Here is a 55,757-nt window from a genome sequence, read left to right as displayed (position 1 = left end):
GAGAACTGCTTTACCTGTCCAGGACTCCACAGGGTAGGAGAATCCGGCCGATAGAGGGCGTAAGAGCCGCGTTCCACGGAGCTCAGGAGGCGGGGCGGGGGGCTCAGGGCGGAGCATCGAGGAGAGGGACCTCGGAGCTGGCGGGGGCAGGTGGGAGGCGATACTACAATGGGGAGCTGGAAACGTGGGGGCGGGCGGGGGCGTGGCCACAAAGGGTGGAGCACCTGGGGCGACGTGGGAGGGTCAGAGCGGGACGCAACGCCGAGGTAAGAGGGGCGGGGCCTTTGGGGCAGCCGGCAGCTGGACCGGGTCTCCGCGACCGTAGCATTCTCGGCGGAGGGCCGGGTGGGGGGCGTGGCCTGGGCGGGGTGGCGGGGTGGGGCAGGGAGCTGCAAGCGCCCAGGTCCGCCCGTGGCGCTCCCTACTCCCCCTGGCGGCGAGTCCCGCCCCTTTCCTGCGGGAAGAGTTTTTCTGGGTGTACCTGAAAGTCTGTGTATACCAGTTTGTGGGTCGAAGGTTGCCATGTCTGAGTTCCTTTGGCCGAAGGTGTTACGGTGCAGAAGCGTCTGAGTGCATCCCCGGCTGTCTGTCGGCGCAGCTGACCACTCTCAGAGGTTTCGTGCGTTGGAGCAAGTCCTTGGAGGAGCAGCTTGGCGATGGGTTCCAGAAGGGGTCCTCTGAGGGTCGCTTCGGTCTACATGTGCTCAAGCAGTCTTGTTTCTCCTTCGACTCCTCCCCGATTCCCTCCCCACCCCCTCCAAATCCCGATTCCCAGTCTTGCGCGCGCCCGGAGCCCACCCCCTCTTTTGGGCGCGAGGCCCCGCCTCCCGCCCCCTTTCCTCAACCACAAAGTTTATTTGCAACAAAAGGGAGCGCGGAGCGAGCAGCCAAGAGGGAGGGAGCGGGAGCCGGAGCGGGAGCGCGAGGGGAGGCAGGCAGGCCGGCTGGCGGGCACGGAGCCGAGGAACAGAGCACTGGGATCCTGCCCGGACCGGGCCAGGCCGCGATGCTCCGAATCGCACCGGCAGAAGAGGGGGCCGGTCCCGGAGGTCGGCGCTGAGGCGGGAGGGACCGCGCTGGATGGAGCCGATGCCGCCCGCGGCCTCAGAAACTTGAGCGGCGGCAGATAAACCTCTGCTTGAGTCTCTGCGCCCTCTCCCTGCAAACCCCCTCACACTGCTGCTGCAGAACCCAGGCCTTCGGACCCCGGCTGCTGCGCTCCTTTGGGGCGAGGGCGCGGGGGGGGGGTTGGCCGCGGCTCCCCGAGGCCAGCCCCCCCAGAGTGAGTGCTGCCACCATGGCGGACGGGGCGCCCCGGTCCCCGCTCTATCGCAGCGTCTCGTTCAAGCTGCTGGAACGCTGGAGCGGCGGGCCCGGGCCGAGGGAGGAGGCCACGGACACCCCCGGGCTGCGGCGCCGCGCCTCGTGCCGGCCCGCCGCGTCGGTCCCGGGCCAGCCCTCCCGGCGCGTGTCCAAACTGGCGTCGGGGCCCCCGGCCGCCCCCGCGCAGCCGCGCCCGCTCCGCAGTCTCTCGCCGTCTGTGCGCCAGCTCTCCCGGCGCTTCGACGCGCCGCGTCTGGACCACGACCACGCTGGGGCCCGAGACGGGGGCGTCTCCCCCGGGGCGGCGGAAGAAGCGGCGGAGGGCGCGGCGCGCGGGGCCTGGCCCAGCGTCACCGAGATGCGCAAGCTCTTCGGCGGCCCTGGCTCCAGGCGGCCCAGTGCGGACTCCGAGGCCTCGGGGACGCCCAGCCCCGACGGTGCGGTGTGGGAGCCCCCGGCCCGCGAACCCCGGCAACCACCGACGCCACCTCCTCGGACGTGCTTCCCCTTGGCGGGCCTGCGTTCCGCGCGGCCGCTGCCCGGCCCAGGGACCGAGGGGAGGAGGCGGCGGCAGCAGCAGCAACAGGAGCGGGCGCAGCGTCCGGCGGATGGTTTACATTCTTGGCATAGCTTCTCCCAACCGCAGGCCGGGGCCCGGGCCTCCTGCTCCTGCTCCTCCTCCATCGCCTCCTCCTATCCTGTCAGCCGCGGCCGGGCTGCCAGCTCCAGCGAGGAGGAAGAGGAGGTCCCGCCGCCTCCCGGGGCGCAGAGTCCGGCCTACCACGGAGGCCACTCCTCGGGCAGTGACGAGGACCAAGACGGTGAGGGCGGCCACCGCTGGGGTGGGAGGCCGGGACCCAGGCCTGGAAGCTCCCTCTTGGACAAGGACTGTAGGCCGGACAGTTATGGGTTAAACCTGGGCAGCATGGATTCAGCTGGGGGAGCCAGGAGTCCCCAGGCCCCCAAATCTCCAAGAGCTTGTAGTGAGGAAGGAGCCCGAGAGTGGGGTACTGGCTTGCCTCCCTGTGGACCAGGTCCCCAGGAGGGACTCCGGCCGGTGTCTGACACTGTGGGGGGAACCTTCCGCGTGGCCAAAGTGAACTTCCCTGCATACCTAGCCAGCCCAGCAGGGTCCCGTGGTAGCAGCCGTTATTCCAGCACGGAGACCCTCAAGGATGAGGACCCATGGGCTAGTCGGGGTTCTGGGGGCTGGGGCATGTACCGCTCCCCTAGCTTTGGAGCTGGAGAGGGGCTCCTAAGGCCTCAGCCTCGGAGCCGCACCAAGGGACCTGTGGGCACCACCAGGGCATTGAGAGATGGAGGACTGGAGCTGGACAAGAGCCGGCAGCGAAAGTCCCTGTCAAATCCAGATATTGCCTCAGAGACCCTGACGCTGCTCAGTTTCCTTCGCTCAGACCTTTCGGAGCTGAGGGTCCGAAAGCCCAGTGGACGCCCCAATGACCTCGGCAGTGGCCCTTTAGACGGCAGAGACTCACCATCAGCAGGTGGCCCCGGGGCACAGCTTGGACCCACACCTGCCCCAGCCCCAGCATCACCTGGCATCCGCCCCACACTCAAAGACTTGACAGCCACCCTGCGGAGGGCAAAGTCTTTTACCTGCTCTGAGAAGCCTGAGGCCCGCCGCCCATCGCGCACCAGTACCCTGAAGCCCAGCTCCTCTGAGCTCCTGCTGGCAGGCCCAAGTACTGAGGAGGACCCACTGCCCCTGGTGGTCCAGGATCAGTATGTACAAGAGGCCCGTCAGGTTTTTGAGAAGATCCAGCGAATGGGTGCCCAGCAGGATGACGGAAGTGATGTCCCCTCTGGAAGCCCTGACTGGGTAGGAGACATGACCCAGGGGCAGCGGTCCCAGGAGGAGCTTTCTGGTCCCGAGTCTAGTCTGACAGACGAGGGCATTGGGGCGGACCCTGAGCCTCTTGTTTCAGCTTTCTGTAGCCTGGGTACCACAGGGGTGTGGCGACCCCTTTCCTCATCTTCAGCCCAGACCAACCACTATGGCCCTGGGGCTGAAGATGGTCTGGGAGGGTGGGCCCTAGTGTCCCCTGATACCCCTCCCACATCAGGTGCCCTCCGACGGAGACGCAAAGTCCCTCCTTCAGGGCCTGGTGGGACTGACCTGAGCAATGGGGAGGCTGGCGAGGCCTACCGGTCTCTGAGTGACCCAATTCCACAGCGCCACCGGGCTGCCACCTCCGAGGAGCCCTCTGGGTTCTCTGTGGATAGCAACCTTTTGGGTTCGCTAAGCCCCAAGACAGGGCTTCCAGCAGCCCCAGCTGTGGACGAGGGCCTGACCAGTGGCCACAGTGACTGGTCTGTGGGCAGTGAAGAGAGCAAGGGTTATGAGGAGGTAATTCAGAATATTGTTCAGGGGCCTGGTGCCTTGGGGCAAGTGGTGGATGACAGGGTTGCTGGCAAAGGCCCCAAGAAGAAATCTCTGAGTGACCCCAGCCGCCGTGGGGAGCTGGCTGGGCCTGGATTTGAGGGCCCTGGAGGGGAGCCCATCCGAGAAGTTGAGCCCATGCTGCCTCCATCTAGCAGTGAGCCCATTCTTGCAGAGCGGCGGGCAGAACCAGAAGAGCCCAGTCCTACCAGGGGCCGGGCACAGTCTGAGAGGGCCCTACCCAAGACCCCACCTGCCTCCTCCACTGCCCACCGTGACTTCCATCTTGACCCTAAACTGGCTGATGTTCTGTCCCCACGGCTTATCCGGCGGGGTTCCAAGAAGCGCCCAGCCCGGAGCAGTCATCAGGAACTACAGAGAGAGGAAGGCAACGAGAACCAGACTAGCAGCCTGTCTCGGGCCCGGCCATCCTCCAAACACATTCGCCACGCGAGTGTGCCTGCCACCTTCACACCTATCATGGTGCCTGAGCCTCCGACTTCTGCCGGCCCCCCTGTGGCTGTGCCAGAGCCCGTGGGCTTTCCCGCCAGAGCCCACACCGCACTGCAGGCGCCGTCACTCGAGGATGTCACTAAGCAGTATATGCTGACCCTCCACACTGGTGAGGTTCCTGCCCCAGGACCTGTGGATATGCCCTGCTTGACCCCTGCTGCAGTGCTTTCTGCTGAGGCCAAGCCCCCTGAGGCAGCCCGGGCCCCAGATGAACCCGCCCCAGCCAGCAAGTGCTGCAGCAAGCCACAGGTGGTGAGTCCTTTGTGGGGGGCTCTGGAGGGAGAGGCAAAGAAGGCCACGGGAGCTGACTTCCTCAGGAGCCTTTTGAGTGTGCTCATTGGGTCAGTGCCCTGGTCTAAGGACGCTTTCCTGGTCCTAGGAGTACTCAGGTAGTTTTAAGGGTGTTAATGACACAGGGCTCCTGTCTACTCAGGCCCCGAAGTCTTCTGCCAGGGCTGATGAAGAAGGTTCTTGCCTGCTTTGCAGTGTTCTGGGTGATAATTACAAAGGGTTCTAATCTAGTCCTTTAGCTGTTTCTCAGGGACTGCTTTTACAGATTCTATCTGGTTCTTTTTTATAAATACACAAGGACGTGTGAGTCTTTCTTGAGTCATACTTCGCTATCGGCCAGACCCTTTGTAGGATATTAGGGCTTGGAGCCCACAGCTGAGACAGGTTTGTACTTCCTATTGTGGCTCTCCTATGGCAGATTGAAACATGGGATTGTCCCCGAGCCTGGGAGAATTGGAGAGAGGGACAGCTGTTACTTTACGGAGGAGCAGAAAAGACTCCACAAAGGACTCTGGTGGCCCCGGCCTTTCTCTGTGCCTCGACTTCTGCATCTGGGAAAGAAGAGGCCTGTGGGCAGGGTCCCTATGCCTCCATCCAGCTGTTGCTGCCCAGATTAGGGAATTCACAGGTTGGACTTGAGGCGTCCTTGGTGCCTGAGGTCTGCCGGCACCTCTTCTGATTAGAGCAGGGACTTGCAGGGGAGAGCAGGGACCGAGAAGAGGCTGCCCGAGCCTAGCGGACAGAGGCCTGGAGAGAGTTGGGGAGGGTCTCCTGCTCCCACAGGAGGGTTGACTCTGCACTGGCCCCCCCATCCTGCCAACTTTGGTCTCTCCCTGCCCACCACCCCCTTCCTAGTGATTCTGAAATGTTTCCCCCTTCCTCGGCCAGATGGGGACTCCATCTTTCTGAGGCCCCCACTTCTGCCTTCAGATGTCCCTGGAGTGTTGTCTGTGGGTTCAGATAGGTTCTGGGCTCCGTGATGGCCCAGCACCTGTCCTGGAAGCTCGGTTCTAGGTTTTGGGTTCTGGGTCTAGTGTGGGGATGGTTCAGGTTATTTCATCCACGGCCTGCATGTCCACTGTTTTCCCTGCCCGTGCGAAGGGCCTGGAAACCCTAAAGCCTGGACTGATTTGGTCACTCCCAGTTCCCAGCACTCTCACAGCCCCTCTGAACTCTTTCTTTGTGTCTCTTTCTTTTTCTCTGTTTCCCCCTCGTCCTGGCTCTGGTGTCTCTCACGGAGGCCACAGAGAGAGCCAGCAGGCAGGGAGTGGGGAAAGGGGAAATTTTGGACCAGTCCTTCCTCGAGAGAGCCTCGTGGGACAGCGGCGATGCCCTGAACTCCAGTGCCTGTTGTCAGTGGAACATGGGTGGGGGAGGGCAGAAGAAAGGGCAGCTCCTGCCAGGGCCCCTTCCCCAGCTGTCTCTCCCATAGCATTATCTCCTCAGGGGGCCTTGAAGGCTAAATTAGGGAAGAAGGCAGGAATGAATCAGGGACTCAGGGAAACTATGGGAAGGGGTTGCTCCTAAGAAGAAGCATTGAGACCCAGAGAGGAGATGGGAGTTTTTGCAGAACTGGCTTTTGGTCTGCCTCCCTTCATGTCGTCCACCTGTCCCCCAACTTTAGGGAGAAGCTTAGCCCCGTCCACCCCCGGAGGGCTATGAGGTGGGGCATATGGGCCCCATAATACCAGCTTTTCCCTGTCCTCAACAGAGCTGCTCTCCAGCCTCCAAACCTTAGCCCCCTCTAGTTCTCCCATCTTTCTAGGCCTAGCTTGATGTTCCCTCTTGCCTCGGAGAGGAGAGAACTAGTAAGTCTATATTTGGAAGAGCAGGGTTTGAGCCAGGGCTCCAGATCTCTGTGTGGCCTAGGATCTATCACATCCCTGCTCCATTCCTCACTTTCCCCTTCTGTGAAATGGGGATAATGATTTCTGCCTGGCAGGCTCTTGTCAGGTGAGTGGGTGGTGTGACCACTCCCTCCCTAGGAACTGGAGAGAGGGGGTGGAAAAACAGGCTCCACTGCCCCCGCTGCTTCTCAGTGACCAGTTGTGGCCTCTCCTCCCTGCCCCCTCCTGGTTTCTGAGCACTAGGCTGGGCACTCTGAGCCTCTGTATTACCAGGTGGACTTGAACTGGCTCAAAAGAGAATCACTATCCCCTAATTCCCCAAACCCCTCATAAAACTGGAAGTTCTCCTGTCTGCTAGCCCAAATCCCTTCTGCTGCCCCCTTCCTTCTGCCTCCAGGAAGATGGGGAGCAGCTCTTCACCCCCTCCGTATGGCCTCCATGGAAGAGACAATGTTCCCTTGTTTCGGGCCTGGGGCTCCAGTCACGCTCCCTGGGCTGTGGGTGGAGATGGTGTGGTGTGAGCTCCAGAATAAGAAGGGAAGAGAAGAGGCTTTCACACTTTGCTGATGAAGCAGAAACCAGGCTGAACCCAGCCAGGGGCAAACAAGAGAGGCCCAGGAGTGGGGGAGGGCAGGGGTGGCCTCTGACCCAACCCTAGGCCCTGGGGAGTCCCTCAAACTCAGGTCTCTCCCAACCCAGAATCTGCATTTGCCCTCTTCATGGCATGTCCTCATTGTGAGCGGGTGGCCTGGGCACCCAGGCCTGGCTCAACCTCTGACTCCCTCTGAGACCCGGGCAGAGTCACCTTGGGCTTCGATTTTCCCATCTGCACAGTGGGATGTTAGACAGCCTGCTCTTTGAAGCTCTGAGAGAGAACAGCTGGCAGAATGGTCAAGGGAAACAGGAAGCGTTGGAGTGTTGTTGGAAGAGAAAGGCAACTCTGTGCAACAGCTGTGAGAACCTAGGAGCCCAGGGAATGAGGACTAACTCATGGTCATTTTATTCTCTGAACACCTGCTCGCGTTTCTGCTGGGACCAAGCAGAGCTGTTGGAGCCTCCATGCCCTGCTCCTGCCACACACCTTGTCATTGCCACTTAGAACCACAGTAGCCTGCGTGATAGACTCTTCCTTCCAGGGCTTCCCCTACCCTGGCCCTAGAGTACAGAGTCTTACAGCCTAGTCTTCTGCCCCCAGGTGCTGATAACCCCTTGACAGATGTAGCCCGGAACAGGAAATGGCCTGTGTCTCAGAATCACAGATGGACTGACTCTCAGAATTTTAGCATACTGCAATAGCAGTAACAGTGGCTAACATTTATTAAGTACTTACCGTATGCCAGATACTCTGAATGTTTCATTCTTCAAATGTCTAGAGCTTTGAGAACCTTCCAGTGCCGGATTCTTAGAATTTTCCCGCTGAGTCCTAGAATGTCAGTATCTTAGACGTGAAGGAACCCAGGTGATCCCTGTTTCTTGATGGGATTGGCCTGCCATCTAAGTAATGGGGACAGGGTCGGGAAGAGTCGGGGGGTGTCCTTTGCATACCCCTAATGGCCTGAACACCTTCCTGGTGGTTATTTAATTCACTGGGATCTGGGGGTGTGTTGGAAAGGACTTTAAGACTCAGAAAGGAGGATGCTGGGTCTAAGGTCACACAATAAAGCAAGTCATGCCAGGTCCAAGCACCAACCCCCTGTCCTGGCAGATACGCCTTCCACCCCCAGCTTGCCTAGCCAGATCCCTGCCTTGCTGAGGAAGGCCTGGGTTGCAACTCTTCATCACCTTTCTTCTCTCTGTGTCCCCTTAGCAGGGAACCCATGGGGGTGGGGTTTCTCTCCTCTCCCTCCTTGGCTCTTTGCTGTGATTTTTCCATGGAAACTGGTTCTGGGAGGGGAGACAGTCAGGACATTTGGAGTTCTGAGCTGTACCAAATATCTATAATTAAAAATCTTGTCACCCAGTAGGAGGGTGGGATGGGGAGGACAGGCAGAGGGCTGTCCCTTTTATTCCCTGCTCCCCTACTCCTTCCTAAGGGGCCCCAGACTATTGGAGGGCGTACAGTCCAGAAATGGGTTGCCCGCCCCCACAAACATGGAAGACTTGGGGGATGGGCCAGAGTTGAGTCTGACATTTATCCCCCACATTTCTGAAACCAGCTGGGTTTTGGGATGATCTGGGCTGTTGCTAATCCTGTCCCCAGCACCCTCCCAGTGTAGGGACTTGCCCCTCCTGCTTCCTGCCCCTTGCCCCCTCCCCACATCTGTGATCTCAGGCTTCATATGGTGCCTAGCAGCAGATGGAGGCACCCCCAGGCCTGGGGAACCAGACACTCGGAGAGTGTAGAATCTAGAAGCAGCCAGAAGGGACTCTAGAATGGTGAGGAATTGACCTAAGGGCTGGCAGGGGAGACTTCCTGGAGGAGGCTATGCCTGGAGCCTGGCCTTGAAAAAACTAGGAGAGTTTTCAACGCCAGGTGGGTGACCCTTGATAGAGCAATGTATTCATCCATTTAACAGATACTGGGTTCCCAGATAGTGCCAGGCACTCTCCCAGGTCCTGGGGATACAGTAACCAGCAAAACAAAGGCCTGGCCTCTTGGAGCTTCCAGGCTAATGAGGAAGCCTGTGTGTCAATGGATACATTATGTGTCGGAGTGATGGGGTTAGGGAGAAAGAAAGCAGGTTAAGGGAGTAGAGACTGACAGGGAGGGAGTATTAGCTTAGATCAAGAGGTCTGGGAAAGCCTGTCTCAAAAAGTGAGATCTGAGCAGAGGCCTGGAAAAAGTGAGAGAGCAAGCAAGGTAGCTGTTTCTGAGAAAGAACATTCTGGGCAGGGAACAGCAAGTGCAAAAGTCCTGAGGTAGAAGTGTTGGAGAAATTACCCCCAGGACTGTGTGATTGGAGCAAAGCAGAAATGAGGTCAGAGAGGTAAAGGGAGGGTGGGAGTAGATCAGGCTGGAGGTAGATGTCATAGGCCAATAAGAGGACTCCAGCATTACTGGAAGTGAGATGGGGTAGGCACTTCGGGAAGGTTCTGAGCAGAGCAGTGACCTGATCTGAGTTAGGCTTTCATAGGTCTGCTCTGGCTGCAGGCGCCTAGGGTGGAAGCAGGGAGGCTGGTAAGGAGGTCACTGGATAATCTGGGTTAAGAGTTGCTGGTGGCTTCTGCTAGAGCGAGGTCGGGGAGTAGTGGGTTTCTGCTGCAGCCCATAGCATTTTGTGAGGGCCTGGACCCCAGCATTCAAGGTGAACACAGAGCTACTGAGGCTCTCATAGCTGGGCAGTATGCGAGGGGTTGATTAGGGTGGGGAGGGGGGAGTTGATCAAGCCCTCAGAGTATCATGGGGTTGTAGACTACACTGACTGCCCCCTGCAGAACCACACTGGCTGGGCTCCAAGAGCAGGAGGGTGGAACCACCATAGGGCCCTCGTGAGGATAGCAACAGTGCCATGTCCTACTGGTGTCTCTTCTAGAGCCACAATGACGCCCATCAGCTCCAACTTGCGTATCTCCTGGGACAGGGAGCTCCCGCCACCCTAAGGTAACTCTGTCCCTCCCGTCTGGTCCCCTAGGCATGTGGGCATTGCCCTGGACCCAGTATATGGATGAAGAAGCAGGTCCAGAGTAGACAGAGGTTTGCCTAATTCCCTATGGCTCAAGTATGGGATTTCGCCCCAGGTATCCTGACACCCAGGCCATACATTGGCCCCACAGAGTTCCCATTGAGCAGAGTTGGCTAGAATGGCGGAGTAGGGTGGGGGAAGGGGGAGCCCATGTTTCCCAGAAAGGCTTGAAGCCCTGCCGTGCTTGTTGGGAAATGTGCCCAGGCAGCCTGGCGCCTCGCTGGCAGGCCCTAAAACAGGGGCTTTGGGTCCCCTGGGAAGCAGGAGCCTATTGGAGCCAATGCCCCCGCCTTGGGAGTTGAGCCTCTCCTCCCACTTCCAGCCCAAGCCTCTGGGGCATTCCAGGGGTGGACCCAGGCAGAGGACAGCTGCCAGGCTGCCAGGCCCTGGGCAGTGAGTGAGCTCCAGCTGATGACATGCAGGGGCCTGGGGCCCCAGCCAGGATATCTGAGCTCCCAGCGGGGTGTCCACAACCAACCCCTCCAGTAGCCAGGGTCACCAGGGATGACTTGGTGGAGCACATGGAGGTCTGCACTAGGGGTCAGGAGACGGGGTCCAGCCTTACCCTCTCCAGTTTCCTGGCGTGTGGCTTTAAGTAAGTCGCTTCCCCTCAGAGCCACAAATTCCTCCATGCTCTTGGACCCCAGGATGGAAACTCTCCGCCTATCCCAGGGCTGGTGGGAGAGGCACTAGCTTCCCTGAGCAGGTCCCAATTTGTAGACTGAAGAACTGGAATTAAGCAGCTGAGGAGACTGAGGCTGAGTGGGGCTGGGCCTCACTAGGTTTGGCCCCTGAGGCCTTGCCCTTTGCACTGGCGGCTGCTCTGGGCTCCACCACACACACATGTGAGGCCTCTCCCTATACGGGTGGCAGGCTGTGGGGCTCAGGCTGGGGCCTAGCTGGGATTTTTTAAACTCTGTCCTGGGCCTGGGGCTGTCACGTGGCTCTGAGACACTCCGGAAGAGGCCGGGAGAGACTGAGGGAGAGGCTAGTCAGCACCTGAGGTCAGAGTGACTGTAGTGGATTCCAGTCCGGGATGGCGAATGGGTGGTGTATTGGCTTCCCGTTGCTGCTGTGACAAATTACTACACATTTAGGACTTAAAACAATACAAATACTGTCTTACGGTTCTGGAGGTCAGAAGAAAAGGGTTTCAATGTGCTAAGAGTTAAGGTGTTAGTAGGGCTGGGTTTTTTCTGGAAACTTTAGGGGAAAACCTGTTTCCTTGCCTTGGGCAGCTTATGGTGTCTGCGGGCACTTCTTGCGTTGTGACCCCTTCCTCTGTCTTCAAAGCCAGCAGCATGGCACCTGCAAATCTTTCTCTCACCCTGTACGTCCTGCCTCCCTCTTGTCCGGCCCCAGTGATCACTTTAGACCCACACGGATCATCCAGGATAATTTCTTCCTCTCCAGATCCGTACTCTGCAAAGTCCCTTTTGCCACGTAAGGTAACATATTCACGGTTCCAGGGATTAGGACGTGGACATCCTTGGGAGCTATTATTCTGCCTACCACAGGTCAGAGAGGGGCCAGGCTGTCAGCCCCTGAGATCCAGAGTTCCCGGGAGGTGCTGGGCACGACGCGGAGCCTACGAGCACAGGCCTACTGCATCTGTCCCACACTAGTTTCTTCCCAGGGTCATTTGTCATCTGTCATTCGTTCATTCTGCGGTCAGTTGTTGAGTCCCTTAGGGGGCAGTGGGGACACACAGGGAAAGCTTGGACACCATCCCTGCCTGACAATGCTTTTCAACAAGGGTCCTTGTCCCCTGAGGTGGGTGGGATCCACCGGGTGACTGAGCCCTGGCCTGATGAGAAAGGGACAAAAGTGTCCGTAGGTCTTACGGGTGGGCTTGTCTTTTAGGGGCAGCTAGCCCTGAGCTTGCTGACCAAAAACTGGGATGAAGCAGCTTCCAGGAGGCGCCGTTGGCAGGGCCGTTCAGAGCCAGGGCAAAGAGGGAAGGTGAGGGTCTAGGAAGGGAGTGGGAATCCCATCTCCATGGAGCTGCCCTAGGTGGAGCTCGGGCAGATGGGGAGGAGCTGCACACTGGGGATTGGTGACACTGGTGCCGTGGGACCAGAGGACCTGTCAGGCCACTTCAGGCCTGAGAGACCAAAGCACTTCCCAGGAGGGGGCATGTGGAGGGCAGGAGCGTGACCCAGATCCTTTCTTCCCCGAGGCTGCTTTGGGACCAGGGCAAGCAGGGTAAGCATATAGAGACTCCTCAGCACTGTCGCCTCCATCTACAGGGATTATTGTTCAGATTAACTGGAATCCTGCTAAGAGGGCTTGGCACATAGTGAGTGCTCAAGGAGCGTTAGCTCTTCCCTTCACTACTGAGAGGCAAGGCGCTAGGATTCTAAGATTCTAATAGACACTGACTCCAGCATGCTCAGGTTCCCAGCATCCCTCTCCAACTTAAAGCAGAGGACAGAGCTCTGGGCAGGCGGGCAGGTGGGGTACTGACTAGGTAGGTTTGGTGGCCCAGCAGCCCCGGCTTTTGGAGATGGGAGGTGGGCAGAGGAGAAGGTTGGGTATTTGGGTAGAATCAAGTACCCAGTGTCCTTGCTCTTCTCTCCAGCTTTCCCTCTGGCTTTGTTGCCACCAGCCCCAACCTGGGAGGCTAAGCAGAGCCAGAGCCCTCTCTGGTCAAAGCCCTAGACCCACTGGAACCAGCCTCTGAAGCAGGGCTCAGTGGCTTCTCCTAGCCAGGGAGTCTGAGGGTCCATCCATGTGCCTGGTGGGCTTCAGAACAATGAAGGTTAACATCTCAGAGTAGACTCTGGCTCCCTCACTGTGTGAAAACTCACAAGTCATTTCATCTTAGCACAGAACCTCAGTGTCCTACCCTGTCAGCCCAGGACCCCGGGTTTAGAAGCTCTCAGAACAGTGACTACTTTAAGAGCCTGTGCTTTCGAGATTGCTAGTTCAGAGTGTAGAATCTGGAATTTTGCGCTTTCAGGATGGAGGATTCGTTTTTTTCCAGGAGTCCATACCTCTTAGCTTGATTTTGTTCATGCATTTGAGATGTTCTGAGATTCTGGGGCCAAGGAGAGGGGGTGCAGGTCCTGGGCCAGTGGGGTTGTGGGGGGGCAGGCAGACTGTGTTGGAGGGAGCCAGGCTGAGGGAGCCAGCGCCAGGTTGGTGTCTGTTTCCTGTTTATTGGTTCCCAGGGGGTGAGCAGGCCCTGCCCCAGAGCAGCAAGGAGCTGGAGGGAGGGAGGCGGGGTGTCCTGGCTGCCAGCCAGCCAGCCAGCCCCACAGTTCAGCCTCCTGGGACTGCTGAGACCCCTCCCCCTGAGCCCCCTTAGACAAACATCCAGTCCTTTCCCAGGACAGGGCACTGGAGGTCAAGGAGCAGATGTGGAAGGGAAGGGCTGGAAGGACAGGAAGGGACCCTTCCCCCAAAAAAATCCTACTGACTCCATCTTTCTTGGCTGCCTGTGTCACTGAAGTCTCACTTCTGGTTTCTCACTGTCCCCTTCTGCCTTCTGTCTCCCTGGAAGGGGCGGGGTGTGGTGTGGGGGTAAGATCGCCAACTTCGTGGGAGGCCAGGAGGCAGGAGGAGGAAGAAGAGGGATAGGGCCCTCGGTCCCAAGAAGTGCACCTGGAAAGATCTTTAGAAACCAGCTGTGTCAGGATGCCTGGGTGGCTCAGGCGATTAAGTGTCTGCCTTTGGCTCAGGTCATGATCCCGGGGTCCTGGGGTCCGGTTGCACATCTCACACATTGAGCTCCTTACTCAGCAGGGAGCCTGCTTCTCCCTCTGCCTGCTGTTCCTGCTGCTTGTGCTGTCCCTGTCTCTCATCCCAAAGAAAGAAAGAAGGAAGGAAGGAAGGAAAACCTTAAAGAAAGAAAGAGAGAGAAACCAGCTGTCAGCTATGTCTTCTAACTATCCCTCAACCCAGCATTATTCAGAGGGTAAACTGATGGCCAGCAAGGGCAGGGGTCTTCCCCAAGGCCGAGACATAGTGGACCAGGCACCTCACTGCTGTTCCAGCCTCACCCTTGGACTGCTGCATGTAAGGGGCCACTCGGAATTCTCGAGACAGGGGATGGCATGGGTCACTTGGCATTTTAGGGAGTCAGGCTGAACCAGGCAAGAAAAAGAAGCCTCGATATGTGTCTGCAGAGAGGTCCCCGTTTGACCGGAGCACCCAGGGAGAGGTTGTGTGAGCGGGTGCCAGGCTGAAGGCTGGAAGTGCCAAGTTAAATGGGCCGGGCTTTGTCCTGTGGGCAGTGGGGAGCCATGGAAGGTTAGGAGCCAAGGAGGAGCATTGCCAGATGGACACATTCAAAAACATCCTCTGGTTGTGGACTGGAGAAAGCAAGAGATGAGAAGCCTGAGCTAAGGGGTACAGGTGATGCAGGGATGGAGAAAAAAGGACTTACTAGGGAGATCATTTGGAGGTAAAACCTGACAACTTAAATTTAGGCTCAGGGGCCCTACCAGAAAGCAGCATAAGGGGGGCGGGGCTGCCTCCCTTGTTGCAGTTCGAGAATAGGGCAGTGGGACAGAATGCTCCGTCATCTGAGTCATCCCCCTGCCTCAGAGCTGAATGTTCCTCTGCATTTCTAGAAGGGGAAGGGAGCTCTGAACCAGCTCAGGTCCATGTCTCTGTGCCTCATTTGCTTCCTGTCTAACTTCAGTACCTCCTGTTCCAGCAGAAGTGCCTGCTTCTCAGTGGGGTCACCAGAGAAGAGCAGAGCTCCAGGCTACACCCCCAGTCCTGCTACCTCTGGGACTGACCTGGGTGGGGAGCTTGGGTGGGGGGTGGGCAGGAGCAGGCCTGTGCTACTTTGCTAGCTGTGACCCAAGACCAGTCACTCAGTCTCAGTCTCCCTTCTGTGAAGTGCGAGTCCCAGATGTGGCAGAGTCCAGGAAAGCTCTGGATTGTGCAGGCTCTTAGGAGCTGGGGGTGGAGTTACTGGTGAGTAGACAGGAAGGCCACCTTGCTAGCAGTGCTCACGTGGGTCCTATAGTCAGAGACAAAGTATCCGTATGATATTTGTACCACCAACCCCAAGACCAGTGCTGTTCTCTTGCCCTGCAGTCCTGGAAGCCTTCCTGGAGGAGAGTGGGCTGTAGAGAGAGGAGTAACTCAGATTTGGGGCCTGATCGGAGGCCGTTTCCTCATCAGATGCCTAAGTAATCTTCTAGCTCCTCGCTGCACCCTGGTCCTCCTCTCCCTTCCTCCTGGACCAGAGCTTTCAGGCTTCTCCCCAAGGCCAGCGGGGGCGGTGCCTGGGGCGGGTGAGGAATTTCCGAGGGAACAGCTAAATTCAGCCCTGGCTAAAAATAGTCCTCGGCCTGGCCCCAAGGCTAGAGGGGGAAGAGGAGGAGGTTGGCCGGGCAGGCCCTTATCCTGCCTGCCCCACCCCTTCACCTGGACCCAGGGCCTGGGCTGCAAGCTGCCTCCTCCCTCCTCACTCACACCAGGCCTTTCCCTCACTGGGGCTTCGTGCTTTCTTCTCTCCTCCCTCCTCTGTTCCTCTCCCTGCCCTCCTCCCCCAGCCTCGCCCCTACTGGCTGTCTCTTGTCCCTGTATCTCCCCGCCTCTCACAGAGCCAGACAGAGGCTGGAGGCCAGGACCAGGACTTCAGAAGAGGGCCCTGTGTAGGGAGGTGCCCCCTTGGGTATCCTAGCCTGCGTGTCAGGTATCACCTCCCCTCCACCAGCAGCTGATTGCAACCCCTCTCTTCTGGGGCAGGAGTATAGTGGACGACAGACCTCAAAGGTTCGGAGGTGTGGAGATGTGGGTGGGGCCCCCGGTTCACTCCGTGGCCTGGTACATGGTTCTGGTCAGGCGGCCCCACCCTTGCCAAACCCTGCTGTTCCTGGCACACAGGGCATCAAAACACATGTATTCAACAAATAATGTGGAGGGAGTGGGGAAGGCAGGAGGAGGAGAGCTGGGGCCGGCCCTTGGGGGAATTCCCAGGCTGCTCAGAGCTCTTCCCACCACCCATGTCCAGCCCTGTATGGGCTCTGCCCTGGAGATGGCAGGCCTGAGCACCCAGGCAGGTGAGAGCTGGCAGATGGGCAAAGGGTACTGTCCCAAGCCAGTACCAAGTAGGGGTGGAGGTGAGGTGGGAACTGGACGCTGAAGCCCAGGGAAGGTGAGATTCCTAGCTCAGATCGCAGAGCTCAGGAGAGAGCTGGTGGGATTAGAACCCAGGCTGGCCTCACTCCAAGGCTGCTGGTCTAACGTGGCAGAGAGATTCAGAAGGAAGTGGACCAAAGTCTAGGGAGATCTGGCCCATAGTACTTGATTGAATATGGTGCAACTTGGGTGGGGGCAGGTCACAAGTAGTGGCAGCAAAGCGTGTCGAGCTCTCCCCATGTGCCGGGCGCTGGTCTGAGCGCTTCCATGCATCCACTCATTTAATCTCAACAGCCGCCCGTGGGAGATACTGTCATCCCTGTTTCTAGATGAGGAGACTTGGACAAAGCATGATAAAGTAGTTCGCCAGGGTTAGGGAAGCTAACTGAGCGGGAGATTGGAGTCTGGTTCCAGGATCTCTGAACGTCCCGGAGGCTCCTGGCTTTCAGACCGCCTGGGTGGGGGCGGTGCCATCACCAAGGTGGGTATGAGGGAGGAGAGTGGATTCCGCTTTGGACGCGGGAAACCCACTCTTTTTGCAGTCCGCAGTCCTAGCCCCAAGGAGGAGCATAGAGTGGAGGCTCGGTAAATACTAGCTAAATGGCTCCTTGGATATAAGGGGCCCTTGGGCTGCAAGAGGAGGTGATGGACAGGCAGAGGGAGTGAGCGTCTCCCCCGACCATTGGCCCAGGGACCTTTCTCTTGATGCTAGAGTGCAGCTGAGGTGGGTGTCAGGCTCCTTGCTTGTGGAGAAAGCTTTGGGTTGGAAAGGTGCTGAGATGAACCACAAGCGAGGGAAGGAGGGGTGGGTAGGGGCAGGCCAGACGGTGCTGGCGCGGTCCTGCCGGCAGTATCTGGAAAGCAGATCTCTTGGGCCATGGCCGGCGTGACTCAAATAGAGACAAAAAAACCTTCCATATTTGGACAAAGAGCCCAGAGAGGCCGCCTCCCCCCACCCCCGGTCTCCCTCTGGGCCCCTAGCCCTGAGCCCTATCCCACTGAGTTTAACTCTTGGGCCTCAGGCAGCACTGTGGCCTCCTCCCCTCAGTCATCAGGCCACCTTCCATGTGGCCAAGCCTGGGCCATGGGTGCTGGAGAAGAAACAGCCAGCTCTGGGCCCTGAGCCTGGGGTAGAAATGCGGAGAGGAGTCCTGGCAGAGCACTCAGGTCGGAAGTTCTTATATACCTACACAGACAATGCACGTGCCATGGGGTTAGTTGACTATGGTATGAACCCAGCATGGCAAAGCCTGAGGTCCGCAACATGCAGGCAGATACACACGCACACACACACACATACACACTCATACACTTTTCAATCCCCAGTCGACTTCCGTATTCACAAAGACGTCTATGCAGATATCAGAAGTGAGGGCCCAGCCTGGGAACCTCTCACACCTTTCCCAGAACAAGTGTTGATGACTGCAGACTTGGAGTAGATAGGGACAGCCAGAGGTCAACTTAACAAGCAGTGTAAACAGTCATCATCCATCTGGGGACATGCAGACAGAGTCGTCTGTCCCTGCACTGAAACCCTGAGTACCCAGCATGTGGGGCTAGGTTGTGCGGTGGGTGCCGGAACCAGGTGTCCGGGAGGGGGCCTCAGCCCATGTTCTGCCTGGAGCAGGACCTCATTCCCAGGGGGAGAACCCAGATGCTCGCTGTCACTGGCGGGGTATCTGAGCTGACTCCACAGCTGCTCCGAGCTTTTCTAATGAGCCCTGGGTAATTAACTCTGGAATCAGCCTGGGTAATGGGTTTGGAGAGCCCAGGGTAACCTTTAAAATTCAGCTCCACTGTCGCCCACTGGTACCTATATTTGTAGGGTTAGCATGTGGGCTACAGGACAGACAGACAGAGGTTCCTGCCCCAAGAAGAGGTGGGAGCCCCATCTGAGAACTGAGGATCCGAAGGAGGCCAAAGTGGCTGAGGACGAGGGAGGCTAATGTGGCTGGAACCTTGAAGAACCAGCAGGACTTACTGGTGAAAATGGGGCCAGGCCTTTCTGTCAGAGAGAACCAGTAAGGCAGAAGCCTGTGATGGAAAAGCCCTGGTGTGTCTGGGGTGCCATGAAAGCCCACTGGTTCTGGAGAAAGTCAGGTGGGTTCTGGGGAGTCTGAAAGGCCAGCCCTGAAAGTCTGGAGTTCACCCTGGGGCAGGAATTTCCAAACTCTTACAGATAGCTTGGTGGCGCCTGGGTGGCTCAGTAGGTTAAGCATTGGCCTGCAGCTCAGTTCATGATCCAAGGGTCCTGGTATCGAGCCCGAGTCAGGCTCCCTGCTCTGCCGGGAGCCTGCTTCTTCCTCTGCCCCTCCCTCTGCTCGTGCTCTCTCTCTGACAAATAAATAAATAAAATCTTTTTTTAAAATAGTGGAACCCTACCTTCTAGAGGAATCTTGACACTGAACTATAAAACAGGTCAGCTTGGAACCTTGTTGATATAAGTGGAGGTGGGGGCCTATCTGCCCTCTTGATCTTGTCTCCCCCGTGTGCTTCCATGGAGCCCCCTGGGACTCAGGCAGAGAATCCCTGTTTGGGGCAGAAGGGCCCTGGTGGGGGCAGGGAGGTGGGTTGAGAGCTGGACAAGCGTCTCCCTTCAGCTTCTCTGCAGGCTCAGAAGTTCCACCCAGCCAGATTCCCTGGGCAGGGACAAACCCTGATGGGGCCATGTCTCCAGAAGGAGCCAGGATGATGGAGCACCCTACCTTGGGACTCCAATGAGCAGGCGATGTCCCCTACCAGGGGTCTGCAGAGCTGGGCTGGGCCCTGCTTGATTAGGAAAACGACCTTTCAGAGTGGTGGGGAGGCCCTGATTGCTGACTGCTGTTTCCGGGAAGGCACAGGCCCTTTGAGGAGGCAGGGGGATAGCAGCTAGCCGTGCCCCCAGCATAGGCATGCTGCCTGGCCCAGCTCCATCCCTGGCTGAGGACAGGGGGAGGAAGCTGGCTCAACTGAGATGAATCAGGAAGGCTCCCCCAGAGCTCAGAGTCACTGGAAGTATGAACAGCTATTGTCAAGAGAAGGCCCGAGCTAGGCACCTGGCAAGTCCGAGACCCTTTGCAACCCAGACTTTGCCCACCTCGGGCACCAGCCTACCTGGCCTGCCACCTAGCTTAGGCTCCCACTTCCTTGGCCATCAAAAACATGGGTGGAGGCAGAAATGCCCGATACAAAGACGGGGGTGGACACACCTTGCAGAGACCAGCATCTGCTGAGGCCTGGTATATAGGAGTGTGATGGGCTGGAGGAATCACTGTGGCGGGAGCATCATGCAGCCAGATGGGACATGTGTGGGGAGATGGGGAAATTTGACCTGATGCTGGTGTGTCAGCAAGAGCCGGGGCACCCAGAGTGTCGGGGGCAGCCTGAGCGCTCACCTCTGATCCTACGTCCAGCTGTGTTGGTGTAATGGCTAGAATAGATTGGAGCCAGATGGCTCAGGTTCAACTCCTGCTCTTCCTCTTAGCTGTGTGACCTGGAGCAAATATTTAATCCCTCCGTGGCTCAGTTCATGCACCTGTAAAATGGGGATGATGGTGATGGCAATGACAGCAGCTATTATAGGGTTTCCTTAAAAATTAAAGGTGATAATGCCTGCGGTGGTTGGGCTAGAACACTGACCACAGGGGACCAGTGGGAAATCGTAAAGTTGGAAGAGGAGGGTAATGACCTGGCCTGGCTGAGGAGGGGTCCCAGGGATGAGAAGAAGTGTATGGGGTCACCAGGAACAGCTTAGAGTCATCTCTGAGGTAGAAGGATAGGCTGAGTTCTCCAAGGGAGGCTCAAACATTCCCCCCCCCGCCCCGGCAGCTGTCATAGGATGAGAGCTTTGCCATAGGAAGGGGCTTTGGAGAGGTGGGGTGGGATTCCGAGGGCTTGGGGACCTACTGAATTCTCACGGGCAGAGATTCCCAGCCTGCTATGACTTTGCCCATGACTGACCTCACTTTACAGTCAGTATCTGTGGCCCAGAGACAGGCAGGATTGCCAGGGTTGCCTAGCAAGTTCCAGCCCCGCGTCCTTCATCCAGGCTGGGGACTCATCTCTAAGCTTTGGCTCTGAGGTCAAAGCCCAGCTCTGAGGTTGCCTGACTTGAGGAGGCGTGGCAGCTATGAAGGAGGAATTTGACAGTTCTCTGCAGAAGGGGTTAGGAACTTCCTCTCTGGCTGCAGGGCAGGGAGGCAGGGAAAGTGTCCTGGAAGAGAGCACAGATGACACTGGCATTGCGCAAGAGAAGACCGAGTGGGAAGCTGAAGGGAGAAAGCAAAGACAAAGGCTCCAAACTCAGGGTCCCAGAACAAACCCTCCTTCTTCCAGTGAAATCTGGTTTTCATTCACCAGGAGCCCCTTTGGGACTTGGTCCTGTGCATAGGCTGGGAACACAGGGCAGTGCCCAGGGGTGATCGGGGGCCTAGGTGGAGATGCTTGGAGGTGGGGGGGGAGCACAGAAAGTCAGTGTGCATAAGGGACAGTTCCTGGGGAAGAGACTGAAGCTAAGCTTTTGATGGGTGAGAGGGGAGATAAAGAGGGTCGCAAAGGCTGAAATGGAAATTCAATGTATGTATTAAGATTTTGAATATGTGACATACTCATGTGGTTACGAAAAATAAAAAGGGGGGCGGTGCACCTGGGTGGTTCAGTCGATTGAACATCTGACTCTTGGTTTCAGCTCAGGTCATGATCTCAGGGTCGGGGGATCGAACCCAGAGTCGGGCTCCACACTCAGTGGGGAGTCTGCTTGCGATTCTCTCCCCCTCCCCTCCCCCGGCTCTCATGTGCACACTCTTTCTAAAACAAATGGATAAGATCTTAAAAAAAAAAAAAAAAAAAAACACACAAAAAAAAATCAAAAAGGGTAAAAGCCTTCCCACCAGCTACCTAGTACCCACCTTGCCCCACCCAGGATACCTGGTTATCAGTTCTTATGAATCCTATATGCAAAGGCCAGCAAATGCACTGTCTTCCCTCCACTTTCCACACAGACAGACACCGCTGTCTGCTTAGTGAGATCTCGGCCCAGATCTTCCCTTCTCAGTGCGTTAAGAGCTTGTGTATTCTTTCTCGCACTGTAGGCTGTCCCATCACGCTGACTACCGGATCTGTACTGAAGCCCACATTAAAGGATGTTTAGGTTATTTTCAGTCTTTTGCCATTACCAGCAGTGCAGTCGTGAACAAGCTTGTCCATAGGTTATTTTGTATGGGGGCTGGTGTATGTTTAGAGCAATGTCTTAGTCAGATTGCTGGGACAAAAGGTATATGTGATTCTGATTTGATGTTTCATGGAGGGACCGCCGGCATAAGGAGACTGTGTCCTCACAGCATCACCGAGTTGGACCTGTGCTATTTTCCTGGTCTGAGAGGTGAAATGGCATCTCAGTGTGTTTTAATTTGCATTTATCTTGCAGCGGGCAAGGCTGAGCGTCTTTCCACCTGTCCAGGAGACATTTGGATTCTCTTTTCAATGAGCCATTTCCCCTTTGCCCATTTTTTCTATTGGATTGTTGGCTTTTTGTTTTCATCAATTCCTATGAACCTTTATAATATTGAGTTTATTATCGTCTGGGTTATGAGTTGTAGATACTTTTTTCCAGATTTGTCACTCTAGTTTTGACTTTGTTTATGGCATATTTTTGCCCTGCAGAAGGTTTTGTTTTTGTGTGGTCTGATTTATCAAGCTCTTATTTTATGACTTCTGTATTTGGAGTTGCAGTTAGAAAGCCCTTTCCCACTCCAAGGTTAAAAGGCACTTTCCCCACGTTTTCCTCTGGTGTTTTATGTTTTCTTGTTATGTTTTACATTTAAATCTTTGACCCATTTGGAATTTATTCTGGTGTGTAGTGTGGGTTATGACTCCCACTCCATTTTTTCCCAGAACTAGAGTATCTTTTTGGGGTGGGTATGAAGGCCAGAGGCTGTAGCTGTTGAAGGTCAATGGCAGAGTGGTAGGAAGGGCTTGGGGCAACACCAGTATATTGGGATAGGCAGGTGGAGATTGGGCCAAGGCTGGGGGCATTGCATGCCCACATACATCTTTGCTGTGTGACATTGGACAAGTCCCAGCCCTTCTCTGGGCCTAAAGTATATACCTAGAGTGTCGCTGAAGGGGTCCCGGGTATCACCGTGAACCCAGGGCTGACTGTGAGGGCGGTGGTGGCCGGCAAGCTGGCCAGCAAGTGGGGGCCATCCTGAGGGCGGGGACAGAGAGGCCGGCCATGGGTCCAGCACCCATTCAGTTGGGCTGAAGTGGAGGGGATTGGGGGATTGGCAGCAGAATTCACTATGTTCTTGGAGTGGGCCGGTGGGAAGGCAGAGAGGGGTGGGCGCCCATTTAAAAATACCCACTGCCAAAAAAAAAAAAAATACCCACTGCCGCCTGGCACTGCAGGCAGGGGTAGGGGGCAGGCCCTCTGCCAGCCCTCTGGGTCCAGAAATGCTGAGGGTTGCTGGGGCAGGCACACTGTCAGTTGTCTGGCTGTGGACCCAGCCCAACCCAGCCATAGCTCTTCCTGGAGGTCCTCGTCCCCCCTCCATGAAGCAGGCATCCTTGTCCTCTCCAGGAGGAGAAATAGGGACAGACCACTCTCCCAGGGGCTAGTCCCGGTACTGTCCTGGACTTGCTCTGTGACCTGGGGCCAGTCCCCGTCCATTGGGGTCACTGTCCAGCAAAAGGGGCTACTGGACTTGCCTCGCATGTTTCTGCCATCCCTGGCCCTCACCCAGATTCCAGTTTGGATTAAAGCTGGGTAGGGGGAAGGCTTGAGGTTCTTGCCTCTTCCCCCTTTACAGATAGGGAAACTGAGGCCACAGAGGGGACCCTGACCTCTGCCCTGCCTTTGCTCTTCTTGGCTTTCTTGGGCCTCTGGACCTTCCTCCCTGCCCCCACAGGGCCTTTACCAACTCCCCACCCCCACTCCTGGGCCCCAGTGGTCAAATTCCAGGGCTGCCATTGCTGTGGCAACAGCCAGCTCACAGAGCCCCTCCTCTCGGGGATTCTCTACCAGGCTTTTGTCCAGGGAGGAGGCAGAAAGGGCCTCCCGCCCCTAGGGGACTAGAGGGGTTGGGGATAGGGAGGAGATCAGACCCAGCTGGTTTCTCATTTGTTTTCCAAGGGAGAAAATGGAAAAGGCACAGAGTGCTGCCAGCAAATGCTACTCTGTTATCCCAGACACAGTAGGAGGGACAGAGATGGTCACCGGGGCTGGGACAAGAGAGCCACCCAGAAAGGGTCTTCGAAACTTAAGCTGGAGAATTGCCCCATGAAAGGATTTGGAATGGGAGATGGAAGATCCTTCCTAAGGTCGCCACCGTCCAATGCTAAGGCTGCCTCAGGACTGAGGGGCCCATCCCATCTTGGGCTTTCTTCCAAGTAGATATGCCCCATCGTGGAAGGAGTTGCCATGGTACCCTTGGAGGGGGTGAGCTCCTTGGCCCTGGGGTTATGCAAACAAGGATTGCCAGGGGAAGCCTACAGTGGGAGAGGGATGTTGCCCTCAACCTCTCAGATGACCTGCCTCCTTTTCTTTTAAGAGCTACCTATTTATTTTTTTAGAGGGAGAGGGCAAAAGAGAATGTGTGCTCACATAGGGGTGTGGGGGTGTGGGCAGAGGGTGAGGAAGAGAGAATCCCAAACAGGCTCCTAGCAGAGCAGGGAGCCAGGCCCGGGGCTTGATCCCATGACCCTGAGATCATGACCTAAGCCAAAACCCGGAGTCGGACACCAACCAACTGCGCCACCCGGGCGCCCTCGAGATCACCTGCCTTCTAAGGTTCTCTGGTTATTCATAACGTGCCAGTGTTTATGGAGGGCTCTGTTCCAGGCACGATGCTAAGTAAGCCCTTTATATCCTGTATCGTATAGATGAAACTGGCACTGATATGGGCCTCCTGGAGGTTGGGTCGGCCGTCTGTGCAGTGTGGTCTCTGGCTTTGCCCTCCTTCTTCCAGGGCTCCCACCCAGTGTTAACTTCCAGGTGTGTGGCGTGTTTGCTTCTAGGCTTTTCTCCGTGCATATATGCACATATATATGCAGGTGTATATTGTATGTATGTATGCATACATCTATCCATCTATCTCATGATGTGGTGATGGTGCAGTATGTAGACTTCTTACTTCTTTCAATTAATATCACACTGAACACTTCCCCCATGGCCCTTTAAAGAGCTCCCTAAGTGCATGACTCCCGCAGCCAGGCGGTCAGGTCCCACTGTTGTGAAGAAGGCAGTGTGAGCGTCCTCGTCCCCCTCTGCTGCTGCTGTCCCCTGGGCTGGAAGGCAGCCCCTCTCCTGCACAGTGGAACAGATGTGGACAGACATTTTGACCCTGGGGGACCCCGTGGGCACAGACCACAGACCCTGTCACCATGAGACCTTGAGTCCAGTCCTTAACTTCTCTGGGCCCATCTCCTTTTGTGTAAAGCAGGGTAATTAAAGGGCCCACCTAGGAGGTCTGCCTTCAGGTTAAAGTAACTTTGGGTAAGCAGGACTCAGGCAGGAACTGCTTGTGAGAGATGAACTCCCGTTTGTCTGCCATTGCTCTCTTCCCGACCTCGGGCACTGCAGGTCACCGACAGAGGGCAGGATTTGGGCCCCAACCTCACTGCCTTTATCTTGAGAACCTGAGCAAGTTATGACTCCTCACTGAGCCTTGGTTCCCCCCCTGAGATGCTCCAATGAGATTAGGCCCTACCAGCGTTCTGTAAACAGCGAAGTGCTGGATGGGGCCACTTACTACTATCAGGGTCAGGAGAACATGGTTGCAACTGCAGAGGCTGAAGGTGCTCTGAGGAGGAGGGGAGTCGCCAGATCTGGGGTATTAAGACAGCTTCCCGGAAGTGGTAGTCCTGGTTTTGGGGCTTTGGGACAGTGGAGCCTCGGCCTGTCTCTGGGTGACTTTCAGCTCTGAAAACTGTTGCGTGTGCATGCACACATGGGTGACTGTGGCGGCTCAGACACTAGGACTGGTCACTAATTGTCGATCCTGAGCAGCAAGGCTTGGAAGTTGAGGCTGCCTCTGGTCGGCCCAAGGTAGGGGCCACTTCTACCAATGTGACCCAGACCCAGTGACAGCCCTCCGGAGGCTGGGGTAGAGGGATTGGTGAGCCAGTCTTGTTTGTTTGTTCCCTGTCCCGGGCAGCTCAACCACCCTCAGCTTAGCCGGTATGATGGGAGGGTCTTCTCTGAGCTAGTCTAGGTTGAGCCAGGGCACCCAGGGCTTACTTTAGAGCCAGAGAGACTTACTGATGGGTTGAACTTGCTCCTCTCCTGGGGTGTCCCCTGGATCTTGGACTAGGGTAGGGGTAGGGAAGGTGGGGGCCACATGCTGCGAGTAGGTTGGGCCCCTTTGGACCAGATTTAGTGCAAAAGTCCCAAGGGCCCAGTTCTAGCCTCAGCTGACTGCCTACTGCCCTGGGGGTCTCAAGACACTCTCCTCTCTGAGCCTCAGTGCCTATCCATAAACTGAGAAGGAATGGACCTTTCTCTGGCTCCCTCCTTTATAAGGAAAGCTGGAACGTGGGCATTCGAAACTTGCGGTGCACGTTCATAACACTGAAACTTACTTTCATTCATTCACTTATTCACGAATTCGTACTGGGCATTTACTGTGGGCCAGACTGTTCTAGGCACGGATACTGAAATCTGCGAGCTCCAAAGGAGAGGGATTACCCCTCCTTGTTCCAGCAGCATCCACACCTAGAGCAGGTCAGATTCGTAGGTTGGTAGGAACCGATGACACCTCAAGCTTCCCTCAGCCTTTGGTGGTTTGAATGTAATTTCTGGCACCATTGTAAGTGGGGAAGATTGCCTCTTTGTTTGCTCAGCTTTGAGAGCCCCCAGGATCATATCTGCAGCTCAGACAGGCCCTGCTCCCTCCTCCCTGCCTCTCAGCTCCCTGGGGCTCTGGCCTGAGGCTGGCCTGGCCTTTCCCAGGGTGCCTGGCCCACAGCCCAGTGAGTCATCTTCCGCTCTAGAGCCAGGACACCCCATCCCACCCCGAAGGCACACACAAATGGAGCCCACCCCCTCCCTTCCCCCAGCTTGTGCCTGGGTCCGAGAGAGGGAGGGAGCAGGAGGGTCTGGAAACAGACACTGGATAACTTCCTTTCCCACGATCCCTCACCCCAGCCTCCCTGCAAGCTGGAGAACTGGGTGGAGGCAAGGGAAGGGAGCCCTCCTTCGCAGAGCATCTATTGGGCAGCAGGTGTTCACCCTCATTTTCCAAGTGGGGAAACTGAGGTCGAAGGGAAGGGATGTTTGCAACAGCTAGAAAGAAGGTGGCAGTGCTAGGGCCAGACCATCTGGCCCAAATCCCTGTGGTGGTCTCTGCTGAGCAAGGTTTAGACATTCTGAATGAGACAGTTTCTGGAGTTGGGAGGGAAGGGCTCTGGGAGGTGACCTCATGACCTCATACACAGGTTCTGAGCTAGGACTGGGACCATGGGCCAGACCACTATTGTGGGCACAAGTGTGCACAGGGTTGGGTGGGTGTATTTCCTGGGAGCTACGGCTGCCAGATTTAATAAATCCTACTCTAAGGCTTCATCCAATTCCCAGTGGTGTCCTTGCCCCCAACCCCTCGCCTCCAAGAGTGGGCCAACCTGGCCCCTCAGACTCAGATGTGGGACCCAGAAGATCTGGGCTTCAGTTTCTCTGCCTGAAAAGTACAGATGACAAACCGAGCCCCTTGGGCCCTGGAGATGAGGCAATTCAGAGCATATTAGCTGGTCAGGAGGTGTTTTTCACATCCTTTGGGGTCTCTCTATCCACCTACGTCCGTCACCCCCCACCTCCCGCTTCCGCCCATTATCCTTGATGTTAAGAAACTCTTCTTTTCCAAGCTGGAAGGTCCAGCTGTATCTTCTTGAAATTAAATGGGTATGGGGGAGGGCAGAGAAGAAGAAAGGGAAAAAAACCCCAAATGAAAAAAGACCAGTTAAATTTAAACCACATGCACCGCAGCTCCTGCCATGCAGGCCTCTGCTGCCATCTAGGGTTGTCTGCTGGAAGTGCAGTTCTGGAGGCCCGGCTCTCTCACTGAAGCCTGATGCCTGAAATCTAGGAGGATGGGCAGGCTGTCCACTGGCTGTCTCAGGCGTGGCCTCACTTACACAACTCCTTCAGGGAGCATGGTGAGGAATCTGGAGTCCACCTGAACCCTCCTTCCTTCCCCAGGAGGAAAGGATCCCAGAGTGTGGAGTGACACTGCTAAGTTACGGAGCAAGTCAGTTGTTTGACACGCATGTATTGTGCACCTAGTGTGGGTCAGGGGCACAGCTATGAACACAGAGTCCTGGGCTCTGCCCTTTGGATCCTACTGGGGGAAAGGGGTGCCGTGGACACAGACCTTCCTCTTGTTTCCATCTCTCTTATTATTGCCAGTCATCCAAGGAAGAGAATACAGACCGTCACCATCTATTTCAAGGTGTCCTGCATTTGGCTTGATTCATTTATGTGCTCTGTGACCTTGAGGAAGTCACTTGCCTCTCTGTTAGGCTGATTATTTGGGGCCAGATCCCAGCTTTGCCAAGTCCCAGTTTTGCCACATCCAACTTCTTGACCTCAGGCACGTTGCTTCAGTTCTTGAAGCCTTTGTTCAGTCATTTGTGAAATGGAGGTAATAGTTATACGTAACTTAGAGGATTGGTGTGAGGATTAAATGAGATAATTCATGAGAAGCAGCACCTCACTGGACGTGAGCTGGTAGTAAAAGTCAGACCCCACCAAGGGTGTGGGGAGTGCACTTCCCTCCTGGAGGTCCAGGAGGGGGTCAGGAGTGCAGTGGGGCGAGGCGTGTCTTCTGGGTTGAGTAGTGGCCAGCATGGTTCATCAGCCAGAAATCGGGCCTGAGCCCCCAGCACAGGGAGTGAGAGCTACCACCTCGAATATCCGTCAGCCAGCAGGGTCAGTTTCTAGAAGATGATCTTCTAGCGCTGCCGGGACGAGGGCTTCCAGCTAAACTCCTCTAGGCCAATAGATGAAATCTAGGTCTGTGCAGAAATCATCCCCTTGCTTCCATTCTCCCTTCAGGACATTAAGGACCCTGGGTTCTTAGCCCAGTTCTGCCACTTCCTGGCTTCACCTGGCTTTGTTACTCCTCTGAGCCTCAGTTTCCCCAGCTAGGTAGTTCCCACTCAGTCTTAGTGACTGGGCTGGAATCCCCTTGGAGGCTTCCTTGCTCAGAGACCTGGCAGTGCATGCGGGCATCTGTGTGGGACCTTATCTGGGCGGTCAGCTCCTACACACGGCCTCTGCCTGTGGACTGGGCTTCCACTCAGCGCGGCAGCCTGGTTCCGGGAACAAGGGACCCGAGACAGCAAGGTGGAAGGACGTGCATGGCATTTTTATGGCCAAGCTTTGGATATCACATGGTATTGCTTTTTGCTGTCTTCTGCTCACCGAGGCAGTCACAGAGGTCACCTGGTTGCAAGGGGGAGGGGACCCAGGCCTCACCAGGCTACGGAATAGTGTCAGTAGTACACTAAAAGAAGAGTAGGCGGCACGGAGAATACTGGGGTAGCTGTCTTCGGGAAGTACCCGATGCCACACCTCCCCGGGTGGCTCTGTGGATAAGATACGACAGCGGTGTTAAGTACTAGGCTCGTCCCCGGCACATGGTGAATGCTCAGGAAACAACAGCTATGGCTGCTTTTGATTATCATGGAAGTGGCCTTCGCTGTTCACCTCTGCCACGGGACCACACGGACCGGACCGTCTCCCCACGATGGGCTGTGTGGTCACGTGGTGACGGACCGCTGACAGGTATACACAGACCCGTGGACAAGTCCACACAGATGGGACACACGTCATGTCACTCACAGGCCCACCTAAGCAGAGCAGCGGCCTTCCCGTGGCAGGAAGGACCTGAGGCCCCTTTGGCCCTCCATCTCTCCTTCCCATTCTCCAGAATTCTGGGACCCAGCCTGAGCAGCAGTCTCAGGGGAGCGCTGTGGTTTGGACACTGCCTGGGAACTCTGTGAGGCCTTGGGAGGCTCCTCCTTCTGGAAGAGAAGGTCTGCAGGGGACAGGCCATGACCTGGGAAGGCAGGACAAAGGGACAGATGATGGGAAGAAGCAGGAAGGGGTCTCGGACGAGAGCAAATGGAGAGACTGAGACCCCAGGAAGGGAAGGGGCTTGTTGAAGGTCACATCGCCACCAAGTGGTAGAACCAGGATGTGAGCCCAAGCGGTGGCCTCAGAGCCTGCTCTCCATTTCTGTGCCAAGTAGTCCCTCTCTTGGAACTCTGGTCTCAGTGATGAACCTGAAGCCCCAGGAGCGCAGCACCATCAGGGAAATGACTAGGCCATCAGGTCGGGGACACCCAGCACTAGTCCACACCAGTGGAGATCAGTGGGGTCAGGAACATGAGACGGTCCATCTGGTTCTTTAGCTAGGGCTTGGTTTCCAGGGAAGAGGATTCTTCCTGATCCCAGCATGGCCTGTTGATGCATTTTGTCTTCCACCAAAACCACCCTGGGTCAGGAGAACCTCTTTACATCATTATCTCAGTACCAGTGAGGCCGGAGAAAGGCAGTTCAGGCAGCTAGTGCACCGGGGAGGCAGGGAGGAGGCCAGGCTGAGTGCATGAGGCTGGAGGGTAGTGGAGAGGAGCTGTCCTCTCAGAGGAGGGGGTGGGTTGCAAAATATGGACCCTGCAGGCCGCCACCTCAGCATCACCTTTTATCACTTAGGTGACTGCGCTGAGCCTCAGTTTCTTTGTTTGTAAAATAGAGGAGAAGCAATAACGGAGCCCTTGATGTAGTGTTGCTGTGGGGAATAAAGGAGCCAGAGCTTGGAAAGCAATAGTGGGGGGGTGACACCCGAAAAGTATTCCAACAGCATTAGTGATGGTGAGGATTCTAAGATTATGGTGCTCCCGATCTGTGTGGGCAGCTCTGGGGTCCAGACCCTCTGTGGCAGATACTTAGAGCTGTGCAGATAGGAAAGGCTGGAGACCCTTCCCCACCCCACAGGAGCCTCAGGAGACCCACTGCCCCAGAATCTGAATTGCCTTTGTCATTTCTTTTTCACTTCCTCTCTTCCCGTTTAGACTGTGGTGCCCAGCAGGGCACGGATCGCTTTTCTTCCCTGTAAATCCCCAGCACAGTGCTTGGTACCTGGGAGGTTCTCAGTAAATATTTGTTGAAGTAATCAACAAATGAATAAAATAAAAACTCCATGAATTACTCATCCGTGGAACCATGTGTTTGCGCCTCCACTCATGTGTTCATTTGTAACACACATCGTTCTGCTCACCGGTGCATTCATGCATTCACCTATCATCATACCATCCTTTCACTCGGTCAGCCCGTACTCATCACCCATCTGTCTGTCCATCCATACATCCTATCTCATCCCTGGCCGCCAGCTGGTCCAGCACTAGCTGCAGGACCAAGTGGGCCCGAGTGGGCAAGAAGTCTTGGAGGAGGTCTTGGTGGGGCTTATAGTGGGAGGTGTGTCCAGAGGCAGGAAAACAAGGTATCAGGCTTCTTTGAGAGATGGGGAAGTGTCAGCTGACTGATTGGAGGGAGGGAGAGTTAGGTGTTACCCAGGACCAGCAGAATGGTGGTTCCACCCAACTGGGGTGCCCAGCCTGCTTCTCCTACAGGGCACAGTGGCGTGGCAGAGCAGAGCCCTTTGTCCCTCCCTGCCTCTCATCTCCCCTGGCCTAAGGAGGACGGGAGCTGCTTGGTGGGAGGGAGGAGGGTGGTGTATGTGTCGCAGTTGGGTGTGGGGTACGGAGAGGAGAGGAGGGCCCTTACCAGCCATGTCGTACGCTTGTAAAAACAATTCTGAGGGCGCCTGGGTGGCTCAGTGGGTTAAGCCGCTGCCTTCGGCTCAGGTCATGATCCCAGGGTCCTGGGATCGAGTCCCGCATCGGGCTCTCTGCTCAGCAGGGAGCCTGCTTCCCTCTCTCTCTCTCTGCCTGCCTCTCTGTCTACTTGTAATCTCTGTCTGTCAAATAAACAAATAAAATCTTAAAAAAAAAAAAAACTCCTTAAAAAAAAAAAAATTCTGAGCCAGACCCACTCCAAGCAACTGTAGATACCCAAAAGGAAAAGAGACGTCAGCGCCTAAAAGGAGGGTTCAGTTCAGCCAAACAACAAAAGAACCAGACCTGCACGGGACCAGCAGAATGGTGGGCATACATGGTGTCCCCAACACGCATCCGGGCTGACCTCACCCTGAGGGGCTCCGATGCCTTGCTGTTGTGGGAATGATCCTTGGACACCCCAATTCAGCAGCTGTGTGCTCCTGTTCCTTCTCTCAGCTTCCTTTCATTCCCCCACCCCACCAGCTCCCCTGTTGCCATGACAACAGGCTTGGATGTAATTAGCCATCTTTAATGAGGCAGCAGCAGCAAGCAGGGCCTCCGCGCCAAGCCCTGCCCCCTTCTCTAGGGCAGCGGCCTCCCGTGAACTCTGCTATCTGGGCACCCACGTGCCTCTGGATTTCTTGACCTCAGGAGGTTGTTCAAACCCCACCTCCTCCAGGAAGGCCTCCCTGAATACCCCCTAACTACCCCCTACCCCAGGCACAGGTGACTCCCTCTGCTGAGTCCTATATATTGTCTGGCAGCTCCTGGATGCCAGCCAGAGTGGTTCATCTGTGCAGGGCCTGGTCCTGCTGAAGTGAGTGAGGGCATAGACATACTTATACTAATAAGTCCAAGCTATGCAGAGCCCCCCAGCTGCTCAGGGGAGATGAGGCCCCAGGTCACATAGCTGGAGACAGGATCAGATGGAGGAGGAGGTACTGAGAAAACTAAAGGTGAGTTAAGTAGCCACCATGATCAAGCAATGGGCTAGAGATGGGGCGCTGGAATCATGGCCCTCCTGCTAGTGTGGGATTATCTTTGAGACCTGGTTATTTAGATTTCCCCAGGGGGTGTGTCCATCCTCTGTGCTTAAATCATCACTCCGTTGTCAACTGGTCTGGTGGTTCCAAATCCTCCCCCAACATGCCCAGCCCCCAGGGAAGTCCATAATCCAGCCCATAGAGATGGTAAGAGGCAGTTGCACTCATTGGATTTCTTGGTTCAATCTAGAGGTAGAGGAGAGCTGGGGGCCCTCCTGGGGGACCCTTGTTCTGCCTCCCAGGGGTAGGAGGGGCTCAGCCAGGACCTGTGCCCTAGGATGGGATGTGGCCAGGCAGGTTCTAGGCCTTGAAGGCTCTGTGCTGCCAGTGGACGGATTGCGCCCCCCGCCCCCGCCCCCGCCCCGCCAGAGTTTCAGGTCTATAAAGAGGGGTGTGTGTGTGTGTGTGTGTGTGTGTGTTTCAGTGTGGGGGGGTTGAGAATGTGCATTTCCAGCACATTCCCTCGGGGTCCACAGGGCCTGCCCTTTGAGAACCAGTGTCATAGAGGGACCAGCAAGGGTGTCAGTGCAGAGGACACACTCACACTTCCGTTCATTCTTTCACTCAACAAGCTCGCACAGGCGTTACCCTGGGCCAGGCCCTCTCAGAACACAGGGGAGGGGGCAGCACACACTTAGCTAGCCTCTCTCAGGAGTCAGGCTCTGCCCCCTCGTGCAGCCTCACTTCCCTGGGAGCCACCTCACGGCCAGGTGGGGTCATGCCTCTTTTCTCTGGCTGCTCTCTCTTGGAATTCTCTGTGCCTGTTTTCACTGTTGACTACTTTGGGATTGTCTGTTGGGAAGTTAAAATTCAAGTGTTGGACATTTTGGATCCTCTGAGGAAGCCAGTGCTGCTGGGCCCATGTCCTGCCCTCTCAGGATAGGAGAAGGAAGAATTCCCTTCTGTGGGGAATGTGGGGCTGTGGGGTGTTGATTCACCTGATTCAGGGCTGAACAGGGGAAGATGGCAGGAGGCTGCAAGGGCCAGCAAGGGGTTGATCCTGTGCCTTGGGGCTGCCAGGGAAGATTCCTGAGCAGGAAATTACAGGGTTTGCCTCCCTGTGATGACTGCTCGGGGGGGGGGGGGAGTTATTGAAGTTTTGTTTATTAGCCAACATCTATGTGCAGAGTGCTGTGGTTTACAAAGGGCCATGGACCCTGCCCTTAGGGGACCTACAGTGTCCCTGGAGGAGATGGCCATCAACCTAGCAATTGTTCAAATGTGTAATTACAAATTATGGTATCTGGTTAAGAAAAACAGAGAATCTTTGAGAGCGCAGAGCAGGTGCATCTGGCCTGATCTGAGGATCAGGGAGGGCTTCCTGGGGGAGGTGACAATCACACCAAGATTCATCTTAAAGGAAAAGCAAAAACACTGCTAGGAGAGAGCCTGGTCTGTTTCTAAGAGTTAAAACAGAAGTGGTTGGAGCATATCAATCAAGGCGGAGAAAGGGAATGAGTGGACTAGCTTGGGCGATGGGTTAGAAGGTGTCCACTGTGCCGGAAACCCAGCAGAAAGCAGGTTTGAGGAAGGGCATCAGGAGTTCGGTGAGTGTCGGAGCCCTCAGTACACTGAAGAAGCATAAAGTTAGCCAGCCCAGAGACACAGCAGAGGGACCCCCAGTGAGCTGCAGAGTCCCCTGGTGGGTCGTGGAGGCTGGTACAAAAACAAAGCTCATACTGCCCCTACTCCTGATTAAATGGGTCTGGGATGTGTTCTGGCATCGCCTGCAATTTGAGGACCAGGTCCTGGTGATCATGCTTGGATACATTCTGGAGCATCATCTGGTGATGGTGGTAGGGATTGTAAATGCCTGAGCCGCCCCCCGCCCCCATGCTGGGGCGTGGGTGGAGAGAACTAGGGCTGGAATCCACTAGGACTGTCTCAAGTATAGACACAAGTCAACTGGGTGGGGTGGGAATATGCATGACTCAGGGTGGGCCCTTTCTGCTATCAGGCCCTAATGCTCTGCACACCCCCCCCCAAGGGAGGACAGTGTCAGTTTCCAGGGATGTACATGTATGCTCATCCCTAAATATGTGTGCCTGTTTGTGCCTGGTTCTAGTTGTGTGAACCGGAAGCATGTGCCACCGTGCAGCACTGGGTCGGGTTCATGTGTGTCCGGGCTCAGGTCTGTATGGGACTCTGTTGATGAGTGTGCACTTGGCCCCCATCCACACCCGTATATAAACCAAGGCCGGAGGACAGGTTTTCATGTATATGGGCCTGTTCAGTGTAGGTCCGTGCATGCCCAGTTGGGTACAGGGGTGTGGACAAAAGGCCCATGTCTCCCAGTGTACTGGCCTTTGTCAACTGGTGTGCGCCAACTTATGTCCTCTGAGGGGGACGGGGGACGGGTCCGCAAGGGGAGGCTGAGGCGTGAGGGAGCGGCGGGGGCGAGGTCCTGCCGCCCTCAGCGTGTTGGGGGAGACCCGGCTGCGCGGAAAGGGGGCGGGCGGAGCGGGGAGGGGGGGCACGAGGGGCGGGGACTCCCCTCCGCTCCTCTCCGCTCCCCTCCCCCCCGAGCCAGCGGCGCCGAGCGCGCCCGGCTCGCCCAGCGCACTCGCGAAGCGGAGGAGGCAACAGCGCCGCCGCCCGGGCCGACGCGATCAAATCGGCGCTGGAACTGACACCGCGGAGGCCGGGCTGAGCCCCTGGAGGGAGCGACGGTGGGAGAGAGGGGGCCCGCCGTCCCCCGCCGCCCCGGCACCCCCGCCCTGGCGGCGGCCCGGCCGCATGCTTCAGATGGTGAAGACCCTGGCCCAGTTCACCATTGCGCTGGAAGACATGCGCGATCTGGGCTCGGCCACCGCCTCCGGGGAGCCCGCCGGGAGCAGTGGTGCTGACGCTGAGGAGCCTGGGGAGGCCCAGGTACGGGGAGGGGGAGACACAGTCAGGGCCCTGGGCCAAGACCTAGAACCCAGCGCATCCGGGCCTGGGGGAGGCATGGGTAGATGCCAGGGCACAGGACCGGGAACTCGGATCAGGCACAACAGCTGCCCGGCCGTAGGACTGGGGGCTCAGAGACTAGTGATGGGGGCAGGGATGGTGCGTCTGGCAGGGTGTTGAGGTTTGGTGGTACCAGAATGCAAGCTTGGGATGGCAGAAGGGCTGGCAACCTCAACTGGGGTGTGGGCCTGTATCCTGAGACCCAGCCTTGGCAAGGCCTAGTGGTTCCTAGTGCGTGATATGTGTCAGGGTGTAGGCAGAGACTGGCTCCGGAGGTATCCTGGGTTCACAGGCTCCGGAAGGAGAGGTTTCTTCAGCCTCTCGCCGGCAGGCCTGCAGCAATCTCCAGGTGTATGTGTGTGCGGGAGGGGATGGGGCATTGGGAGTAGCTGATCATGCTCCTGCCTTGCCATTCTCTCCCTGCCATTGGACCTGCTGGGCCTGGAAGCTGTCATGCTGTGGTGGCAATGGTGGTGTCCCCATTCCTGGCTCGGTGCTCTTCTCCTCTGGGGGAAGAGGAGGGGGAGGCTTCCAGGGGCTGTGTCCGTGCCTTTGTGTGTGTCTCTGGGCCCTGTCTCTCATTGTCCTGCTCTCCTGGGCTCCCGCTGGGCCTCTGGTTCTGTCTTCCTCCCCATGCTGTGCTGTGTATGATGTGTTTCTCCCCACCACCTGACATCTCTGGGCTGAAGGCCCTGGTTCTCAGCTAGGTGACTTGGTCACATTTCCTTTTGGTCTCTTCGCAGAGTGTCTGGCCTTTATGGCTTCTCCTGTGTACATGTGTCTCTGTCTTCATGCTGTGTGCAGGGTCTGAAGCTTTGGGTCATGATGTCCCAATCACACTGGTAGGAGAGGCCCCCCTCTATCTTCCTGCTGTATCCCTCCAGCCCCCCTCCCTCTCCCACTTCTGCACCCCCTGTAGTAAATGTCTGAGGATGGGGCCTTTGAGGGGTGATGGGCTCTGGGGGGGAGGCTAGGCCCCTGGGGGAGGCTAGGCCTACAGGGCTGTCCCGCCCAGAACAGGTGGGCCTGCTGATCTGCTTGACAGCTGCATTGCTCCGCTCCTGCCTCCCCACCCCCACGTGCACTCACACCCGTGTCTGGGCACGTGCAGAAGGGCACTCCGTGCAGTGACAGGGAGCTGGCCTTAATTTCCATGCCTCTACCTGACAGCTGAGTGACAGCCCACTGTGCTTTCAAGCAGGAGGAGGCTGGGAAAGGCGGGTGTTGCAGCGTCAGCCTCCCTGCGTGAGTTACCCCAGCCCTCTGTGCTGGCAGGGCCAGCCCCAGCTCTGCCTCCCTCAGGAGGCCTCCCTGCCTGCCCGTGACCCTCAGCCCTGGGCCTAGCAGGGCCGGGCTCAGGGAGTGGAAGGGGGAGGGAGGCTGTGCCCCTTGGGCCGAGCCTGGCCCAGTTCTTCTCTCAGGGAGCTCCATGTGGGGCAGGGAGATGGATATAGAAGACCATTTTGCTGAGGCAGAGTAACACTGAAGACCCGGCATGTGTGGAGGGAGCTGCCCCGCTTCCCAGCTCCTTGCTTTCACAGTACGGGAAGAAGACATTATTCATTCCATTTCATAGGAAAGAATGTGGGAACCTAGGACAGTTACCCAAGGTCACAGAGCTCATGAGGGTCCAGCTGGGGACCCTGTGGCCAGTGGCTGGTCAGTCAGTGTGGGCAAGAACTCGGGGTGTTTGGGCCCTAAGACTCAGCATGAGGTGGCTAAAGAAACTCGGATCAGGGTGCTCACTGGTGGCTCAGTCAGTTAAGGGTCCGGCTTTTGGTTTCAGCTCAGGTCATGATCTCAGGGTCGTGAGATTGAGCCGCACATCAGGCTCTGTGCTCGGTGGGGAATCCACTTGAGATTCTCTCTGCCCTCTCCCTCTGCCCCTCCTCCTGCTCTCTCATGTGAGTGCACACTCTTTCTCTCTCAAATAAGTAAATCTTTAAAAAAAAAAAAAATAGACTCGGTCCCCACTCTGCCAATCACTAGCTGTGTGACCTTGGGCAAGTCAGTCACCTCTCAGACTTGACCACCTTGTCTATAAAGTGGAGATGATGACACCTGCGAGTGTGAGGCAGAAATGAGGCCATATCTGTGAGTGCTGAGAGGGCTCTGGGGGACAAGGGGGAGGACTGAGCATCTGGGCCTTTCCTTGGGAGGCCCTTCTGGCCTTTGAGGTTCTCCCAAACTCTCCATCCTAGCGTGGGCCCAACTGATGTTCCATCCTACTAGAAGCTGCCCTGGTGTTTTAAGGGCCTTCGAATCACTGAGGGTAGATGACCTGACTATAGCTGGGGGCTCTGAGGCAAAGCCCAGTGGCTTGTCACCCATCAGAGCATGCAGCTGGTGGGGGTGGGGCAAGGCCAGTCTCCTCCCCTCCCTCAAGGGAGAGCCATTCGCACCCCCCCACACCTGTGAGTTCCTAGCACAGGAGCCTACTTTTCTAAGCATGTCCCATTGTTGACAGGTTTGGGGACAGACCTGGCCCCAAGTCCCCAAGTCAGAGTATACCATCTGGTGAAGGCTTCCTGGAGGAGTGGGCCAGAGGTATAGGAACTGGTGGCAAGGGGCAGTAGGTAGGTAGTAGGTAGGTAAGCTGAGGTCCAGGGAGTCAGACACAGAGAAGGCATCCTCTGCCTGGCTTCTAGCAAAGCTTTCCCACAGAATAGGGGCTGCCCTGTTAGGGGAGGATGGGCACCCTATCCCTGGAGGGGCAGGTGCAGAGTCTGGTTGACCCTCAGGGACTCCGTACTGTAGACCATCACATGCTTAGGATGGAGGCATTAGCTCCTGGGCCTCCTTTTCCCCATCCCTAAAATGGGAAGAAGGACATCATCTATCTCACAGGGTAGTCAGGAGGATGAAATAATGATATGCTCAGAGCTGGTGTGGAGTAGGGCTCAGTTAACCTGTTTTTACTGAGAGAATGGATATCCAGCCTTGTCTGAGAGTGGGTGAACCCTGCCCCAACCTGGCTGTGTGACCTTTGGCACTGATGTCACCTTTCTGAGTCACCTTTTCTTCATCTGTGGCAGGAGGCCACAGTCTCCACTCAGGAATGGTGTGAAACCCAGCCGGGTAGGGTCTCACCCCATAGCACTGAGCCTGAAGGAGGGGTTTTTGGAGTTGGCAGCTGGGGTGGGGGGTGGCCTGGAGGCATCTTCCTTTGCCAAGATAAGAGGTTATTGGTTGTTTTGAGTCCTTTTTAGGAGCCCATTGGGTAACCTCGAAGTGAACAGGAGATCACCATTTCTGCCAGCAGCCATGGGGTGGTGGTGGAGGAGTAAGGGGCACACCCTGGAAGGGGGGCATTTGAGATGTGGGGGGAGGGTGCCCCCTGCATGGGGAGCGTGTGAGCAAGTTCTGGCAGAGTGGAGGCCCATGGTGCTTTGGGGTAACAGCCAGCAGCCCTGGATGGTGGGAAAGCAGGCTTTGAAGGCCAGGCAGAGGAAGAGTGTGGGCTCTTTGGGTCATTGTGCCTGCGGGGGGTGGGGTCTGAGGGGAACAAGGCATGCTCACCCTCTGCCTTCTATCCCCCAAGGACATGCGGAAGCACGTGACCATGACCCTGCTGGACACGGAGCAGTCGTACGTGGAGTCTCTGCGCACCTTGATGCAGGTGAGGCTCGAGGCTATTAACCAGGCCCCTGAGAGTGGCCGTTCTGAGTCTAGGAGGCTGTCACACACATGGGAACAAAGCCATTTTTATGGACGGGATGGAGGCTGGAGAGGAGAGAGGAATGACCCTGGGATACATCATCCCTCTGTGGAGAAACCCCCCTCCCCCATTGTGTGACTATCCCAGAGGAGGAAGCCCCCGCCAGGGTGGGGGAGAACATGGAGGGGACTTAATAAGGCCAGACAAGCCACCCCACGGCAGGTGCTCCCTCCTTTTACTGTCCTGCCACCTCCCCCTGGCAGCCCTGGTCCTGAGCTTAGATCTGTGCCCCTGCCCATGGTAGCCCCATCCATTTTATTCATTGACTGGGAAAATGATCATTGAATGGAGTAAAATGCTGGGCACCTGCTGTGTGCCAGGCCCCAGCCCAGGAATAGGAAGCATAAGGATGAGTGAGAGGCAAGCCGCTGTTACAGGATCTCATCGTCCCATTGGGCACAGAGTTGAGTATATGTTCATTCTCAAAGCATTGAGGGGCCACCTGTGAGGTGAGGGGGTCAGGGAATTTTCCCTGGAGGACATGCTGGCTTCCTCCCTATCTGTTTTGGCAATAGGAACAGCACATGCAAGGTCAGGTAAGGAGAGGCCAGCATAGAGCACAAAGGGTTGGCCCTCTGTGGATGCAGGGGGCCACATGGTAGAGGCTTTGACTACCAGGAAGAAGCTTTGGACCCTACCAGGGGCCCTGGAGAGTCAGCAAAGGGCTTTGAGCCGGGGGTGGGTGTCGTCTCATTCATGCTTTACATAGTCTGTCTGACTGCTGGGAAGGTGGATAACCAAGGAGGGCAGCCACTGAGGGTGGGTGAGGGAGGAGAGGCCAGGACCAGAGCAGAAGCCACAGGGAAGGAGCATCGGGACAGACACTCAGGAAGTGGACTGATCAGGCCAGGCCTGGTAGCTGGTCGGCTGTGGGATGAGGCCTGGACTCCTGGTCTGGGTGATGGAAGCACTGTAGGAGCCCCACATGTGAAAGCTGGGGTGAGATGGCCAGATCAGGTTCTGATGGGAGAAAGCCCCCAGCTCAGGGTGCACATGTAGGCCTGGGGCCCAGGACTAAGAACATGGATCCCAGCTGAGGGGGCCTGGCCTTGACAAATTCCCTCAAGCCATCTAGGCAGACTGAAAGCAAAGAACAGAAGGTAGAGCCCTGGAAACATCCAGAGTGTACATTCATTTACTCCGCAGATCCGCAATGAGCATCTTCTGGGTGCGGACCGTGTTCTTGGTGAGGGTTCAGCAGAGTGCATGAGTGATAAGGTCCTGTCTCCTAGAGCTCATGGTCTCCGGCAGACACGGACAGTAACCAGCCAGGCAAGCCGCACGTGAGGACAGATGCAGGTTCACAAGTGTGCCGAGGGTGTATCCGTGACAACTGAGTATTGTCCAGCCAGAGAAAGGAGGAAATTCTGACATGTGCCACAACATGGGTGAACCTCAAAGACACGAGGCTAAATCGAGTGAGCCAGTCACAAGAGGACAGATACTGTATGACCCACTTCTGTGGGTCACCTAGGATGGCCAAGTTCATAGAAACAGAAAGGTCAAATGGTGCTTGCCAGGGCCTGGGGGAGGGGAAGTGGAAGATAGTGTTTAATGGGTATGGAGTTGTGGTTTGGGAAGATGGGAAAGTTCCAGAGGGTGTTGGGGATGATGGTTCCACAGCAACGTGAAGGTTTTTAATGTGAGTGTACTAACTGTACTTAAAAATGATTGAAATCGGGGCGCCTGGGTGGCTCAGTGGGTTAAAGCCTCTGCCTTCGGCTCAGGTCATGATCTCAGGGTCCTAGGATCGAGCCCTGCATCAGGCTCTCTGCTCAGTGGGGAGCCTGTTTCCCTTCCTCTCTCTCTACCTGCCTCTCTGCCTACTTATGATCTCTGTCAAATAAAAAAATCTTAAAAAAAAAAAAGATTGAAATCGGCAAGTTTTATGGTGTTTATATATATTGCTTTTATTATTTTATTTTATTTTTTAAAAGATTTTTATCTAGTTATTTGAGAGACAGAGACAGATAGTGACGGAGATAGTGAGAGAGAGCAAAAGTAGGGAGGAGAGAGAGAAGTAGGCTTCCCACTGAGCAGGGAGCCCAATGCAGGGCTCGATCCCAGGACTCTGGGATCATGACCTGAGCCGAAGGCAGAGGCTTTAACCCACTGAGCCACCCAGGCGCCCCTGGCCTAGGAATTCTAGGAGGTAGGCTGCCTGCCTGCCCCTTCACCATCACGTTGCTTTTTTATATTAAAAATAAGCACACAGTGGCTCTCCCTTTCCCCCTGCTTGGGTTCCCTCTCCCGCTGTGTCTCTTTTTGTCAAATAAATAAATAAAATCTTTTTTAAAAAATAAAGAAAAAATAAGCGCATGGAAAGAGGAGATCATAGAACGGGGCCTGCCCTGGTGTCACAGGCCAGGGAGGGCTTCTCTGAGGTTGGGGTGTTCAGCGGAGACCTGAAGGATAGGCAAGCATTAAGCAGCGGGAGAGCCTGGAGCCCAATGCGGGGCTAGATCCCAGGACCCTGAGATCATGATCTGAGCTGAAGGCAGAGGCTTTAACCCACTGAGCCACCCAGGCGCCCTGCAGCAATTTTTTTTCTTAAAGATTTAATGAAATGTGGTTTATTTTTGTTTCTTCCTTATATCTGTGTGTTCCATCACACTAGACTGTAAGCTCCACTGGGCAGGGAGTTTGGTCTTCCTTGCTCACTGCTGAACTGTGCCTGTGCGCAGTGACTGCTCAGTGAAGTGTCTGCTGAGTTAGCGCATGTGGGTCTCCCAGGAGCCCAGTCTTCTTGCTTTCCTCACTCCACGCTCTGTGGGTTCATGTATCCAACAAACTTTTACAAAGCCCACTCACCCCCGTCCTGTGCCAGGCCCTGGGCCGCACAGTGAGAGGACAGATACTAGCTCCGCTAGAGCTCTTAGTCTAACGAGGGAGATCCGGAGGCATGGCCATTGAGAGGGTCAGGTGAGTTCGTATTCCCTCCATGCCAGTGGGTTGGGATGCCATCCCTCTCAGGGTACCCAGACTGACCTGTAGGGGACCCCCAGGGCTACATGCAGCCTCTGAAGCAGCCAGAGAACTCCTTGCTCTGTGACCCATCGCTGGTGGATGAGATCTTCGACCAGATCCCCGAGCTCCTGGAGCACCACGAACAGTTCCTTGAGCAGGTGCGGCACTGTGTGCAGACCTGGCACGCCCAGCAGAAGGTGGGAGACCTGCTCGTCCAGTCGGTAAGTGGCCCTGCTGCCCGCTGCTACAGCCCCCACGAGCCTGGGCCCCTTTCATCCTGGAAGGGGATGACTGCTGCCATGGACCCCCCCCTCCCCCACTCCACCTGGACACTGACTCTGATACCAGGTCCAACCCCAGAACCTGGGCAGACAGAACCTGGGCACTGACTCCAGCCCTGTGGTTGACCTGAACCTGGACACCCCAAAACCTCAGAGCTTGGCTAGACTCTGCCACAGACCCCAGCCCCAACCAGTTCCTGACCCTGATCCTGGACCCAGCTCTAGTGGCTCCCACTAACTTTGACCCTAGTCCTGACCTCGAGCTGGTCCTGACACTGACCCAGACCTCAGTGGTTGCTGGTACTGATCTCAGCCCTTAACGTTGACTAGCTCTTTTCTCCATCCAGCATTTTAATCAGATAGCTAACTACTTGGCGCTTAAGTGCTAGCCATTATTCTAAATACATTACATAAATCCACAAGGCTAGGAGAAAGGTGCAATTATTCCCCCAAGTTTAAAGTGGATGACTCTGCAGCATAGAGAGTAAGTAACCTGATCAAGGTCACAGTGAGTGGTAAAGGGTTCAGGCTCCAAGAGCTGCGGGTCCAGTGTCCACACTGCCCCAGCCTGTGCCCCCCCTTCATCACGAGCACGCCCCCACCTGTGAGCTCTTCAGGATCCCACCATAGTGAATGAGACCGTAGAAAAGGTATTGGCTTTAAAACTCAAAAAGAGCTGTAAAAGCAAAGCTAATAAACATTTAATTAAATGTCTGTAAAAACATAGCACACCATTTTCTTTAGTTGTTAAATATAGTATTGTTTATACGAGCTTAATTGCATTTGAAAAAACTTACGTTACATTTTGTTTTTTGGCCAGAATTCCCAGGAATGCAGGTGATGACTGATATATCATAGCCAAACACAAACTAAACTACTTACTCAGAGCCGAATGATTTCAAAAGCACAGTTGTAAAATGCCTTTCAAAAATTGTACTAGCAAACAAACAAAAACAAACTTACAAACTTACCTGTTGTTGTGAGATGTGGATGTTCTTTCATGTGTTTGTGATGATGTGGGGGGACCTTGGGCCTAAGAAGGTCTTAGAAGATGCCTGCTGACCCGGAACGGATGTTTTAAGAACTCTGATGGCACCCCCGTTGGGTGCTGACACCTTCAGGCCATTGCCACCCTCGCTGTCACCGGGCTCATCCCCTGCCTGGACTTGGATGCTGACCATGGTCTGACGAGCAGAAGCCCTGGTCCCAGGGAAGGGTCAGCAGAGCAAGCTTGGGCCCAGGGTGGGCTGGGCGTAAGGGCTGTCTTCTTCTCCGAGCCTCTGCTCTGTAGCACACCCCGGGCCTGGGGAGGGGGACAGTCAGCACCTTAGAGACACAGGAGCTTGTGGGCCCAGAGGGGCCAGAGACAAATACCACCATAGGGCCCTTAATCCATCCGTGGTTCAGCTGATACAGGAACCAGGGTGTCCCACCACCTAGCCAGCGCTTCTGCCCAAGAACTTTAACATTTACCCAGCTATCAGCGGGCCATCAGTGCTAGCCACCAGCTGTGTGCCCCCACTGGAAAGGATGGACATTCCTATTGCCTTCCAGAAGAGAGACTTGTCCCCAGGGGGGAATCAAGGGAGGCCAGAGGCCAAGTGTGATTCCAGAAAGAGTTCTAGTCAGGGCAGGGAGGGCTTCCTGGAGGAGGCATGGTTGGAGCTTAGCCCTGAGATTGGATGATGGTGAGATTTGGATGTAGTAAGGGCATCTGGTGGAGAGAATTACATGGGCAAAGGCCAAGAGGCTGGAATGAGTCTGTGTCTCTCAGAGGACAGTGAGGAGGGGGAACTCCTGGCTGGACTTAATGAGGCTGGAGAGCAAGGGATGGAAATGCCCAGTTGGAAATGGGAGAGCCTGGTCTACAGGACACATCTAGGCATATGTATTTCCATGTACACACAGACCTAAGTAAGATACATGTTTGCACACACACATGCTCACAGGGTCACACATACAAGGTGTATGTGTATACACAACACAGGAGCACATACCCCATCCCTTAGAGACCACATCATGTCCAGCTGGAGGGAAAGGATGTTGGTTTGTGCATCACTGGAAACCAGGACCGGGTGAGGTGAAGTAAGGGACACCTTGAAGGTCCCCAACCTACCTCTTCACCCACAGTTCTCCAAGGACGTCCTGGTCAACATCTATTCTGCCTACATTGACAACTTTCTCAACGCAAAGGATGCCGTGCGTGTGGCTAAGGAGGCGAGGCCTGCCTTTCTCAAGTTCTTGGAGGTACTGGGGGCCAGCTAAGGGGGATGGACATGACTCCTACCTTGGGCCAGCTTTGGGAGGGGCAAGAGCTCCCAGACTGGGCACCATAGCCTTAGGCTAGGGTTCAGCTTTTGCCCTTGGGCTGGGCTGGAGGCACTGGCTGGGGACCTGTCCCTGGCCATTCCCTTCTTTGCATGACATCCTCACACAGGTGCCCATCCACTTTGTCTCTGGTTTCAGCAAAACATGCGTGAGAACAAGGAGAAGCAGGCGCTGTCTGACCTCATGATCAAGCCTGTGCAGCGGATCCCACGCTATGAGCTTCTGGTGAAGGTGGGCATGGGAGGCACGTGAGGCTGCGGGGGGCTGGAAGGCCCCTCGATTGAGTCTGACGTCAGTGTCCCCAGGGGTCGGGTAGGAAGAGAAGTCCTCTCTGGAGTCTCCCTGTAGTCCCTCCTGCTCCAGCCATCAACCTGGGGACGCCGGGCCTGAAAGGGACAGCTGATAAGCAGGGGTCTTATCCCCATCTCCACACCAGGACCTCCTAAAACACACACCCGAGGACCACCCAGACCACCCACTCCTGCTGGATGCTCAGCGGAACATCAAGCAGGTGGCTGAACGCATCAACAAGGGTGTGCGGAGCGCAGAGGAGGCAGAGCGACACGCCCGTGTGCTGCAGGAAATTGAGGCTCACATTGAGGGCATGGAGGACGTGAGTGCCACCCGCCACCCAAGTCTTCGTTGACACCTGTGGTCCCCTGCAGTCACCGTCCCGTCCACCTCCACGGCATGTCTGCCAGCATCCCCACCCATCTCTGTCCATAGCCACAACCGTGTTGTCTGTCTCTGGCCACAGATCCCGTGGCCTGAGCACACAGCATGAGGAGGACAGAGGGGATGCTGCTTCTACTGTCCTGGCCCATGGAGGGGGGCCAGGGGTTCCTGGGGTCTGGGGAGGAGATGGGATTAATAATTGGCCTTCAAGGTTTTGTCTCTCCTGCCCCCCAGCTCCAAGCCCCTCTGCGGCGATTCCTAAGGCAGGAGATGGTCATTGAAGTGGTAAGAAGTGTCCCGTTGTCTACCCACCTGTTCCCATCTCCCTATTTTGTTCATACTTCTGCTCATACCTGCTGCCCTTGGGCCTCCCTGCTCTTCCCCACAACAGGAGTCCTGGGTCGAGTCCCAGCTCTGCCTCTGGGCATCTGGGGCAGAGCCCTCACCCCTCTCTGGGCCTGGCTGTCCCCTTGGGCACGGTGGGCAGGAGGGTGGGCCTCTGGGCCTGAGTCCTGCCTCGGACCCCACAGAAGGCCGTCGGTGGCAAGAAGGACCGGTCTCTCTTCCTGTTCACGGACCTCATCGTCTGCACGACCCTAAAGCGGAAATCGGGTTCCCTGCGGCGCAGCTCCATGAGCCTGTGAGTGGCTGGGTCGGGGTTGGGCTGGGGCAGCGGGGGAACAGCTGTCCTTCCCTGCCCCCACTGCGCCGGCCTGCCAGAGCTCCCCCTTGGCTCCCCACAGGTACACGGCAGCCAGCGTCATCGACACGGCCAGCAAGTACAAGCTGCTGTGGAAGCTGCCGCTGGAGGACGCAGACATCGTCAAAGGTGGGGCTGGCCCAGGCCTGCCCGGGGGTTCTGGGTGTCCGGGCCCTCCTCTCAGAAGCCCTCCTGGAGGGCTTGCCCTGTGGCCAGGCTGGCTGCCTGGATCTGTCTTCTTTTCTGTTGTGGGGGCCTCACTTTCCCAGCCAATATTGGGGGAGGGTGGCCTGCGGGATCGGTGTGCCCACCACAGAGCCACACCAGGACCTGTGCACACAGACCACCTTCTGATGGGGCAGGGACCTCGCCTAGGTTGGGGTGGTGTGGGGGCACAGACACACCTGCCACCAGCCACTGACCACGGCACCAGCATCCTATTAGATGACGATGCACTGCTCTGGTCCAGCAGTTTAGCTCATCGGGAGCAGAGACTCCCTTAAGTCAGTGCAAGCAGAAGGCTGGTTGGAAAGATCTATGTTGTTTGGGGCTGAGGTGGTTTCAGAGAATTGCTCCTCCTGCCTGTTCTCATTGCTTTCTCTGCTTCCTCCTTCCTTCCACCTCCTGTGCTCCCTCATGGCCTGCTCCGCATCGTGGCCTTTCTCCTTAGCTGCTCCAGGATCCGAAGTTTACCTTTCTGAGGGGGCGGGTTGGTCTGGGATGGTGGTGTGGGTGCCTCTGGGCTGGCAGGCAGTTTGGGTCCAGACTCTGTCCCTAGGCTTAGCTGTGATGGCCCCCAGGGCAAACCCAGGCCGGCCTCACATGGGCCGCTGTGGAGGAATACAAGCTGATGGTTGGTCCGGTTTGTCTCTTCTCACTGGAACACAGGCCAGTTAATAAAGTGACTACCTTTAGGTCAGGTGTCTGCTCCTGGCCCCATCGAGTGTGGTGAGAGTGGGGCAAGGTCCTACAGAAGAAACCAGGGCTGCCCAGGCAGTGAGCGTTGTTGGGGGGGGGTGGGAGGAATGGCATCCTTTAGAAGGAGTAGGAGAAAACCCAAGCCTTAACTTTTCTAGTACATTCCACTGCTGTCTACTCTGCCCATTGGTGGGTTCCTGGTCTAGGGTGGACACCCCTGACCAGACAGTGTTGGGTGTGGGGATGCTGAGCTGGCCTGTGGATCCAGCTGCTTGGCTGTGGTCAGGTATGGGGTAGGACTAGAGAAATCCAGAGCATCAGCTCATTTTCCCCTCCTGTCAGGGAACGGAGTCCCTTGGTCAGCGATTTGACTGCCCGAGGCTCTGGCTGCCGGGCCGACTCCCTTGTGGGGGCCGCACCCCCGCGGCTTCCGGTGTCAGCGGGAGGCTGCCGAAGCTACAGGGCTGTCCGCCGCCTATTCTGTGTGCTCATCCGTGGGGCTCTCCAAGGGACCAGCACCCTGGGTCAGGTGGCTCTGAATCAGGCCCAGTCCCCTGTTGCCAGGCCTGGTGTTTCTCTGCGAGCCACCTGGCTGTCACTCTGATCCTTGGGTCTTGGGGTTGACCAGCTTGTCAGGCCACTCCCCATGCTCGACTGCAGACTGTGAGGAAAGGGGAGACTGACTGTCCAAGCCTGACCTTGTCTGCTTCTGTATCTGTCGATGGCCTTCCTCTGTCTCTACCAGGGGCATCCCAAGCCACCAATCGGGAGAACATCCAGAAGGCTATCAGCCGCCTGGATGAGGACCTGACCACCCTGGGCCAGATGAGCAAGCTCTCAGAGAGCCTTGGTTTCCCCCACCAGGTCTGTGCTCTGCCTGAGGCAGGGGGAGTGGGGGGATGGGGGTTCCCAGACCCTATCTGAGGGAGAGAGAACAGCCTCTTCATTGCCTGAGGAAGAGGTCACTCAGCTCTGTCACTTACTGGAAGGGAAAAGTACAGCCTTATGGCAGCTGAGGGAAGTAATGTGTTCCAGGCCTGAGGGTGGAGACACAGCTCTGTCCCCAGCTGAGGGAGGAGAGAGGGCCCATCATGTCTGGGGGGGGCGGTCAGGTCCCCACTTAGTTCTCAGGGCAGGAGCAGACTGTGGGGAGATGTCAGGGCCTAAGGCTGGGTCCTCCACCTGGCAGAGCCTGGACGAAGCACTGCGGGACCTCTCAGCTGCCATGCACCGGGACCTGTCAGAGAAGCAGGCGCTGTGCTACGCGCTCTCCTTCCCCCCTACCAAGCTAGAGCTGTGCAGCACGAGGCCCGAGGGCACGGACTCCTTCATCTTTGAGTTCCCTCACCCTGACGCCCGCCTTGGCTTTGAGCAGGCCTTTGATGAGGCCAAGAGGAAACTGGGTAAGCCAGGCCCATGCTGCTGTCCTCCTTCCAGCACTTCCGGGCAGTGGGTGGCACCATGCCGCGGTGTGGGAGATCAGGAACCAGAAATCCCAAGACCCCTGTGTCCTGTGCTTCAGTCCCTGCTCAGGGGGAGGGTGGCCTGAGACTCCCGAGGAGAAATGGGACTTGCTCCCCCGGGCGGGAGGGGATTCAGTCGATGGAAAGGGTGAACTTAGGACAGGGGCACTGCTGTGGAGAGGAGGCAGGACCCTCCTCCCTGCGCGTCCTCCGTACACTTTGAGGAGGCCTGGAGCAGGGAAAGCTGTTAGAGTCTGTGGCTTAGAGGATCTTTGAGACTTCTGGGTCTGCCTCCCACACTGTACAGGTGGGAAAATTGAGGCCGGGGACAAGCAGGGCATAACCCACAGCCCCCTCGCTTTCCTCTGAGAGACCCTGATGAGCAGGGTGGGAAGGGAAATGGTCGAGGGCAAGGTGGAAGCTGAGCAGTGTTTGTCCATCTCCACTACAGCCTCCAGCAAAAGCTGTCTAGACCCCGAGTTCCTGAAGGCCATCCCTATCATGAAGACCCGCAGTGGCATGCAGGTGCGTGGGGGGCCCCGGCCCCGCGGGTACACATGGTTTTGTTGGGGGTCCACTAGGTGCCTGTCTCGAACATGACAGCCGCCCCCTGTGTCTGTGAGTGTACTACTCTGCACACACATGTGGCTACTATGTGGGTCGTGTACATATGGGTGTGGCCACACACATCTGTGTGTGCACGTGAGCGAAGGCTGTCTGATGGGCATGAGGTGTCTAAGTCACGCGCCTAAGTCTGACTACATCTGGACAGCGGTTACCACTTTTCACACTTGTTACCTCATACATTTGGGATCGTGTTTAGGGTTTCCATGTGTGTGGCTGTATGTGTACACATATGTATGTGAAGGGATGAGACCGACATCATGTGCCTCTGGCCCACAGAGTGGCCCATGCGCTGTGCATGTGTGTGTGTGCATGTGTACACGTGTGTACAGAGGGGTGTCCTGGGAGTTCATGCCCCCCGCACTGCAGGCCCACCTCCCTCTGTTCCGCCAGCTGGCTGGAGAGCGGGGCGGGGGGAGCTGGCAGCCCTTCCCACATTCACCTTCCCCTGTCTGTTGGTGCCGTCTGCAGTTCTCGTGTGCAGCCCCGACCCAGAGCAGCTGCCCTGAGCCCATGCCTGAGGTGTGGGTGTGCAACAGCGACGGCTACGTGGGTCAGGTGTGCCTGCTGAGCCTGCGCGCTGAGCCTGATGTGGAGGCCTGCATCGCCGTCTGCTCCGCCCGCATCCTCTGCATCGGGGCCGTGCCTGGTCTTCAGTGCCGCGGCCACAGGTGAGGCCGGCGACAGGGGGACAGCAGGACACATCCGGCTCCCAACCCCTCCGCAGCTGTGGGCAAGGCTGGTGGATGGGGCGGGTCCTTGGGGGCTGGCATCCAAGCAGTGGGACAGAGCCCCGGCTCCTGGAAGCTTCCATCCCCACTCCTGTATCTCACAGGGAGCGGCCTGCCTCGCTGAGGAATCCCCCAGAAAAGGCCCTGGAGACCCCTGGTCCAGAACTGGACGTCGAGGCTGTGGACGAAGAAGCAGCAACGCTGGCAGAGCCGGGGCCCCAGCCCTGCCTCCATATCTCCATCGCAGGCTCGGGGCTGGAGATGGCCCCAGGCCCTACTGAAGGAGACCCCCGCCCGGAATTGGTGCCCTTTGACAGCGACTCCGATGATGAGTCTTCACCCAGCCCCTCGGGAACCCTGCAGAGCCAAGCCAGCCGGTCCACCATCTCCTCTAGCTTTGGCAGTAAGTGCCTGGCTTGGGGCTGTCAGGCAGGGTGGACTGCCCTGAGGAGGGGGCACCCAGCAGGTACTGGGTGAAGAGGGACCAGTGTCAGCGAAGGCATGGCATCGAGTCTCAGGATGTTAGCACACAGAGCAGGGCGAGCCGGCAAGGTGGGGGAAGGGGGACTGTGACAGCAAGGACCCAGAGGGCAGCGGGCCAGTCAGGTCAGATCCTGAAGACCCCAGAACACCCTGTCAAGTAGGGGAGATGGAGTAGGGGCTGGAGTAGTTGATCCGCCTGTCCACAGCATGATGGTGGATTGGCGTGTGTAGCCAGCAGAATAACTAGGCCTGAGAGGGGCAGATGCCTTGGGGAAGCGGGGAACAGGTGGGAGGCCCTCAGGAGGGACTTGGCCGGGAGGGAGGCATGGAGAGGAGATGTGGGCCTGGAAAGGTGACAGGTCTTGGGCCCAGCAGAGGGGAATGGAGGTAGACACCTTTGTCTCCCTCAGATGAGGAGACTCCGAGCTCCAAGGAGGCCACGGCAGAGACAACCAGCTCAGAGGAGGAGCAGGACCCTGGCTTCTTGCCCCTGTCCGGCTCCTTCGGGCCTGGCGGTCCCTGCAGCACCAGCCCCATGGATGGGAGAGCCCTTCGCCGCTCTAGCCGTGGCTCCTTCACCAGGGGCAGCCTTGAGGACCTGCTGAACGTTGACCCTGAGGCCTACCAGAGCTCTGTGTGGCTGGGCACTGAGGATGGCTGGTAGGGGCAGGACAGGAGCCAGGGACACAGAACCCTGAGCTCTGTGCTTGGGAAACCACGTGGTATCCTGAAACAGAAGCGGGAGGGCTTAGGGTCCGACCTCAGAAGTACAATCCGCTGGGGCTCCCGTGGGGTCTGAAGCCTACAGGGAGGCTTTGGGATCTCAGTACCTTGGCCCCTGGCAGGGGGAATGTGGTGGTGGGACCGAGGTGGAGGGCAAACTGCGGGGGGCAAGCCTTGGTCACAGGTGCATGCTCCGATTCACAGCGTCCACGTGTACCAGTCCTCTGACAGCATCCGTGACCGCAGGAACAGCATGAAGCTCCAGCACGCGGCCTCTGTGACCTGCATATTGTAAGGCCCTTGGCCAGTCCTCCTGGTCCAGACCCTCCTACCCATGCAGGCCTCCTTCTGTTCACCCAGCTCTCCCTGTTCTACCGGCCCCTTCTTTCTGTGGAGGCTTGCCCTAGGCCAGCTGGGCCTCTCCTACAGTGTGTGACAGTGGGCGAGTTACTACCCCTTTCTGGCCTTGGGCTCCCTACCTGGAGCGTCAGTCTCTTGGGCATCGTAGCCATTCTGTCTGGGAGTCCCTTGGCCCCAGGGGACCTCCTCTGGCCTCCTGAAACCCCTGACTCCTTCCCCTTTGCCCTGCCCAGGTATCTGAATAACCAGGTGTTTGTTTCTCTGGCCAATGGAGAACTTGTGGTCTACCAACGAGAAGCAGGTGAGTGCCCTCCGTACCCCGCCCCCCTGGCGTGACTGGTGCAGGCTCTCTCCCTGAGGCCCATGAGTGAGTCCGGAGACGTGGTTCTGGGCACCTCTCAGGCCCTCTCTGGGCCTCGGTGTCCTTATGTACAAATGGGGAGTTTAGCATCTATAATTAAATTTGTGGGGGTGAGGCTCCAGGGCAATAATGAATTTGCTGTTTTCTTTATCCTGCTCCCACTCCAGGCCATTTCTGGGACCCCCAGAATTTCAAGTCAGTGACCCTGGGTTCTCAGGGGAGCCCCATCACCAAGATGGTGTCTGTGGGTGGGCGGCTGTGGTGTGGCTGCCAGAACCGGATCCTTGTCCTGAGCCCTGACACACTGCAGCTGGAGGTACCGGTGGGCGTGAGGATAGAATTGGTGATTTGGGGTAAGCTTGGCCCATGAGAGAGGGAGCTGAGACCATGGGGGCCATAAGAAAGCATCCATCGGTCCAGAGAGAAGCCCGTGATTGATCGGAAAACCCTCTGAGCTCTAATATCCTCTGATCACAGAATCACTGAGCTGCAGGGGAAAAGCCAGCTCCATTTTTAATTTCTGAGGCTTAATGGGGGGCTTCACTGAAACCAGGCTTTGACAGGTTGGTCATCTAGACCAAGGAGCAAGGCCACCTCTGCCGTCAGCCAGGGGGCTTTCTGGAGAAGTCTGGTGTGAGCTGTAGGGGTGAGGCAGGTACTGGTGGAGCATGAGGCAGGGAGGGCCTGGGGAGGGCAGGCCTGCCAGTCGCCCACATGCTCTCTCTCCCTCCCCTCCCACCGCTCCGGCCAGCACACGTTCCACGTGGGCCAGGATTCCAGCCGCAGCGTGGCCTGCATGGTGGATTCCAGCCTGGGGGTATGGGTGACATTGAAAGGCAGCGCCCACGTGTGTCTCTACCACCCGGACACCTTTGAGCAGCTGGCAGAGGTAGACGTCACACCCCCTGTGCACAGGATGCTGGCAGGTACTGACCTCCATCCACCCCTGCCCCTGCCCCTTCCCCCTGGAGCCCTTCTGCCCCCATATTGAGGAGGCTGAGCCGGGGGCCGGGAGGCAGCCCCAGCTCCAGTCCGTCTCGCCCCCTAGGCTCGGACGCCATCATCCGGCAGCACAAGGCCGCCTGCCTGAGGATCACGGCGCTGCTGGTGTGCGAGGAGCTGCTGTGGGTGGGCACCAGCGCCGGCGTCGTGCTCACCATGCCCACCTCATCCAGTGCCGTCAGCTGCCCGCGAGCACCCCTCAGCCCCACCGGCCTAGGCCAGGGGCACACCGGCCACGTCCGCTTCTTGGCTGCCGTCCAGCTGCCAGATGGCTTCAGCCTGCTCTGCCCAACCCCGCCACCTCCCCCAGACACGGGTGGGTTTGTGCCCCCTCCTCTGGCCCAGAGGGTCCAGATTCTGTTTAAGATCCGCCCCCTTTTCCATCAGAAGAGGTTTTTAAGAGGGAAGAAGAGTGTAGTATGGGCTGGAAGTGGCACAGAGAGCAGGAAGTAGGCTCTAAAGTCCCCAAAATAAAACCTTCCCGGACGTGGGCTGTGTGCACACCTCGGTCCAGAATTGTCACCGGAGATAGGGAGTGAACTGTAAGAACTGTCACCTAAGAATCAGACCATGGCACAGTAAGGGATGCAGACAGCAGGCAAACAGAGAGGGCCAGAAATGAGGGCCAGGGCAGGGCGTCAGGAAGTCCTGGGCAGAGTGGGAAATGGAGCAGAAGCAACTAGAACACAGAATGGCAGGAGGGACAGACATGGACTGGGAGGGTTAGCAAGGGAAGCGTGTTAGGAGATGGCATCCGTCAAGGAGTGCCACAGTGAGCCAAGGCTTGCTTTGATCGGGCAGGAAACCGTATTCCCATGAGGAGGTGCCTGTGGGAACCGAGAAGCAGGGAAGCTTTGGGCGGGAGAAGACCTCAACATCCCGGCTGGGAAAGTAGGAAGCGGTTTAAGGAAGACAGTACATGTGTAATGGGGGAGGGGGTGCCGGGAGCTTATGTCACTCTGACTTGGACGCACAGATAAGAGGTAAGAAGTTGTGTGACTGCCAGGAAGTGGGTATTTCTTTCCAAAGATGTTCGTGGCTAACAGGAAGTAGGATTCCCCCACAGAAAGTATGCCTGTCTTTCTTCCTGTCTTCTAGGGTGAGGCAGGCCCTTAGGGGACAGCACAGCCACCAGTCCCACTTCTGCTAACAGACTGTCTCTCTCTGCATCCTCCAGGCCCTGAGAAGCTGCCATCCCTGGAGCACCGGGACTCCCCTCGGCACCGAGGACCTGCCTCGGCCAGACCTAAAATGCTCGTTATCAGTGGTGGGGACGGCTATGAGGACTTCCGACTCAGCAGCGGGGGTGGTGGCAGCAGCGAGACGGTGGGCCGAGACGACAGCACAAATCACCTCCTCCTGTGGAGGGTGTGACCCTGTCCACCGTGGCCCAGGACTTGCCTGCCCAGCTGCCCTCGGCCTGCTTGCCTCTTCCTAGCCCACACTTGCTAGCCGTCTCTGATCGGGAACGTCCCACCAGGGCACACCTGTGCCTGCGCAGGCTCCCTCTCAGCCCCGAGGAAGTATTCCTGATGGAACACCTGCTGGCCAGCAGGCCAAGGCCTTTGCCAACCCTCTGGCTGCTTCGGTGCCCCCCGTCATGACAGGGGTGGGGCAGGGGGGCATGTGGGCTGCCCAGGACCGCTGTCCCTGGAGCTTCTACCAAAGACACGGCCGGGCCTGGACCCCCTGGGGCTGGGGAGGGCCATGTGCAATATTTGGAGGGTTTTCTGGGGGCAGTGGGAGGGCTAGGGACAGAAGCCTTTCCCATGTACAGTATTTATGTTCCTTTCTAGATGTGTACCTTCCCAAGCACTTATTTATGCAATGACCTGGGCAGGGGTGATTTGAGGAAGTCACAGAAGGGGAAAGACCCTATTCCTGCTCTGGGGGCCACCCTGGGGCCCTAAGCGAGCCTTCCTGGAAGGACCAATCCCCCTCATTACATACTTGCACACACATGTGCATAGACACATGGGTGTGTGCACGTATGCGTGCACGCGCGCGTGCGCACACACACACACTGCATGTTCAGGGCACTAGAATATTGCCTCTTAACGTACACTTTCCATGGCCTTGTGATTGGGCTGCCCTCCAGTATCCAGAGCCAAGGACCAAGCACCCTCAGTCATCCAGAACAAGGTGATGGCTGCAGGGGGCAGTGACTCCCGTGTGGGGGCCTCCCCAGGCTTTGGCATTTCCTAACTTGTTGGCAGTGCCTTTAGTCGTTTCCAGATTTGTTAACACTGATAGGGACTTGGACAGGGCTCTTTCCTGGCCTGAGCAGGGAAGAGGAAAGGGCCCTTGTTCTCCTCCAAGCTGCTCCCGCAGCTCCTGTGTCTCATGCACTGGCACATATGGTCACCTTGGCAGGGTGAGCCTGGGAGCCCCCCTCACTCGGACCGTTGAGACCCTCTTTTCACACCCTTCCTGCCAGGGCAGCCCCTCCAGGAAGAATACCCAAAGCCCAGGGGCAGGATATGGCCTCTTCAACTGGGAACCACTTACAGGCAGCCTCTTCCCTGCCCCCTGGATGGCCGGAGCCAGTCTGACCCCCAGCCCCCTTGCTTCTTCAGCTGCAGCTCCAAAGGTTTGGTTTCAGATGGGGTTTGTTTGGTTCTGTTTTTGTTTGGGGTGCGTGGGTCATTGTGGTCTTAGAGTTATGTTTCTCTTGCTACCAAACAGTCATGTATTAACTTTCCTTGGATGATGAATTTTAAAGAGTCAATAAATAGAAACACCAAATGACCACTCCCCATTGGTGGCACGGGGGCCTCCAGCCACCAGCCTCAGGGCTCCCCAGCAGACGGGCCTCCCAACACCGCTCACTTGAGCAGAAGGGAGGGCTCAGAGACCAAGAAGATGCTGGGAAGGCAAGGCCACCACTCCCCATGTTATGCCGGGCAGGTCGCTGTCCCTGTCTGGGCTGTTGCTCTCTCTCGTCAGGAAAACAAGGTCTCATGCCCATTCACAGCTTTGTGACCAGGGCGACATGTTAGAACGCCTTACAGATTACATGTGTGAATATAAAGTATGATCCATAATTATATGTCCATATAAGTATACATTCCCAGGCTCCCCACAGCTTCTCAGTCGCTGGGCCTGGGATGGGGCTTGGGAGTCCGAAGCTGACAAGCAGCATGTGACAAACAAGGCGACCAGAAGACCACCGGCTCCGGCAGGAAACGGTGTTCTGCAGCAAAGCCTTGTGTGAGGCTGGGGAATCTGACAGAAGCCAAAGTGACTTAACGCTTTAGAGCAAGGGTGGAATCCAAGTCTGTCTGATTTCTGGTCCAAAGTGTGGTACGTCATTAAATCAGACAGAAGAACGCAAAGGCCAACCCATAGGGCCGGCCAGTCCTGGAGGGCAGATCCCCTCCCCGCAGGGTACCCCTGCAGAGCTCAAGATGGCGACCACTTGTAAAGGGCAGAGGCAGGGCCCCACTCTGCTGAACACCTTGGAACGTTTTTCAACCTAAGTGATCAGTTGCTGAAGAGGGAGTGTAGTTCATGCTTCGCA

The 55,757-nt window shown here is 56.8% G+C and overlaps 1 protein-coding gene across 1 annotated transcript; it reads left to right on the top strand.

The window, feature by feature from the left end:
• The first annotated feature begins 952 nt into the window (after positions 1-952).
• On the top strand, positions 953-54,982 carry ARHGEF17 (Rho guanine nucleotide exchange factor 17). The gene is made up of 21 exons (XM_044258581.1): positions 953-4,489; positions 38,445-38,522; positions 41,627-41,809; positions 44,000-44,116; positions 44,336-44,428; positions 44,634-44,810; positions 45,107-45,157; positions 45,403-45,512; positions 45,616-45,701; positions 47,236-47,354; positions 47,680-47,893; positions 48,405-48,478; positions 49,049-49,248; positions 49,413-49,711; positions 50,202-50,451; positions 50,719-50,805; positions 51,108-51,175; positions 51,403-51,551; positions 51,987-52,161; positions 52,284-52,553; positions 53,415-54,982. The coding sequence occupies exons 1-21, from the start codon at positions 1,298-1,300 to the stop codon at positions 53,609-53,611; spliced, it is 6,189 nt and encodes a 2,062-aa protein (XP_044114516.1). The 5' UTR covers positions 953-1,297; the 3' UTR covers positions 53,612-54,982.
• Positions 54,983-55,757: the final 775 nt, after the last annotated feature.

Source organism: Neovison vison, chromosome 7, assembly GCF_020171115.1.
Source record: "Neovison vison isolate M4711 chromosome 7, ASM_NN_V1, whole genome shotgun sequence".
Classification (NCBI taxonomy): domain Eukaryota; kingdom Metazoa; phylum Chordata; class Mammalia; order Carnivora; family Mustelidae; genus Neogale; species Neogale vison.
The sequence above is the reverse complement of the archived record's forward strand: the minus strand, read 5'-3'. Positions and strand labels throughout refer to the sequence as shown.

Coding starts and splice junctions, on each gene's coding strand:
- ARHGEF17 (XM_044258581.1), top strand. CDS start 1,298: ATGGCGGACGGGGCGCCCCGGTCCCCGCTCTATCGCAGCGTCTCGTTC. Junction 47,355..47,679: donor GCCTTGGTTTCCCCCACCAG/GTCTGTGCTCTG, acceptor TCCACCTGGCAG/AGCCTGGACGAAGCACTGCG. Junction 48,479..49,048: donor AGACCCGCAGTGGCATGCAG/GTGCGTGGGGGG, acceptor TGCCGTCTGCAG/TTCTCGTGTGCAGCCCCGAC.